Below are 70,271 nucleotides of genomic sequence, written 5' to 3' on the forward strand. Positions count from 1 at the left end.
TCACATGACGGGAGAAAGGCGTATGTTCCAAGAGCTAAAACTTAAGCCTGGAGGCAAAGTTGGCTTTGGTGGCAACGAGAAGGGTAAAATTGTTGGTACTGGTACTATTTGTGTAGATAGTAGTCCATGCATTGACAATGTTTTATTGGTAGATGGCTTAACTCATAACTTATAGTCTATAAGTCAATTAGCTGACAAGGGTTATGATGTTATTTTCAATCAAAAGTCATGCCGGGCTGTAAGTCAGATCGATGGCTCTGTTCTGTTTAACAGCAAGAGGAAGAACAACATTTATAAGATCAGATTATCTGAGTTGGAAGCTCATAATGTGAAGTGCCTTCTTTCTGTTAATGAGGAGCAATGGGTATGGCATAGACGGTTAGGACATGCCAGTATGAGAAAGATTTCTCAGCAGAGTAAGCTCAACCTTGTCAGGGGCTTACCCACTCTGAAGTTCTCTTCAGACGCTCTTTGTGAAGCATGTCAGAAAGGCAAATTCACAAAAGTCCCTTTCAAGGCAAAGAATGTTGTCTCAACCTCAAGGCTGTTGGAACTTCTGCATATCGACCTGTTTGGACCAGTGAAAACTGAGTCTATAGGTGGCAAGAGATATGGGATGGTCATTGTTGACGACTATAGCCGCTGGACAAGGGTAAAATTTCTAACCCGCAAGGATGAGTCTCATGCTGTGTTCTCTACCTTCATAGCCCAAGTGCAAAACGAGAAGGCTTGTAGGATTGTGCGTGTCAGAAGTGACCATGGTGGAGAGTTTGAGAATGACAAGTTTGAGAGTCTGTTTGATTCCTATGGAATTGCACATGATTTCTCTTGTCCCAGAACTCCTCAAAATAATGAGGTTGTTGAGAGGAAGAACAGAACTCTTCAGGAGATGGCTAGAACCATGCTCCAAGAAACTGGCATGGCTAAGCACTTTTGGGCAGAGGCAGTAAACACAGCGTGTTACATTCAGAACAGAATCTCTGTGAGACCAATTCTGAATAAGACTCCTTATGAATTGTGGAATAATATAAAACCCAACATTTCTTATTTTCATCCTTTTGGTTGTGTTTGTTATGTTCTTAACACTAAGGATAGATTGCATAAGTTTGATGCTAAGTCTTCTAAATGTCTATTACTTGGTTATTCTGATCGATCTAAAGGTTTCAGATTTTATAATACTGATGCTAAAACAATTGAAGAATCTATTCATGTTAGATTTGATGATAAGCTTGACTCTGATCAGTCAAAGCTAGTTGAGAAGTTTGCAGATGTAAGCATAAATGTTTCTGACAAAGGCAAAGCTCCAGAAGAAGCTGAGCCAGAAGAAGAAGAACCAGAAGAAGAAGCTGGTCCCTCTGATTCACAATCTCAGAAGAAGAGTAGAATCACTGCGGCACATCCTAAGGAATTGATTCTGGGCAACAAAGATGAACCAGTCAGAACCAGATCAGCCTTCAAACCCTCTGAAGAGACCTTGCTCAGTCTGAAAGGATTAGTGTCCTTAATTGAACCCAAGTCAATTGATGAAGCTCTTCAGGACAAGGACTGGATTCTGGCTATGGAAGAAGAACTGAATCAATTTTCCAAGAATGATGTTTGGAGCTTAGTGAAGAAACCTCAAAGTGTTCATGTTATTGGAACCAAATGGGTGTTCAGAAACAAGCTAAATGAGAAAGGAGATGTAGTCAGAAACAGGGCAAGGCTAGTTGCTCAAGGCTACAGTCAGCAGGAAGGAATAGATTATACTGAAACATTTGCTCCAGTAGCAAGACTAGAAGCAATCAGATTGCTGATCTCTTTCTCAGTGAATCACAACATAATTCTTCATCAAATGGATGTTAAGAGTGCCTTCCTAAATGGTTACATCTCAGAGGAAGTCTATGTTCATCAACCCCCAGGTTTTGAGGATGAGAAGAACCCAGACCATGTTTTCAAGTTGAAGAAATCTCTCTATGGTTTAAAGCAAGCTCCCAGAGCATGGTATGGGAGACTCAGCTCATTCCTTCTGGAAAATGAGTTTGCAAGGGGTAAAGTAGATACAACTCTCTTTTGCAAAACTTACAAAGATGATATCTTAATTGTGCAAATTTATGTTGATGATATTATATTTGGTTCTGCTAATCAATCTCTATGCAAAGAATTTTCTGAGATGATGTAGGCCGAATTTGAAATGAGTATGATGGGAGAACTCAAGTACTTTCTGGGAATACAAGTTGATCAAACACCAGAAGGAACATATATCCATCAGAGCAAATACACTAAAGAACTTCTGAAGAAGTTCAATATGCTGGAATCTACAATTTCCAAGACTCCAATGCATCCTACATGCATCCTGGAGAAAGAAGATGCAAGTGGTAAAGTTTGTCAGAAGCTCTATCGTGGTATGATAGGATAACTTCTATACTTAACTGCATCTAGGCCAGATATTCTGTTTAGTGTTCATTTATGTGCTCGTTTCCAATCAGATCCGAGGGAAACCCACTTAACTGCTGTTAAGAGGATCTTGAGATATCTGAAAGACACCACTAACCTTGGCTTGATGTATAAGAAAACATCAGAGTATAAGCTTTCAGGTTATTGTGATGCTGATTATGCTGGAGATAGAACAGAGAGAAAAAGCACTTCTAGAAATTGTCAATTTCTGGGAAGCAACTTAGTCTCATGAGCAAGCAAGAGGCAATCAACCATTGCACTATCTACTGCAGAGGCAGAATATATCTCAGCAGCAATTTGTAGCACTCAGATGCTCTGGATGAAACATCAGCGGGAGGATTATCAAATCCTTGAGAGCAATATTCCAATCTATTGTGATAACACTGCTGCGATCTCATTGAGTAAGAATCCTATCTTACACTCAAGGGCAAAACACATTGAGGTAAAGTATCACTTTATTAGAGATTATGTTCAGAAGGGCGTACTTCTTCTGAAGTTTGTTGATACTGACCATCAATGGGCAGATATCTTTACAAAGCCCTTAGCAGAGGATAGATTTAATTTCATTCTGAAAAATCTGAATATGAACTTTTGTCCAGCATGAAGATGGATCAGAACCTCTGACTATGATGCTTCTTTATCAGAAGATGTCTAGTTCAGAAGGTAACTCTATCAGAGGATAAGTACCCATTGGTGCTGACTCTGAAGCTGAGACAGTAAACGTGTGCCAGTAATTATGATACATCGTTCCTTGTGCCCGTGCAGACAGTCTGTCGTAATGAGTGTTGATGTGCTTCTCTCCATCGTGTGATACGTGTATTAACTGTTGCTATGATGTCTTTAATTTTTAACCGTTGATTTTACTTTGCTTTTTTATCAACAACGGTTATTTTCAAAAACCCAGTATACACACACGTTCTCCATCACTTATGGATTTACTCTCTCTCTCTCTCTCTCTCTCTCTCTCTCTCTTCGGTTTTCAAAATCCTTATTCCCCACGATCTCTCTTTCTCTATTCATCCTTTTCCTTTATACCCAAAACCTTCAACCGCTTCAAAGATGGTGAAATCCAACAGAGGTGAAACTGCCGATGGAACCAGATTTCCAGTTATGGAAGTAGGTCAAATTACCGGTCAATCGGCTTCTGCAAATCAGAGAAATCAACCAGAACCTCAAGCTCAAGCTCAAGGACAAATGATCCCTCTCGTAGAACGGGGTTGTGCCATTCATTGTGTCTATTCTCCTGAAGAACTCCAGGTTCTTGCTGAATGGAGATTCGACCTGGAAAACATTGCTGCAAATGGGTATGATCTTCGTCCTGAAGTTCGTGTTCAAGGCTGGGAAGAATACTTCAATAGGCTTCGAGGTCCAGTCTATGTCAAGCTGGTGAAGGAATTCTAGAAACATGCCAACTATGATGACACTCAAGTGGTTTCTTACATTGCTGGCAGAAGAATCATCATCAGAGAGAAGTCGATTGTTGATCTTCTGGGTGCACACACTGGCACAAGCTACAGATTCCAACTGACGGAATCAAAGGTGAAACCCAGGACAAAGGAAGAAACCAACAAGGCTCTCTACACAACGTATAAGCCTGGCAAGAGTGACTACAAGGTAGTGGAACTTCATCCAAAGCTGAGGATCTGACACAAGATTCTGCTTCATTGCATAAATCAGAGACCAAAGGGAAGCTCTCCATATTACATCAATTTTTTCCAGAAAGTGATGTTGTTCTTCATTCAGGATCATCAGAAGATATGCCTTCCCTTCTTCCTGTTCTCTTACCTCAAAGAATGCATCAAGAAGTCAAGAACAACTGCTTCTTTGAAGTCTGCCATCAAGTACATACCGTTTGGAAGACTGCTCTCAGACCTCTTCATTGAGAGCAAATTGATAGAAGATCTGATTACAGCAGGATGCACAGAGGATCTGTCGACCGTTGCTAGTGATGTCTTCACCTCCACATCTTTGAAGGAGATGGGATTGATCAAGACAAAGGTTGCACCTGTTCATGAAGATACCTCTGATGAAGTAAGACAAAGAAGAGTCCCTCTGATTGATTACCCTCTATGGTCCCAAGTAGATGATCCAGCCGCTATTTTGTGCTATATAGATGATTTGAGGCGACAAGGGTATGAGATAGATGTGGACGAGTTTTTCAGAAATCTACCACCAGCTCCAGAGTTTGATTCTCCTCCCAAGAAGAAGACTCAGAGAAAAATCATCTTGGAGGAATCCTCTGAAGAGTCTGATCCTTCTGATGGTGTCGATCAGAAGAAGAAGAAGAAGGCTGACAAGCCTAAGAGGAAGCACGAGGAACCCACCAAGCCAGATGCTCCATCTGATGCTGATGATGGTGATGCTCCTCCACCAAAGAAGAAAAAGAAGCAAGTGAGGATTGTGGAGAAGCCAACTCGTGTGGAACCAGCTGCTGAAGTAATCAGAGTTGGGGCTCCTGCCAGAGTTACTCGGTCTGCAGTGCGATCATCAAGTAAGTCTGCTGTTATAGATACTGATGATGATTTAAATTCACTTGATGCACTCCCAATTTCTGCACTCCTTAACCGCACTGCCACCCCACTCGCTCCTATTCCAGAGTCCCAACCAGCTGAACAAACCACTTCTCCACCCACTTCACCTAGGTCTTCATTTTTCCAACCTTTCCAACAAGAAGCACCTCTTTGGAACATGCTTCAGACTCCAAGACCCTCTGAACCTACCTCACCCATAACCATACAATACAACCCACAAACTGTAAGATCAAGTTTTGATCGAGTAGTACAACTCTATGTTTTGATGATTACAAGTTAACATTTTAGTATGAACAATTATGGTACTCTAACGTGTTTTTCTAAGTGTGTTATTTACAGGCTCTGACCTCAATATTATCTCACACAAATCAGAAGCACTGTGCTTAAAGAGTGACCCAAGCAACGCTTTCGCAAACTCTATGTTCAATCTGAACAGTAGAAAAGCTTCAGAAGATCTGAAGTCAAACGAGCTCTGATATGGACTCAGTCACTTGAAGTTCTGAAGATCCAGACGTTCTAACAACCTAGACACTCTGAAGGTTCAGATGTTCTGATGGTGTAGAAGACTCTGAAGATCCAGAACCTGAAAAGTGGAGACTCTGAAGTCCAGAAGCAAAATGGCTTTGAAGACCAAGTACTTCCCTCTGAGTTCAGAATCAGAAGGTACATCGGTCAGAGGATCCATGCTTCCCTCTGACTCTGATCAACGAGCTTCACAAGTTCCAACACGAAGCTTTCCTCTGATCAGAAGTCTACTAGGTTAAAGGTCAAGTCACTATCCAAAGTACAAAAGCAGTTGTACTATCCTGACGACCTAACCTAACATTCTCAGCCACAGCAGAAGCTGGAAATTCCATATCTGCCCTCCAACGGTAGCATTCTCATGCAGCGTTCAAACCCTAATCCTTGGAGTATAAATAGAGGCTGAAGATTGAAATATGCGGTTGGAAGAATCTCACACGCGCAAGCTATATTCAAACTTTCTAAGCATTCTTTCATCTTGAATTCATTGTGTTTACTACAGCTTTTTAGAAGCAATCTCTTTGTAAACAATCTTTCTTAAACAGTTGTTTAGTTTACCTTTAGGAGATCAAGGTTGATCGGATCCTAGAGAAGACTAAGAGAGTGAATCTTAGTGTGAGCTAAGTCAGTGTATTGTTAGTCACTTGTAGGTTTCAAGTGCAGTTGTAACAATTACCTGATTAGTGGATTGCCTTCATTCTAAGAAGGAAGAAATCACCTTAACCGGTGGACTGGACTAGCTTGAGTGATTCATCAAGTGAACCAGGATAAAATCCTTGTGTGCTTTTCTATCTCTTATCTTAAGCACTTTATTTGCTCTCGAAAGATTTGCTAAAATCTTTAAGGTGGAAGTTTTATTCTGAAAACGTTATTCAACCCCCCCCTTCATGGTTCACTCATTAGAGTATACATATGGTTAACGCAAATAAATTATAAGGGCTTAGTTAAAATAATGGTTAAACTCGTCTACCATGATTATAGTGATAATAATGTGCAAAAGTTGAAGTTGGTTAAGAATGATTATTATTTTTTATCAATGAAGAAATATTGTAGCTATATAAATATAATTGCATTTACGAAGTTTATTAAATACTTTATTGTATACTACATTTTGAATCTATTGTAGGTGAGTGGAACAATGATAAACCTCTTTAGAGGTTATAAACTCATATTAAATATTATTAAAACCATATTTTAAATCAAAATTATAACTATTATCAGCCAAAAAATTTAAAATTAAGCTATTTTGACAAATAAATTTAATTAATTTTTTCTATAAATTTTTTTATCATTAACATGAGATAAATAACATATTTTATATATACCACTTAATTTAATTGACATATTTTTTGATCTATTTAATTTATTTATCATCATATATGTATTTAAATAGAAAAATTATTCTATTATAATTTTAACTATCAATAATTATTTAATAACAAATATTGATTAATATTTAATCAATTTTACCTAAGTTATTCATTAGTAAATATTATTTATAATTAATTAATTTTACTTCTCAAGTTAATTTTTTTAAAATTATAAATATTATTTAATATAGATATTTTGTGAATATTTAATGTAGGTAGTTGAATAGATTTTGACAATAATTTTTTTTTTCCAGTTTTTTATTTTATTATTTAATATATTTATTACAAAGATAATTTGGATAAAGAACATCATCATCCTACTCATACTTTAACTATTTAAACAATCAAAATCCCTCCATCTTCTCTCGGGATTTGGGTTTGGCACCCCACCCTTTAGGCTACGCGCCCCAGCATTTTTTTTTTATTCCAAAACTACCTATCGGTAAATGATTTGCCGATGTCAAAATAACAATCGGTAAATGATTTACCGTTATTGTTCCTCATTATGAACACCTTTATCCCATTACCCAGAACACGAAGAACAATATCGGTCAATCATTAACCGATTCTTATATTGATATCGGTATATCATTTACCGATTGGTAATCTGGCAGTTTGATCACCTTTTCACCATTACTCCTCCCTCCACCAACCCCTCCACCATTACTCCTCCCTCCAACAACCCCCCACCAGCCCCCCATGACTCGCCCAAACTACCTTATTCTACCATTACTCCACTCCTCCCTCACATTTCACCTTCCCACCACCACCACCATCTCCACATTTCCACCACCACCACCACCACCACCAAGGGAAAGCTTTTAACTTCTGGTAAGTGGTGTTAGCTTTGGTACTTTATTTATAGTTAGTTTAAGTAGTTAGTTGTTAGTTTAAGTAGTTAGTTTAGTTAGTTAAGTTGGTAATTTAGGCTGCTGAATCGTGAATCGAATCGGTAAATGAATTGCCGTTAATGTATCGGATTATGATTTACCGTTATTATACCGGAATTTGATTTACCGTTATAGGGTCGGTTATTGATTTACCGTTTTTGTTCCAGGGATGACAGAGTCCTTTTTCTTTGGTGAATCACAATTGATACATGCTGCTGGATTGGAAAATGATAATCCAGAGGAGCAACCATCACTAGCTGAACCTCCGATTATATCTATAGATGTCTCTCATTTGTATCATACTGATCAGGTACTCATTGCACAAATTTTTGCATGCTTTGTTTGCTTTGTTTATGCCTTGTTTTATGCCTTATGCCTTGTTTATCCTGAAACAGCGTTTCCCTTTGAAAGATGATCTTATGAAATGGGTTCGCGACATTTCTATGGCAAATAATTTTGTTTTGGTGACAACAAAGTCTGATAGTGGTGCGAAGGGAAGAAAAGAATATGTCATTCTGGGGTGTGAGAAGCATGGTGCGTATATTCCCTACAGAGAACCGGATCTTGTTGAAGGAACGTCAACACAAAAGACAGGTTGTCCTTTTAGGCTAAAAGGACGACGTACGAAAGATGATAAAGGTTGGTGGTTGAAGGTGATGGACGGTAGACACATCCATCTCGCAGCTGAGTCACTAGTTGGCCACAATTACGCTGGTAGACTGAATAGTGAGGCGAAGGAGGACGTGATAAATCAGGCTAAGACTTGGGTTCCACCTAGAAAGATGTTGGCGTCCTTGAAGGAAAAAGATCCTTCAAACTTGACTACCATCCAACAAATTTATGGTGTTTGCAAGCGGTTCAGACAATCCGTTCGTGGGTCACTGACAGAGATACAATACTTGCTGAAGAAGTTGGACGGTGAGAAGTATGTTCACTTCGAACGAAATGAACCCGGATCGGAAGTGATTAGAGATATATTTTGGGCTCATCCGAATGCCGTCAAACTTTTCAACACATTCCCATATGTAGTGATCATGGATTGCACATACAAGACCAGCAAATACAAACTACCCTTGCTCGAGATTGTTGGCCTGACCTCCACGGATAAAACATACTCAATAGCATTCTGTTACATTGGCAGTGAGACCACAGAGGACTACATTTGGGCATTGGAGTGTATGAAGTCTCTGATTTCCGACCAATCCAGGTTGCCTAGAGTGATTGTGACGGATAGAGATCTTGCTTTATTGAGTGCTGCTTCACAAAGCCTTCCCACCACCACCCATTTACTATGCTTGTGGCACATCAACAAGTGTGTTTTGGCAAAGGGCAAAGAGTATGTTGGCACGGATGATTTTGCTCAAGAGGTTATGGACAAGTGGGCCGAATTGGTAGATGCTCCAACAGTTCCAGAATTTGAAGCTCATTGGATTGAATTGTTTAACATGTGCAAGCATAAACACAAGTTGAAATTTGCCACTTATTGTTCTACTACATGGTTGGTCCACAAGCAGAAATTTGCCAAGGCATGGACAAATCATGTGATGCATTTTGGAACAACAACAAGTAACAGGTACAAAAATTATGTTATGACTTGTTATATGTATTTCATTTCATAGATTATTACAATATTAATTCTTACATGTGCGTTGTTGGTTTGCAGGGCTGAAGGTGCACATGCCAGCTTGAAGTTGATGTTGCGGAACAGTAAGGGTGACCTGGCCACATCATGGAATGCGTCGCATAGTTTGACCACCAATCGCCACACTGAGATAGTAGCATCGTTTGAGCGCAGTATGAATAAAATTGATCACCTTTTCAAGACCCATTTCTACACAAATATTAGGGGATTTGTGTCAATCAAATGCCTGAAACTCATTGATGCTGAACTGACAAGAATGCGAGCCTGCGGCGGCAGATGCGATTGCTTATTGAGAGAGACTCATGGACTACCTTGCGGTTGTCAACTTGCAGGTTACCGGTCAACCACTCTCCTCTCAACTACTTCCAATTATTTATATTTGTGATTCAATGTAACATGTCTGTGAACTTGCAGATTATGAGAGGATTCCGTACGAGGCCATTCATCCATTCTGGAAGAGCCTAAGTTGGGAGCATGTACCTGTTGCAGATACTGGCAGCTCAGATATTTGCGGACTAAACCATGGAGAGATGCACCCAGAAGTTGAGGCACTGACACGTTACTTCCATTCTTTGGATACTGGAGGGCAGAGTATGGTAAGGAGGAAGCTTCAAGCGATATATTGTCCTGAAAGGAGTAGACTATGTACTCCTGAGCTTCGGATAAAGTCCAACCGCACTCCTAAGTTGAAAGAGAGCAAACAACCCAAGGGTCGAGCAATAGGATCCTTGACTCGTGATCCTTCAGCGTTTGAACTTACAGACAAGAAGATTAAAGAGGAAAAGAAGTCTTCACAACCAACAAAGAGGAAGAAGCGTGTGAAGAAGTCTGATACAAGCCATTTCATGTGTAACTTTCCAGCCTTTCTCCATCCATATATTGGCACAATTACAGATGTTGAGGATGATGGTAACTGTGGCTATAGATCCATTGCTGCATTAATAGGGCATTCCGCCGGTCAGGACGGTTGGCCTTGGGTTAGGGCTACATTGATACAAGAACTTGAGACCAATGTGGTAATGTATAATAGGATGTGGGGCACAGATGTTGTTTATGGCTTACATAATCGTCTCACTCTTCCTATTGGTGACCCGGCCACCCCTGACAAATGGTTTCAACTGCCAGAGATGGGATACCTTGTTGCCACAAAGTACCAATTGGTTCTCGTATCCTTATCCTCTATGGGTTGTAACACATACTTTCCACTGATAGGAGCCGGCCCACGAGATGAGCATTCTGTTATAGCTATTGGACATGTGATAAATCACTGGGTACAGGTATATTTTGACCAAATACACTAATATTTTAGTTGCCTACTAGCTTGTCGATTAATTTTTGTATGTGGAAGTTATCTAATTTTATGGTTATTCTCTAAAATGCAGCTCCAATTAACTCCTGGACATCCTATGCCGACTATTGCTCCCCAGTGGGAATGGCACAGTGATCTTGCCTCCAAATACTGGCGCAACCTATATGGTCCACGTTTAGGCATGTATGATGCACAATTCCAAGCTTGGCTTGGTGCTTTTAGTGGTCATGCGGACTATGTGGACATCACCACAGATTGAATGTTCTTGTATTGTGTAATATTAATTTGTAAACTCTCTGTAATTTGGTAGAATGTGGCCCTTATCACAGGTTGTTGTTAATGATGAAAATCTAGACATCATCGTAGATTGGCAGGTTCATGCGTGTACTTTTGGTAATGTTAATTTGATGCACTTTTGGTAATGTTAATTTGATGCACTTTTGGTAATGTTAATTTGATGTACTTTTGGTAATGTTAATTTGATGTACTCTTGTCATTTTCATTTTCATTACCCTCCACCACCAACCCTGACATTACTCTCAACCACCAGCCCCAACCACTCTTCTACCATCCACCAGTACACCTTAAATGTTTTGACCGCACGCCTGAGCTATAAATATCTGTTGTGTCTTGCCTCTTCTTCTTACTCTTCATTCCTCATCTTCCTGTCTATTGTGTCTTGCCTCTTCTTATTACTCCTCTTTCTACACGATGGAACAAGACCCAAATCCATTCCTCCGCCATTGCAAAGGTCAAAGCAACAACTCTGGCAGCTCTCGTCCTCTCATTCCTGGCCCGGCTGGCGCCATCCAGGCTTCCATGTATGCCCGTAGATCCACCCCTAACACACCACTCATTCCGACCCAGGAAATCGTGAGGCGTGTGCTAGATCATGGATCAACCGAAACCGATCCTGATTTCAACTCACATGCTTGGCTATCAGCCCTGCAAGAGTGGGGAATAGCCACTCCGCTGGGCTCTCTGACAGCGAACGTTGAGAGGGTGGAGAATGTTGTTGCTGTTATCAAATCTTGCACTCCCAATGGGTTTGGAGATGCGAAAGTTACCCTCAAGGTATGTCTTGTCCTTGCTTTTGTAAGGCCTTGCTTTTGGTCCCCCTTGACTAACCGTTCTAATTTACTTCTCAAACGATTTCAAAAATTTAGGACCCCACGGGTGCTGTTGATGCTAGCATCCACCGAAGGCATTTACTCACAGTGAATTTGCGAATGACATAACTGTTGGATCTGTTCTCGTTCTCCAAAAGGTCTGAAACCTAAACATGAAACTTGCTTCATTTTTTGGACAGTTAAGCAAGGTTTAATTAAAGTATACATTTCACATGCAGGTTGTTGTGTTTGCACCTAGAGGAACTGTTTGTTATCTTAATATAACATTGCCCAACCTAGTGAAGGTATTCCCAAAAGATTGCGGACCCCATGACTTCATCGATATCACAGAGGAATAATTTTGTTTTCGGTGTTGCTTATGTTTAATTTGGTTGTGTAACCGTTTAACTTATTGTCATGGATTACTACATGCTTTGAATTATTTATATGTTGTCGTTGTTTCTGTTTTTTTCATTATAAGAGTCATAATATTAAGACTAAAAATATAACACATGTAAATAAAACGAGGCAAGAGTCATAACATAACATAAAAAGTCCTAACATATACATAATAATGGATCCCACATAACAAGTGTAATAAAATCACTCTCCCCGACCCCGCCCCCTGCGACCTCTGGGTCCACGAGCTCGACCTCCACGAACACCCTCTCCAGGATCACCCTCTCCACGAGCTCTGCCTCCACGAGCTCCGCCTCCACGGGGTCTGCCTCCACGAGCTCTGCCTCCACGAGCTCTGCCTCCCGCAGCTGCGGCTCCTCGAATAGCAGAAAAGGCAACTCCCTGGGTACCAACGAAGGAACTCCGTCGAAAGAGATCGAGCGCCCTCTCCGTGAGGATCCGGGGTTGTGTCCCTGGAGCAAGAGCACCTGGCACCTCCAGGGACTGCTCCAACAACTCCACACCCCTACGTATGGCAGACTGCATAAAAATAATATACAAAAATAATTTCATTAACAAAAATCACAATTGAATGAATAAAAATAATATACAAGTTTAGAATCCAAACTTACCACGACACTAAGCTCCTCCCTCCTATCCTCAGGGATGATGAACACATGTGACACTCTGCTATACCACCTCATGTAACCCTCCACCGCCTCTCCCGGATATGTAGCAGGTATCCCCTGAGGGCGGAGGTGCGGCTCAAACTCAGCATAGGCAGCATCTGTGGTCTCAGCAAGGGACCCCGTCGTCTGGATCTCAGAGGGGTGTCGAGGGATGTCCTGTATGAAGCCAAACTGGCGCATAACCCGCTCTGGTAGATGTCGGCTCACAGACCGGTCGTAAGGTGTCCGGATGTAGCCGGAATAGAGGGCCCTGGGATCCCGCGGTCGAACATCTCGATGGTCCTCAAAAGGGGCCCATGTGATATCATCCACTGTAAGCTCATCGAGCATGACTCGTCTCTCATCGAGTCCGGAATGCGCGATCCGAGACGTGGACCACCGCTGCGCCCTAGGCTGGTCCTGTGTGTAGCCGGGGACCTCCGTCCTGATAATGACGCTGCTGGATATGTACTCATACGCCCATGACAGCACGAGGGAGGTGAACCCACCGATCTGCGCTGTCTTCCTGCGGGATGCACGACTCAGCTGTTCGTACAACGAAGCCAGCGCAATCGCACCCCACGCGTACTCCGACACGCGACCGAGGTCCTCAAGCATCCCGATCCAGTAGACAGTAGTGTGGTAACCACCACTCTTGCTGGCAAAGAGGGTGGCACCAAGCTGGTTCACCAGCCAGATCCTAGCAGCATCCTCATAGCGTCCCCCTACAATGAAATGAATTAAGTTAACAGTTATTAATAATACTCTAAAAATAAATACAACTTAATAAAGTAATTATTAAGACATACCATCCATAGCAGACGTGTACATGGTCTTCAGAGTAATGAACCGAATGTTCTGGCCACCCGCCGCCTCAAACTCAGCCAGATAAGCAGCAACAGATCCTCCCAGGAGCTGGGCGCAGAGCGCTGCAACCTCGTCTCGCTCCCCTCTGCCCGGAGTGTAGAACCTCGACCCTGTGGGAAGATGGAGAAGAGCAGACACATCGTCCAGGGTGATAGTCATCTCCCCGAACGGCATGTGGAAGCTACTCGTCTCCTAATGCCATCTCTCAACAAGGGCCAGTACGACAGCTGGGTCTGTCTCCGGTAACCCGCACCAAGGCAGGTGATACAAACCCGTCTGCTGCAGCAGCTGTCGCACATGTGTGTGGGCCTCTGAATCGCCATCACAGGGGAGGTTCCATACCTTCCCCCCAACAGTGGCCACCCTCAATGTCCGACGGTCCACGTACCGCGGGTCTGTGCGAAGAAGTGTCTGCCACGTCCAAGGAGCCTTGTGGTCAGGATAATGCGCAAGAAGCGACAGATCCTCAGGCCCCCCGGGAAACGGTGCCACCCTCTGGATGAGGTCGTCATCCGCACCGCCCTCTGGCACCACATCTGGCATAACATCAGCAGCATCAATCTCCTCCTGCAGAATAAGAGGCTCCTCCTCCTCACCACTAAGCTCAGAAGAAGAAGAAGACTCCTCGCCACTAGGCTCAGAAGAAGATCTCTCCTGACGAGGTAACTCAGCCATCGGAGACAACGGAGCAGGGTCCAGCTCAGCCGGAGCCCTAGTAGCAGACGGAGCGGGGGTAGCTGACGGAGCCCCGACCGGAGTAGCAGATGGAGCCGGGGTAGCTAACAGAGCCTCGACCGGAGTAGCAGATGGGGATGGAGACGGAGCTGAAGCCTCTACCGCCTGAGTGGCTGCAATATGGTCGCCGCGCCTGGTAGAAGCATGCAAGAGCTCGTGTCGATCCGCTGGATCCTCACTAGTAGAAGCATGTCGTGACCTCTTCCTCCCGCCCTTCATTCTCGCTATCTGTGCAAAACAAACAAATTTAACAATACTTGTCATAATAAGTAAAGCATTTTCACATATGAGCATATCATTTAAGTCATTTTTTAACTTAATCAGGAAATTTCCAATCAATCGTTTAGCAACTAACCATAGGAAAAGGAAAATATAGAGAATTAGTTGTTAGTTTGCATGTGAATGTGATTAAATTAAATTTCTAGCTGTGTTAAGGTCAAGCAACCATCATCACAAGCAAACAAAAACAATAAACAACTTTCCTAATTACAACACATGAAGCATATGATTTGAGCGCTTAATCTTTTCCAATAAACAATAAACAATAAACAACTTTCCTAATCACAACACATCAAATCTATCTTGATCTTTTCCAATTCTCAACAAATCAGCAAAGTAATCCTGGAAGCTAAATACATGCCATGGTTAAATATTGGAAATAAATTTTGGAAGTCTGCACTGTCATACTGTCATATCGGAAAATCATTTTCCATTACCATATCGGAAAATCATTTTCCATTATCATATCGGAAATTGATTTTCCGATATTACAGTAAACCCAGAAACAGACCCAAATGCACCCCACTCGTGCCCGTACTCGTTTCATGGAATTTCAGGCAACAAAACACAACAAAACCTACCTCTAATCATCAATCAACTACCCTAGTGTTCAACCATTGACCTAATTCAAACTTCAAATGTGAAAATCATTGAAATCAAAACTTACCTTTTGAATGTAATGGGATGGGTCTTTGTGGGAGCTTTGATGATGATTAGAACCGACCTTTGAGATGATTGAAGTAGTGAAACCGAGCTTTGAGAGAGGATGCGATTGAGGGAGGGAAATTTGGGTTTTGAAATAATGGGTTTCAAAACCCAAACTGTCGTGTTTATATGTTTTAAACACGATCGGTAAATGATTACCCGTTATAGAGTCGGGTAATCATTTACCGTTTTTAATCAACTGGTTTTCTGGTAATTTCGCCCCCCAAGGTGGGGCGGGGGGCATAATGGGTGGGGTGTTAAACCCAAATCCCTCTTCTCTCACACAGAAACAGAATCATCTCTTCTAGTTCTTCTTCCCAATCTAAATTCCCAAATTACCTTCCCAATCAAATAGCTATGGTGACAGCACGAACCACTCCTTCTCATCCTTCATACGAAGAGGTTCGAATCATCGAATTGCAATTTCAAATGGATCTTGTTGTTTAGAATTATGGTTTCAATCGAATTGCGATTTCAATCTGAATTTTGAATTGGTTTGATTGTTTTGCAGATGATTAAGGATGCGATTGTGACGTTGAAGGAGAGAACAGGTTCGAGCCAGTACGCGATCACGAAGTTCATCGAAGAGAAGCACAAGAAGGTTCCGGCGAATTTCAGGAAGCTATTGCTCTACCATTTGAAGAAGCTTGTTGCATCTGGAAAGCTTGTCAAGGTGAAAGCCTCCTTCAAGCTTCCGCCGAAGGCGGCGGCGAAGTCTGCAGAAGTGTCTAAGCCCAAAACTGTGGCGGCTAAGGTGAAGAAAGTTGTGGCGGTTACGCCCAAGCCTAAGGCTGCTGCTTCGAAGGCAAAAGCTGCTGCTCCGGCGAAGCCCAAGCCCAAAGTGTCTGCGAAGCCCAAGGCTGGTGTAAAACCGAAGCCCAAGAAGAGTCCGGCGAAGGCTACAAGGACGTCGACAAGGACATCGCCGGGGAAGGCTGTGAAGAAAGCTCCGGTGAAGAGCGTGAAGTCTCCGACGAAGAAGAAGGCTGCGGTGAAAAGAGGGGGAAGGAAATGAAAATTATTTAAAGGGTAGTTTGTTTTAGGGGTAATTTTGTAAAGATCATTATGACATTATCCTTTGGTTTAGTTGGATTTACATATAATTGATAGTCAATGAAACATGATTTTATGATTATTATTATTATATCATTATTTTAAATTATTCTTGCAATTTCGGGTGTGATGTTTCTGAATGATAGATCAAGTGGTAAGGGAGAGGTTCAGGAATCAATCCTTGGAGTGTTTGGATGTACCAAAAAAAATTTCAGGTGTAATATGATAAATTTTAAATTTATGATCATGTGATATATCAATAAATTATATAATTGTTTTGTTATAAAAAAAATTATATAATTGTTTCACTATGAACTAACCAATTTTAAAACCAAATGTCACCCTTGATACATGTTGTTCTTTTGTACATTTAACTTTGTCACATCGGTACAACATGCATAAATTTCCCTCAGTCACCTATGGAAGCTCATTGAGCTTATATATCCCTTTTATAATCTAGACGTTTTCAATCTCATGAACCTTAAATAAATTAAAATTTCAAGGTGAAAAGTATCATGACTGATCCACGAAGATAGAATTATGGTTCAAATATTTCTCAACCTTTTCGATGGAATACTTCAGCTCTTGTTGGATGTTCAACCTTGAAGGTGATAATACAATGTCTTTCCATATGGATCCAGCTTCACATGTTGGATTAGGGTGCTTATAGAGTTCATAAATTGAGTCTGCATCTTCATTCAACCTAGCAACCCTCTTCAAACAATCAATTTCATCTGGATCCACAAGCAATGTCTTGTCTCTATCTTTCCATCCTATCAACTTTACCACAGTTATCAGGTCAGTGATTTAAAAATATAGAGGTAGCATTCACAGTACGTTGCAACAAAGATTTCCTTTCATGATGATACATTTCAAAGAAGACAACATGAGATCCAAATTTTATTATAACTATTCTTATTTCACTTGAAAAGATTGAATAATCATGTTTTTAACTAAGCACTCCCACAAAAAAAGAGTGAAACTATCCTTAGAGAATTGAGAGATATAATAATAGTATGCGTTGATCAACTTCTATTTCATTATAATGATCCTGAAACCTAGAAGTTACTCAGAGAAGGTTTTTTTCCTGAAATTTATTTTAACTTCATAATCAATTGTTGAAGAGTTTTTCAAATATGCACCAAAGTAAGATAAGGGAAATATATCTGTACCTTGGGTGGACCTTCCAAAGCATTTGTACTGTATAGCCTGGCATTGTCTACTAGCTGACAGTAAGTGAGAAATGCATCAGCAAATCTCTTGTGGGATTTCAATTGTGGCTTCACTCTCACTGCTCTTCTACACATGATAGCTCTCCTGTTGACATTCAAATTTGACTATTAGCAAAATTCTTTTACACTAGAAGAATTATGATAGATAAATGATGTAAGTAAATACATGCTAAACTTATTTTTTCTCAAAATCAATTCAATAACACCCAACTACCTGCCGCAGATGCTTCTCCCAAAATTGATTTTAAATTTAGAATCTTAAACATGCTCTGAGATTGTCAATAATAGAGATATGAATGATGAGTCTACCTTATGCCCCTTATGACTGCAAGGTAAGCATCACACACTACTCCAACCAGCTCTATCCTATATGGTTTTCTCTTTTTGCCTCCAACTTGTTCAGGCTCTTCATCTTGAATTCTTTCCCAGTAGCTTTCAGTAACACTTCCGTCCTCATTTACCTTGTAGCCTGCTCCCATTCGGTATCGGCGGCGATGGACATTTCTGGCCATTGTTATTGTCTGCACAACAAATGGTACCCAGGAGAATGTACCATCCATAATGACATCTCTCCCCTCATTCAGTGCTGTTACCAGTAGTGATGAGGCTGCATCTGTGGATGATTGGTGTACCTGTTCGTAACAATTTCTTGTCATGGAATAAACAAAGGCATTATCCAATTTGGTCCATGCCACTTTCACCATATTCATCCCCCACACACAATGAAGTGAAAAACTAGAATGTTATGCACATTCATGGTTAAACAGTTGAAAAAAGTTTCAATGACTTCCTGATTATTGCCCTCTCTTATAACTAACCAATACGTGACTACTTAGTGTAATAAATGTCATGTTATTACTCATTACAGACACTAATAAGTTCTAAAATTACCATTTCAATGCTGCTAACAGAATGTATGTTTGAAAATTCAACCAGAAACTACATTGAAGGCAGAATCATGGTGGACAGAATCTACTTCCCTTAGTTTCTAAAGAGTATAATCGGTTCTAAGTGCATGTTTAGAAATCTTCTCACAAATAATTCTAGAGCCAGAATAAATTCCGGATGAAGCTTCTGAGTAGCTATTGGATTTCAGAATTGATTATCATGAAAGAGAAGTTGATCCAAACATGCTATAAAGTTTTACAGACAAAAAAACTAAACATGTTATTGGTCATTTCTATAGATATAATTGCTCATCCATTATCTTACCAATTCTGCTGTTTTTATCATGTCATGATGCCCTCTTGAACTGAGGGCCTTATATATAACATCTGATTCTTTAAAGGCATCTGCTTCAATAACGACAGCATTGTATGCTGCTCCTGCCCAGAATGGTCTGTTGAAATTTCATTCATGAAAGAAAACAAAGTTAGGTTCTTGCAGTATTTCATATTATAGGAAAATTTATCTAACTACAAAGAAAAATGATTCATTATTTTGTGAAAATATATATAACTTCTCTTACTCCTTGAGAATGTCTTTAAGCACAGTGCTCTTTCCAGCTCCCATACCACCTCCCATGAAAAGGAGCACTGGGCTCCTGTCACTGTGAGCTACAGGGGCCATCACCTCTGTGCATCTATTGTCATCATTTGATACAAACCCCATTGCTCTCATCTCTTCTACTAATGTGTTAAAAACTCTAGCCACCTTCAGATTCTTGGTTACCCTCTCCACCCTTTGATCCCTGAACAATAGATAGAAGAAACTTTGAAGTACCCCTTTTCACAGTAACTGAATATAATTCCAACCAACAAGATATTCCCTAGAAAATTGGCACCACTAAATACATGTAGGGAAATTCTTATACAATTGATTGTAAAGTTAGAATTAATCAGGATAGAAGCATATGTGAGTTTCAAATTTGATTTTGAAGAAAAAGAAATTGATCCAAACAAGAAAATCCCTTATTGTTCTTTGTTTCCTATTATGTATCATTGATTTCTAGTGTGATCTCTTTTATAAGTATCCACATCACTTTCAAAGATGGTTTAATTAGTATAATAGTATTTTATAGAATAGTAATGCACAAACCTAGTTGCTGCCATAACTATGTGCTTGAGCTTCTTCTTTGGCTCATTGTCAGAGCTCAACACCTGCAATACCAGAAAGAAAGAAAGAAAAAAAGATTTTGTTTTTTATCAATGCATACAATTAATTCTAAAATTGGCCTAATATCCCTTAGATCTGCCTAATATATACCTGACTTATGAGTGCATCACCGCGGCTCCAATGGTATGCAAAGTAACTGAGAATGCATCTCTCAAACTCCTCCACAAGCTTCACAAAAAGTGAATCCGCATCTGGTTCATTCTCGAAGAAGGCATAGATGTCATCTTCACATCCCTCAGATTTCCTTATATACTCAGAAGCCAATTTGCATAGATGAGGACAATTCCTCCTATCTTTGAACCCCATTTGCCTAGCTGCACCCATCAAATCACATAATATTAGTGCATCTTTGGATATACAGTAAATTTTCACGTTGGAATGAGAATTGATTCTTGAAGATCTAAACCTGATCAAATTCAAACATATTATTATTACATATAAATGTATTATTCACCTTGAATCTTGTCCAAAATTGGAAACACATCATTACTATTTAGTATTACCTACGTAATGAGAGAATCTCTCAAGCTTTGGGGCTTGGCTAGCCTTTGAGAATCTCAAACGTGGAATGATCTTTCGATCTCTCATTATTTTGAGGCGATAATGCATTGCTGCTGCAAATATCAACCCAATGGAGGAGACCAATATAATCTTTGTGAAGCTGGGTTTGCTGCCATTGTAATCTGAACAAGATCAAGGTGCAAAAGTGAGGAATATATGCATAATCAATATTAATAAAGAAAACCAAACATGATGATGCACATGTCATGGGTCTGGAATTGTGTTGTGGTTGTAAATGGATTCTTTACGTACCACTCTGCATTTTGCTTAGAAATCAAAGACAGAGACCGCTGGAGATGTAAGAGAACGTGAATTAGTTGATGTTCTTGTTGGTTTTTTTGTTTTGTTTTCAGGTTAATTAGTTTTTTTTGTTACCAGAAGAATTTAATTTGTTGTTGTTACAGTTGAAGGGAATACTTTGACACGTGGGTGCATGCCTTTACATCGCAATGCATACCTATCCATAAACACTACACTGGTCAATTTTAGTTGATTACTTCCCTTTTTAATAAACGTTTTATTATTTTGCTTCAACATATAAGGGTTTTTTTTTTACGGGAGATAATTTTATTCGAATTGAGAATAATCACATCATAGTAGGGCTAACTCTTGGAGTGGACATTTTTTTATCCATAAAACTCAAATCCAAAACCTTAATTAAGAAAATCAAATACGTACCACTTTTTTTTTATAAGCATATACGTACCACTTAAACCAACCACCTGTTAGTATATAAGAGTCTCTCACATGTTCTACATTATAAATTTGGTCCAATTTATTTTTAATATTAAATTGTCTAAACTGGTCATTTTGTGTTTATATTAGTTGTGTTATTAAAACCTTACTCTACATACGGGTTAATGATAAGACAAATCTAATCCGCCACATAAAATAAGGCATTAAACTTTGGGAACAATTGTGGCTGGGAGACGAGTGCTCTAGTGGTGCTCTTCCTCTGAGTGGGCTCCTCCATCGTGGCATTGGGTCCTTCATCGGTTAAATTTACAAAGACACTTCAATGTCCAATTCACTACGAGAAGAAGAAAGTAGTTAGAATGAGAGAAGAGTAATGTGTACTACATGGTGGATCCTTTCTATAGGCAAAACCAAAGGTTTTTTTAAAGATATGTCAATGTCGCTCGCATTCCTATACGTAGCGTGCTTTGCAGTCAGCCTTTATCCATAATCATGAAGGGTGGATTTTTGCTTTTACTACTACTATTCTTACCCTCGAGCGAGGGGCATGGTCAAGGGAAGAGTGTCATTGACTTTAGAGGTTCGGGCGAGAGATAAGTTAAGAAATGTTTTGATCTTATCTGATGATTGATTGTTTGGTCGGACCCAGGTCATGTCTTTTAATATTTTATGTGTCGCGTGGATATCCCTCTCGTGTCCTTAATCTTCGCCTTTTAGTTGGTCAAATCTTTACCTCAATTTATATGAAGTGTTGGTTGGGTATACAAGGTCGGAGATTCCACTGGCACTCGTGCTTCATAACTCTACAGGTCGTTCATTGACGTGTTACTCGGTCACAGTTTGTATTAGTAAGTTATAGCTTCATGGCTCGGATGTAGGGGTGTGACTTGGTCACGAGTCACGACTAATGTGAGTCAGTTATGACTTTATAGCTTGACAGGTATTTCGAGTGCTTTAGAAACCTAACGCCAATTAATCTACATGCTTGGTAGTATATAGAGTTTCCTTTAAATGTATCGTCCAAGCATCCAAATGATAAATTGCAATTTATATATTATAGAGTGAGTTTCAAAGAAATAAGTGGCTTTTTAATTACTCATCAAATCAATTTGTTAACTAAGGTATTTCCAACCCTAGTAGTCTTGATACTAATCCTTCATCTTATGATCAACGCACTAAGTGGTAGGGGCTTGACCAATGAATATTTCCATTCATTTTTTTTATAAGCGAGTATTTCCATTCAAAAGAGTTGAAAATCAAACCCTGAACCATTTGGTTGAAAGATGAAGTGCGGAAGCACTACATCGATTTTGGTTCATCAAATCAAATCTAATGCAATATTATACATCACATATAAAATAAAAATATTGCTTTTTTTTTATAAGGCAAATGAATTAGAAAATAAGAATAAAAATATTGCTTTGACTCCATCATTCAATTTTGGTTTTAAACCTTAACAACACTATTTTATATTTGATTTAACCTAAATACCCAAATCAACATGAAAATTTTGGTTTGAAATTAATCATATTGGCTAAGCCCATGGATCTACCAGATTGGTGATCACCCCTCTTTGATTCTTCAAGTTAGAGAAGGTGCTTAAGATAGCCAAAAGACTTATGAACTGGCTTCATCAATCGGGATAGATTTTAAGTAACTCCTGTTAGCATAAAAATTAAAATGCCATTATGAAGTGACAAACAAACAGTTGAATTTTTCGTCTCAAGATTTCTTTTGAAGTGCAAGGTTTTCAATGTTTCATTCTAATATATGAGTTGATAGAAATGATTCCTGCTTCACAAACCCTCATTTGATATTTGTGATCATATCATTCTAGAAAAACTTTACTAATTACAATGGCAATTCATAACAAACATTATTGGAAGTTCCTTTTTCTCTTAATGCACATCTCTTGTGTGAACCCTTCTACTCTTTGAGAGAATAAACTCCAATTCTTCTGTACTAGCAAAATCATGGGTCCACTTCTCCCTAGGGAAAAAGAAAGTGACAATCAAGAATAATTCAGTTTCTAAAGCTAGCTAGTAGTAGCCAATGATTGCTTTCGAAATTCATCAGTTTCTTTAAGTTGGTCTAAACATGTTCATGTACTAACTTGCACAAAAGGGTATAGAACGACCAACATCACATATGTTTGGGGAGGACAAAGTGCTACAATGTTGGTCTCGAAGACGTAGAAAACGAAACATTAGAGCTCCTGCCACAGCTCCAACAGTGGGGGCTAAGATGTATATCCATATGTCCTTAAATTTCCATGAGATAATTGCAGGACCTAATGATCTTGCAGGATTCATTGATCCACCAGAGACAGGGCTACAACAAAAACCAAATTACTGTTATTAGTGAAAAGCTCTTGCCTAACTAAACTAGAAATCAACGAAAACGCCACTCAGACATACGCTTTTTAGTAAACATTCAATCGACATACAATTTTGCGATGGTTACTGCGTATGACGATTGAAGGTCTACTAAAAAGCGGATTTCCACAGATAATCACTCGATCAAGAAATGAAAATTATTAGTAATATAGTATTGAAAATTATTAGTAATATAGTATTTAATAAATTAATAACTTAAAAATATATATTTTATAGTAAATTCTCTATCCTTTTGATTCTATAACTACAATTCTTCTGTTTAGGATTTTAAATTGTGGTCGCGGTTGCTGCTGCGTTGCAGAATTGTGGACAAATGCGGGTTAATGCAGTTAGAGTTGCAGTCGCGTTGCCGTTTCTGGGAGTCCAAATCCCTTTATGTTGCGGACCGCAGTTTAAAACCTTACTTTCATATTCATTAGCAAAGGTACCTAATTTTTATATGGTTCATTACCCTGTGATTAGTACAGCTAGTCCAATTGCAATTCCAGCAACAATGCCAGATAAATGCCCCACCTGCACAGTGTTTCAACATTTAGCTATCACAAAATGGAATTCTAGTTCATTATTAAGAAACTTCAATATGCAAATTTCATCTTTATTCCTTACAGATTGAGGTTCAGATGTCAAAGCTACAACCAGGAACATGATGATGAAAGTTGCAATAAGCTCCACCCAGAAGGCAGAGTTGCACCCTTGCATTGGCTTGGTCATCATCACATCTGGTTTTATGCCATAAACAAGGCTACCTATATATGTTCCCAACACAGAACCTACTAACTGTGATATTATGTAAATTGGAACCTGTTGAAGAAACAAGGTAATGTTATATGAATTCATAAGCTAGTCAATTATGATCTTGTTTGTTTTTTATAAGCACCTTGAACCATGGAAATTGACCAATTGTTGCAAAGGCTATTGTAACAGCAGGGTTAACATGGGCACAAGATATTGGTCCTATTGAGAAAATTATCACAACCACAGTTAATCCTGCTGTAGCTGCATACTCCAGAAGGCCCACTGCACCATTTTGCAATTGTGTGCTTGCAATGATTCCAGATACACAGAACATCAGAATAAAAGTACCTACCAGCTCTGCCATCACCTGCATATCAAAAGAAATTTGTTCCATTGCCTTCTCAGTTTTATGAAATTAAAAGCAATTTTCAGAAACAAATTATATAACTTGTTTTTCAAAAGAAGAAAAACAAAAGAATTGTTAGAACGATATGTTTTTCAAAGCTTAAAGACTTGTGAGTTGAAAACAAAAAGCAGAAACAGAAAACATCTCCGACATGTTTTTGAGATTTCAGTTTTCAAAACAAAAAATTGTTTTTAAAAACTGTTCATACCAAATGAGTTTTTATTTTTCTGTTATACAAAATAGTAATCAAATAGCTCCTGAGACAACAAAAGAGTTAAGCAACGGGTAACCTCTAGATATACTTAGAAGGGTTGAATATACTCTTACCATTCGGGCGCAATTCATGTCAAATTTGATGGTTGAGAAATGAAGAGATGAATTGTTGGCCAAAAGATATCGCTTAGATGTTCCACCTCTATACCCAATTTCCTTATCATCCCCAGAAACACCCCTGCTTGATGCATAGTTTGAAGCTTCAGGAGATGGCTGCTTTTCAAATATGTTTGTCATGATCAAACTATTATTCTTGAAATCAGCTTGGTAAAACAAAAAATTATTTGATGACCAAGTCTTTAAGGATATTGTATCATGCATGTAAAGTGTGTACAAAGAACATGTTGTTGCTCACACTTACTTGTCTTTATAAAGTTTTTTTAAGTGGGTCTTCAACACACGATTCTTGTGTTGCTTGCAATGAGGTGGAGAAAGAACAATTTGTGCTTATTAACTGCTCCAACTGAGAAAGTGAACTACATTACTTCCCAACAATTGTAAATCTGTATCAATCTTCTCTTACTTTCTGCTTATTCATTGTTGACTACGTAAAATCCAAACTAAAAGCTACACCTCAACCTCTTCCTCACTAATAATGTTACTATGCCTTGTCTCTCATGTTCCTAGCTACATTTACTTCACTTTCCAGTTTCCTCGGTTTCCTTTGACTTTTATGGAAAAATTTGTTTTTATTTATTTTCCAAGGCATTCCAAGGTAGTATAGTATTATTGAACTAACTAATCAATAATAGATATTACTTTTTAGGCTTAAATATGTTGGATGCCCCTCTAAAATAAGGCTTCTTTGGTTTAAGCCCCTCTAAAATATTTTTGTGGGAATACACCCCTATTGTGAAAATAATACCCAGCTTTTGGCCCCTGCCGTTTACTTCCGTCAGTTAAGTGCTGAGACAGTTAACAGAAGCTGACGTGGCAAACTAGTTTTGCCATAAATACATCTGACTAAGCAGCCATGATGGAATTCCAGTTTTTTTTTTTTTTAAATTCCCCCAAATTAAAAACCCTAAACTGTCGATGGTTGAGAAGAAGATTGGAGAAGAAACAAGAGGATCTGGTCGAATGTGAAGAAGAAAGAAGAAGAGCAGGTCGAAAAGCATGAAGAAGGTGAACAATGGCAGCGCAGAGAAGAGGGAAACACCAATTCGTTCCTTGTCATCTTCTTCGTCCTCATCTAGCCTCTCCAACTGTTGCTTGGAATTTTTTATTGCTTGCAATTTAGAAAGGCAGCAATTTAGCATTAACTTTGTTAGCCAAATTTATATGGGATGACAATAGGAACCTGTAAACTTGATGAACAAAAATTTTAAAATTGAACAACACCATTATGCGTGTAGTCCTAATGTCTTTCTTACTTTTACTTTTCTTTTAATATTTGGAGCCTTCATATTTTTATCAAGCTTTCCCCTAAATCTGCAAGCTTTCCCACTTAATTTTCCTAAATTAGTTTAAACCCTGCTATCTGCAATTTCCCCTTTGCTGTAATTTTAATTGATAATTTTTGCATAATGAGCAAAAATGTTACTGCAATACTGCATCATCAGAGGAACTTTTGCAAGATGAAGGGGAGCACTGGAATGCTACAGTGAAAGAGAAGTTTGATGCTGAATTGAAGAAATACAAGGGTGAATTGAAGAAATATGAGGCTAAATTGAAGAAGGTAGAGGCTGAAAGAAACAGAGATAAGGTAGAGGCTAAATACAGAGTGGTTTCTAACGTTAATTAGGGATTGGGTTTTAATTTAGGGGTTAAGTTTTGGGGATTGGGTTTTTAATTTAGGGATTACGGTTGGGGATTTAGTTAGGGTGTTTTTTTATTTTATTTAAAAAATATGTAATTCCACCTAGGTTGCCACATCAGCTTCCGTTAACTGACTCAGCACTTAACTGACGGAAGTAAACGGCAGGGGCCAAAAGCTGGGTATTATTTTCACAATAGGGGTGTATTCCCACAAAAATATTTTAGAGGGGCTTAAACCAAAGAAGCCTTATTTTAGAGGGGCCTCCGACATATTTAAGCCTACTTTTTATTTTGAAATGATAGATATTACTAGGACTTGAGCATGTGAGAAAATGTTAGCAGGGGATACAACTTAGTAATTCAGCATTTTAAACTTTTTTTGACATACAGTATTTTAAACTTGGTTTGGTCAATTGGTCTTATATTTAAAAAAAGTAAAACTATTAGCACTCGTAATTTTATGTTTATCGATCACATTTTTAAATTAATTTTTTTATAAGCCATGAAATTAAGAACTATTCTTGTTATCCATTTGATATAAATAAGTTACTTTAACAAACTCAGAGTGAGGTGGGAAAGAACAATAGTGTGCTTACTAACTGCTCCAAGTAGAAAGTGAACTATTACTTTCCAACAATTGTAAATCTGCATCACTACTCTTACTTCCTGGGCCGGATATCCTTGACTATATAGAATCCAAACTAAAAGCTACATCTCCACCACTTCTTCACTAATATGTTACTATGCCTTGATTCTCATTGTCCAACTTTTCAATTTCCTCAATTGCCTTTTAACTTTAATGGAAAAATTAGATGTTCATGTTTGTGGTAGCCCAACAGAAACTACGTCAACGAAACACGCTATCTAACCACACCGCCAGAAGGATATTATGAAAAAGTGTAAAGCTTGTAAAGCTTAAGTTGTATTAATATCTCCTAAGGTTTGAGATGTTCCAGTGGTGTGAAACTTCATTACCTTGAAGAGTTTTTCAGCTGGACCTTTGTCAGTTTCGCTAATGACTAGGTAATGGACTTCAAATTTGGTGGTTGTTTCAGGAACTCTCTGGGTGAGTTGCATTTGAGTTACTTTTGGCTTTTATAAAGTATCAGATAAATCGTCACGTGGAGTTACTACCTATCATAATATAGACTTACAATGACTTGGAATGTAGACTATATATGTTTAAAGTGTCATTCTCACTCATTGGAGTCAATTAATTTGATTAATTCTCAACCCTGTCACACACATATTCTACTATTATTTGGTGTGTTAAGAAATATCGTATCGAGACAACAAATTTCTTTAAAGCACAAATATAAAGAGTGAGTATTTTGTGCTGATATACTTGCAAAATGTGGTGCTAATCAAAGAAAAAGAATGACAATCATCCATAAGATGGGGATGGCGTGCTAGCGTTGTAGTTTTACAATGTGTTTGGATTTTTTGTCGAACTAAACGTGGATCCATGTTGAAGCCAACGTGTCGAAATCATGCTTATCTAATCAACGTTAAACTCAACATGACAAATTCTAATTTTCTATTTAATATCTCAAAATGCGTGAAAATACATTTACGTTGACTCTAAAGCCAAAACAAACATGCACTTAGTTTCTTATTTCTTTCTCTATGTTTGTTCCTTTCTTTTGCCAAAATCTTCAATGTGAAGAAGTTGAATTTGATTCAATAATTTTTTGCACTTAATGTTTCTATAAATTAATGAAAATTACTGCGTCTTCTTCTCACTGGAACGGCGGGAATCTGACGACGACATTTTATATGATAATGGGTTTCGTTTCAAGCCCAATAAGCTTGTGAACTATTTGCCACAACCCACCTAATACATGGGTTTAGATACAATTCTCACACTCCATCCACTCCTGGCTCTCCCAAGTCATTGATCGTTTTGGCCCAGAGAAAGAGAACATGGCCCATGCCTTCTCCTTGATGGGATTCTTACTGTGGGGAATTTGGAAATCAAGAAACAGTGCAGTCTTCTCTGGTACACCTCTGGCACCCCTACAGGTCATTACCTCTGCCACCAATGCCCAACAAGAATATCTCCTTGCCTCCACAACCTAGCGTAACTCTTATACCATGCCTAACCCAAGGAGAGAAAGGAATCATAACCCTCACTGGAGAAGGCCTCCAGCAGGTTTCACTAAATGCAACATGGATGCTGCCTTCAAGGGTCCTGATTTAAAAGCTACAGGCAGTATTATTTTAAGAGATGAGAGAGGGTACCTGTTGATAGGAGAAACTAAGCACTTCTTTGCGAAATCTCCTCTTATGGTTGAGACCCTCATCTTGCGTGATGCGATTGCCTTTGCTGGTAACTTGGGATGTTCCAAAGTAATCTTTGAGTCCGACTCTCTACAACTGGTACAAGACTGCAGAGGTATTTATGAACAAAGAGAGATCAAGAACCTTGTGCAAGACATCTTGGAGATGAAACGCAAGCTAGGCGTTACTGGACTCACGTGGACCGCGAGGGAAGGGAATGAGGTAGCTCACCTTGTGGCAAAGTTGAGCAACGATAACAGGCTTCACCATTCCTGGCCTTGGAACCCACCGCCTCTGGTCAGGGAAGCTCTGGAGAGAGAGAGATGTCTATCCTTGTCTAATCCATGCTTGGTAATCCCTTCCTTACAGCCCTTGCCCCAGAATGAGCAGCGACCCTCTTCGATTCATCCTAGTATTCGTCCCCCTTCCAAACCAGGATATCGTGCTAGCCATGGACAGTTTGCCCATCTCACTGTTGTGTAGCTTTAGGCTCCTCTTTGAGCCTTGTAAGTATGCTTTAATGGGGTTGGTCGACTTTTGTTTTTATGTCACCAACCAGCTTTCATTACCATTTATTAGTGATGAGTTAGAAGTCTTTCTTGCAGCTAGGTGGCTTTTGTTTTTCGTACCACCCTAGCTCCTTTCTTCTCTAACCATCTTGCATGGCCATGTAAGGCACATAGCGTAGTTTTTATTTGCTTTGTCTAGTGCTAGCCGATCTGCATTGTATCTATTTGCTTTGGCTTGACTTTCTTTAGACATGTCTAGCTCTTTTGCTTGTTTACTACTGTCTTTGTACAGTCTGGAGACACATAGCTCCATTTTCCTACTTATTGGTTTTAATGAAACATATTTAACCCTTGACAAAAAAAAAGATACAATTCTCATTCCTGGCCCAAGAATTAATCTCCTATGATTTCTTTAATCTAGAGCTAAAAATTTATGATTCACCTTGATTGCATCATTAATTAAAAGTTTTATTTTCCCAAGTATAAAAAATAATAATTAATTAAAATTTTACTGAAAGCTCACAATTTTATAAGAGTTTTCTTATTACCTACACTACTAGCACTAGAACTAGAAAAAATAGAGAAACTAAACATTGTCATGGAAGAAAAAACATTTCTTGCGTATTTTTTTTAAATATGTATCCCCCATTGAAATAATTCGTTCGAGTATTAATCATGGTAGACAAAAATGAAGAAATAAATGTGTAAGAATTATTTCAAAAAAAATTAGTTTGACCGATGCTTAATCCCACACTCAACTGAAAGTAATAAATGAACTTAAATTGTGGTCTTGCCATATCTTGTCAGTTACTTTTCTAAGATAGGCACAACCTTTAATTTTAGAAAATACCAACTTGGATCTAGACAAATTATAAATATATATCGCGTCACTTCCTTTCTCATTCACTCTAAAACTCATTTCTTTCTCTATACCCTCCACCCTTTTTCTCCTAATCCTCATCCTTATCCTCATCCTCATTCTCATCCTCCTCATCCTCATCCTCTCTCTCTCTCTCTCTCTCTCTCTCTCTCTCTCTCTCTCTCTCTCATCTTCCTGATCTCTCCCTATCGCCCTTTGTCTAGAAACCCTAAATGTAACCCTACACTTTTCATTTTTCGGTGGATACAACATTCGTAGCGATCTTTGATTACATTTTCTCTATCATCGCAATCAGCGTTTTCATCTTCAACGCTATCAGGTACGAGTTTCGTTTCCTTTTTCCATTTCTGTTTTTTTTATTTTCATTATTCTCATGTTTGATTTTATTTAGATAATATGTAAAGTAGAATTTACATCACTCTCTCTCTCTCTCTCTCTCTAACTTTACCCCATCTTCGTAATCTCTCCCTATCGCCCTTTGTCCAGAAACTCTAAATGTAACCCTGAACTTTGCATTGCTTCAGTGGATACAACATTCGTAGCGATCTTTGATTACATCTTCTCTATTATCGCAATCGACGTCTTCATCTTCAACGCTATCAGGTACGAGTTTTGTTTCCTTTTTTTCCATATATGTTTTTTTTTTCTCATTTTTATTATTCTCATGTTTGATTTTATTTAGATAATATGTAAAGTTGAATTTACATCATTTTCTCTCTCTCTCTCTCTCTCTCTCTAACTTTCTCTCATTTTCTTGATCTCTCCTTATCGCCCTTTGTCCATAAACCCTAAATGTAACCCTGAACTTTGCATTGCTTTGGTGGATACAACATTCGGAAGATCTTTGATTACATCTTCTCTATCATCGTAATCGGCGCCTTCATCTTCAACGCTATCAAGTACGAATTTTGTTTCCTTTTTTCCATTTATGTTTTTTTTTTCATTTTCATTATTCTCATGTTTGATTTCATTTAGATAATATGTAAAGTAGAATTTACATCACTCCTAGTAGCCTAGTCAATGCTACAATTAATTCTCTCCGAATAACTTCCAAGAATCTCATCAGGTAAATTGGCGGTGTATTTATATATAAGCTTTTATTTTGTTTTAATTTTTTTGATTCATTGGAATTTTTAATTTTGTTTTTCAATTAAAATCTATGCTAATGTTATGCTAAAATAATCTTTGATATAGTGGAGACTAGGGTGGACATTTTTTAATTTGCTCCACAAGTGCACCAAGGTGCATTTTTGACCAAATAAATCTTTTCTTTTGCTCCCACTCTACCATTCCTTCCTCCCACTCTACTGCTTCCAATATGCTCCTCGCACCTTCATCTTCCTCGCCCCAACTTATCCACCATCAGATCTACCAAGCTTTCTTCAAATCCAGCAACAACTCATCACCGTGAAATCGACACTTTCAGCCTCCACCGTCCATATCTTCGCAGCCTCCTTCAAATCCATCAACTACCCATCACCTCTCCTTATCTTCCTCCTCATTTAACCTCCATTAGTCACAACCTCCACCGCTTCACCTACCACGAGAACCACCACCACTCAACCCTCACTTGAAGCCTTCAACCATCACCCAATCATCGTCTTGCCCAAACCCGCGGTTATATCCAAACCAAAAGCATCCTTCAACAAATTCTTCATCTAAAAACATAAAAGCAATAAGATAAAGGAGAAACCTTTCTCTTTTAAGGAGGGGAAACACTCACACAAATGGTAGAAAATGAGAGAATGTTAAAACCATTGTTGTACATACTCTCTACTCATGCTCTTGTGCCTGAAGCATATATGGCTTAAATAAGGATTGGTTGCAGTTTGAAGATTGTCGTCCTGGGTTGAAAAAGTGGTGTGGAGGTCGTAGTGTGGTGGTGATATTTGGGAGTGAGAGAAAAGAAAGTTCCACCTCAGCAATTAACCTTGAGTCGTCGTTGGGAGAAGAGTGTGGCCTTACGCCGTCTTGGGAAGGAGGAGGGTTCGACATAAACATTGCGTTGTCGCGATTAGAGGAAAAGAGAGAGAGGGACCATGACCTTGCGCTGTCGGAGAAGGCACTGGTTCCATCTAGCACCGTTGGACTAACACCATGGTTCTAGGAAGCCATTGTTAGGGAAACAAAAGGAGTTGAAGAGATAGAGAGAAAGAGACATTTAGTTTTTAGGGGAGAAGTGATCAAACCTACACTCCAAAGTTGGATCCATGAAAGTTGTTTCAGGACCAAACCTACTCCTGATATCATGTTTAGTGAAGCAATGCGAAGAAAAGAGAGAGAAGTGAAGTGGAATTGCGCTAGAGTTTACATTGTGCATAATTGATTGATTAAAAGATAAAATTCTTACACATATTTATAGTAATGGGTAGACTTATAATCATAATTAAATAAGGAAAAAAATCAATTTAAGCAAAAATTTAATTACCTAAAATAAGGTCAAGATATGAGAAGATAGTCTATGATATGATTAAGATATTTTAAGGTATCTTTTTTCATATTCTAACAAATACTCATCAATTAAAACATGTGTTTTATCATAATACAATGACAAGAACTATTAATATTATTATTATTGTTTATAAACAGAGTTATCAATTGTTTTGTTTGCAGGATGGCTTCTTGTTCAAGAGTAGTCAAAGAAGCGAATGAGGAGAGCACTGAGAGGCCAAACTGGCTTGAACTTCCCAAAGAAGTGACCACAAATATATTTCATAAACTTGGTGTGTTTGAAGTTTTGACCAGTGTGCGCCAAGTGTGCTCTCTATGGTGGAACATCTCCAAAGACCCTCTCATGTGGCGCACCATTGACTTAACCAAACCCCCTCGCTATCCACAACCAACATTAGTGAATCTTTGCTGCTATGCAATTAAACAAAGTTGTGGTCATTTAGAAGATATTAGTATTGAGTATTTTGCCACCGACGAAGTCCTGAAATGCATCGCTAACAGGTAAGGCTTGTCATCATTTGCATTTGGCTCGCATCCATTATTTATGGTTAGGATGAATTATGATAGTTTTATCGATTCTCATTTTTTCAATATTGAAATAGTAGAGACACAAATCATACACCTCATTTATCTTATTTTTAAATACTAAAATAGTATAGACACACCTCATACACCTCTCAACGATCATTTATCTTTTTTATCTTAATTTCTCACTGTTTTTATTTGGGATGTCTGTACACTTCATGAAGCGTCTACTAAACATTGTCCTAGTTTTATATACCAAAAAATATTTTTTTAATCTACCACATGTATCATCTACAAAGGACAATCTTATTCGAGTCTAAATTTCACATCCAGGTGTGACTAGCTCTTTTAAATTTCTAATGGAATCCAACAAGGGATTTTTCCCATTGGGAAAGATAACTTCCCAAAACAATAAATTTTATTTTCTATGTCTGCTACCATATTTTACTTTATTTTTCAGTGATTGGACAATGATCATTTATATTTTTATTTATTTATTTTGAAAAAAATAGCATGTATAAATTTTAGTGACAACTCAATCATTATTATAATTATGTATTTGGTATCATAGTTTAGTTTAATCATGTTACATTTTATTTGTTTCTTTTCTTTTTTCAAATTTTACAGCGGAAGTCAGCTACGACGAATGATGCTTACAAAATGTTGGAAAGTTTCAAATAAAGGACTGCAAGAGGCTGTAATCAAGCTTCCATTGTTGGAGGAGTTTGGAATTTCATTTAATAACGTATCTAATGATACTTTTGCACTTATGGGGCAATTTTGCCCACTTTTAAAAGTTTTGAAATTTAATATGCAGCCATACAAACGCTTCAAGTGTGATGATGAGGCATTTGCTATTGCAAGAAACATGCCTAACCTACGTCATCTCCAACTTATGGGAAACTGGCTCACAAATGATGGCTTGGTTTCCATTCTTGACGGTTGTCTTTATCTTGAATCTCTGAATCTCAAGGAATGTTTCAATATTGACTTGAGCGGAAGTTTGGGGGGAAGGTGTTATAAGCAAATCAGAGAGTTACATTCTTCAAAAGTCTTACGTGATGATGAAGACTTAAGTGATGATGATTATAATGAGGATGCACATGGTACATATGACCGTGAGATTCAAGAGGCATATCATGGCATGGTCTATTTCAATATTTAGCTTTGTTGTTAAGTGCTGATTATATGTTCATATCAGAAGTGTGGATCACCTGGTACCGTTCCATATGACATTTAATGTTTTTCTTCAAAGAGACTGGATATTTATTTTGAATGACATTGTATTTTTATTTTTGTAATAGTTAACTTAAGTTGAGATATAATTTCATACTTATGAGTAGCTAGATGCTTTATTAAGATGATTTAAGTTTTATTTTTCTTTTGAATCTCATTGGCTTCAATGTGGTATATTAATGTTTGAAGGTTCTTCTTTTATTCTTTCTTTGGAATCATATTGAAAATAATTATTTTTTCATTCATTTTAAAAATATGAGTTAAATATGTTCCAAGTCCCTGATATATTCTGTCAAATTCAAATAGGTTATTATAATTTTTTATGAATTTTGGTCCCTGACAAATATTTTTTTAATTCAAATACGTACAAGTGATGTCATGTACTCTTATGCCCAGTCAACGTAGACGTTTACATGACTTTTGATCTATCTAAACTTTCTTTAATCAATATTGGTCCTACCCTTTCTTCACCTTCGCCCACCTCCCCATCCTTCTTCCATCATTTATGTCTGTTTAGGGTTTTTTCATTTCGATTTATGAAAAAATGATGAAATAATTTTAATGCATTTTACTAATTTCCTCTTTGTTTATCATGGAATAAACATTTTTCAGTTAAGTCTAGATCACAAAATGATTGTTGTGTGTTTTTGTAACATTGAAATGTATTTTTAACTACCTTTATGGTGTTGCCTTATTGTCGAATTTGAGTCGAAGCTCGGGAAGATAGCTACATGAAAACATTGAATTCAAATTTTAATCGTTATTATCTTTTTGGTATGAGACCAATGTATGGAACCCAGCTTGCCCCATTCTCTTTTTGTAGAATTGTTTTTATCAAGTATGAAAATTGTTTAGTGAGAGGTGGGGGAAATGGTTGTGGAGGTACGAAAGGTGGAGGATGGGTAGTGGTTGAGTGAGAGCTAGGATGTTGTTGTGGAGGTTGGTTGGTAGGAGGAAGATGAAAAAAAAATGACCAAAAGTAATTAAAGAAATTTTAGAAGTACCAAAAGTAATGTGAAAAGTACATGTAAATTGTAAATGTGTGCACCATGACGTCGCTTGTCCTTATTTGAGGTAACAAAAATTTGCAAGGACCAGTCCAAAAGTAACAAAAAATTTATAGGAAGCTATATGGATTCGATCATATATGTCGAACTTGGAACATATTTAACCCTAAAATTATTATCAAGGAGTTGTCCTTAATAAAGTGATTCATTATAAATAAAAATAAATGTAAGAGATTCAATCTTATATCTTTTTCTTTTTATCAAATCAATCTTAAAACTCAGACTTTAATTTGTTGTGATCCGATCGAGATCCGACCATATGGCCCGAATTCGTCAAGTCTGGAGGCCTAGGACAACCAAGCTCAATTTCGTGATCAAGTCACATGTCAGACAAAGAAAGACAAAGCTTTCATCATGCGAACTAGCTGATTTAACATAGAAGTTAAGTTGTTAGAACTTAGAACCATGCATGGTCAAACTGTGTTATCCAGAGTTCGTTAAACTAATATTCATGTGGCTATGTAGTTATGCCAAGTTGGCAAATGGTTAACTCCCGATGAATTGAGCAGACAAGAATGACCAGCTATGTAAGGTTTGTGCGCACCGTAAGGTAAATAGACTAGTTATTTGCTCTTTTATTTCTTCTCCCTAGCTTTGAGATTCTCTCTCTGATTTTGGTATGACTTGAGCGTCAAAGTGTCTTTTGCAAGTACCTCCAATATCGTGCACCGTTGTCACACCATCACGCATCTAGCTGAGCAGTGTTCAACCAACTCGGAGATCGTTTTGTTGATTATATATCAGACCCGAGGAAGATCAATTGGTGCAACCTGCAAGAAATTGATGATAAAGATATTCTCATTACATTGATGGATACTTGATGAAAACTACGCAAGGACGACAACAGCCTCATCACAGAGGCTGATAGAATAGAATATTCTTATATTTATTATTCCTAAGGTGATTTAAAGCTGAGGAAGCAGGATGACCAAGGCGATTGTGACAGACACCAGAAGCAAGACCAGCAAAAGGAGAGGAACGGGTGACTGGGTAGAGGTCTCCAAGGCTGTTACATCTCAGGAGAGGTATCCCCGTCTGGAAGTCCGACACCGAGAATCCAAAAGGATCAAAAGAAACAGAAACATTATTGTCAGTAGTGAGTTGTCGCACAGAAATTAAGTTTTTAATAATTCGCGGAGTGTGCAAGACATGATTGAGTGCTAAAGGTTTGTGTGGGGTAGGAATAGAAGTGTGTCCCGAACCCCGAATTGGAATGCCCTGACCACTACCAACTATCAGTTTCTGATTTAAATGACTTAAATTAGAATAAGACGTAAGAATACCTTGAGATGCCGTAGTATGGGATGAGGCGTCGGTGTCCATGTACCATGTGGTGTCTGGAGGAGTCAAAGACATGTTGTGCATGGCAGCAGCGATATCAGTGGGTGCTGGAGAAGCAGTAGCGGTGTAGGCCTGAGGACGCTGACCTAGAACGCTGGGTTGCTGCGGAGGACCCATGGGACGCGACCACTGAGATGTCGGGTAAGGACAGGGAGGCATGCCCCAAGGGGGAGGAGCCCAACCAGGGGGAGGAGCCCAACCCCAGGGATTCCAGGATGCCTGCGGAGGTGGGCGCCATGGTGCAGCAGGGGAACCAGAAGAGCCAGAAGATCTAGGATGACGAGATCCACCTTTCTTCTTAGGTTTACCAGAACTACCCTGATAATTGCGATTGTGCCCTGACCCATAACGATGGTTGAAGTGGCCCTGATCGCTACTGGAGGTGGGGCGCTGCTGAGAAGAGTCAACGGAGGCCTGTGGACGGGAAGCAGAGGTATGCAAAACAGTCTGAGAGGCAGGGCCTGACATCTTGGCGAGACCAGATTCCTCTAGAATCAGCATGGAGCGGACCTTGAGGAAAGGAGGCAAAGGCTCGCTCTGACGGATCAGGGTGGCAACACCACGGAAAGGCTCAGTTAGACCAGAGACCAACTGGAGAACAAGACGATGGTCACTGACTGGGGCGCCAACATTCCTCAACTGATCAGAGATATGTTTCAGACGCTGACAATAGGCCGAAACATTGGCAAAATCTTCCATGCGAGTGGAGATGAAATCCTGGTCGAGAGCAACAGCACAAGAGTTCTGATTGTCCTCAAACAAAGAAGCTATACGGTTCCAAGTAGCCATAGCAGTAGAACCTTTCTCCATAACAGTGGCGAGAAGATCAAAGGAGATAGTGGAATAAATCCACTGTTTGACAGTAGAGTCAAGAGTGGCCCACCGGGCATAGGAAGCATCGGTGCGCGCAGGAGGCTCCAAGCCAGCTTGAGGAATGATGTGGTGGAGCACCTGAGTGGCGTGAGCATGAATTTCAAACAATTCAGCCCACATAGCATAATGATCCTTGTCGAGTTCAAGTTTGAAAGGAATGTTGTTTTTGATATTAGTGACAGCAAGAGCCGGATGAAAATCCAACTTGGCAGAAGAGGACGACGGCTCCGTGGGCGTGGGGACCATAGTGGTGTCACCGGTTGGAGAACCATTGGTAGAAGCGGATTCAGCCATAGAACCTGCAATAAAAAGAAAATTAAAATTGTTGTGGTTTTTTTTTCTTTTTTTTTGTGTGTGGCTGGCTGGTACGGTTGGACCGGGTTGGGTTGAACCGGACCGGCTGGTCGAGCCAGTTTCTGGCGAACCGGGAAAAAGGAAAAACAAAAAAAAAAAACTGGTTGTGGTGGGTCGGATCCTAGGGACGGATCTGAACCCGTTTGGCTGCGGCTTGGACGGGGAGGAGGCTACAACGTCGAGCGGCGGCCAAGGAGGGTGGAGGGCCGTTGTCGCGCGGTCAGGTGACGGCTGTGAGCAGCGGCTGGTGCAAGGACGACGTAGGAGGAGGCACTGGCGTGGTTCGTTGTGAACGAACGTGGCGGCGCTGATTGAACACGCACGGGAGTGACAACGCTTGTGTGGTTGGGCGCGGTGGCTGTGGCGTGGCCGGCGGCGTGACTGGAGGCGCGGCGGGACTTGGTTGCCAGCGGCGGCGGTTGGTAGTTTAATGCAAGCGGAAGCAGAAAAAAAATAGGAAAAGAAAGGAAAAAAAAAAAGGTAAAATTAGGTCAGAGGATAAAGGTAAAATAAGGAGGGAGGTCCTCGGTAAAATTAATAAACTTATTTTTTGCGAACCTTCGAGTTCTAGTTCTGTTTGTGATTCTTGTGTTTTAGGCAAACATGTTCGGTTGCCTTTTAGTTCCTCTGAAACTATTACTTTGAGGCCATTTGATATTTTGCATAGTGACTTATGGACGTCTCCTATTTTAAGCACTGCTGGTCATCGTTATTACGTTTTGTTTTTGGATGATCACACTGATTTTCTATGGACGTTTCCAATTGGTACGAAATCTCAAGTTTATGAAATATTTACTTCTCTTGCTACACTTATTAAAACTCAATTTTCCGCAAATATCAAACGTCTCCAATGTGATAATGGACGTGAATATGACAATGCCTCTTTCCACCGGTATTGTAATGCTAATGGTCTTATTTTTCGCTTCTCTTGCCCTCACACTTCTTCTCAAAACGGCAAAGCAGAACGCAAAATCCGCACCATTAACAATATGATCCGCACTCTCCTAGCGCATTCGTCTGTTCCTCCTTCTTTTTGGCATCATGCCCTTCAAATGGCAACGTACCTTCTGAACATTTTGCCCCGCAAGACTCTTCAGAATGATTCTCCTACTCAGTTGTTGTATCATCGTGACCCTTCATACTCACACTTACGTGTCTTTGGTTGTCTGTGTTTTCCTCTCTTTCCTTCCGCTACAATTAACAAATTACAACCACGATCGACTCCGTGTGTTTTTCTGGGGTATCCGATGAATCACAGAGGTTATAAATGTTATGATTTGTCAAATAGAAAAATTATAATATCGCGGCATGTCATTTTTGATGAAACCCGATTCCCCTTTGCCGACCTGTCCTTGAATCCTGCCCCTTCTTATGAGTGCTTCACCGAGGACCTCCCTCCTTATTTGATCCACCATTGGCAAACTGTGTCCTCCCGACCACCTGACTCTCCGGTCCCGCCGTCGAGTCTCACTGACTCTTCGCCTTCCTTATCAGCTCCCGTCTCCCCTCCTGCTTCTCCTCGCCTTTGCCTTTGCCTCCGGTCCCACCTGCACCACCCGTACGGACCATGACTACCCGTAGCATGCACGGCATCTCCAAACCTAAAAAGCCTTTTAGCCTTTTGGTCTCTATTGATGACCCGTCCATCTCACCCTTGCCTCGTAACCCAAAACAAGCCTTATCCGATCCCAATTGGAAGTTCGCTATGCAGTCTGAATTTAATGCACTTATTAGAAATAATACGTGGGAGTTGGTTCCCCGTCCTTGTGATGATGTTAATGTTATTCGCTGTATGTGGATTTTTCGCCATAAAAAGCAGTCTAATGGTTTGTTTGAGCGTTATAAGGCTCGTCTTGTAGGTGATGGCAGGTCTCAGATTGTAGGTGTGGATTGTGACGAGACTTTCAGCCCTGTGGTAAAACCGGCTACCATACGGACAGTTCTCAGTGCTCTCTCCAAATCCTGGCCCATTCATCAGTTGGATGTCCAGAATGCCTTTCTGCATGGTGATCTCCATGAGACTGTCTACATGCATCAACCATTGGGTTTCCGCGACTCTCAGCACCCGGACTATGTCTGTCGTCTGAAAAAGTCTCTTTATGGTCTGAAACAGGCGCCTCGTGCTTGGTATCAGCGGTTTGCTGACTATGTTTCCTCTATTGGCTTCCAACACAGCAGTTCAGATCATTCCCTTTTTATCTTCCGGCGGGGTACTGACATTGCCTATATTCTGCTCTATGTTGATGACATCATCCTCGTTGCTTCTTCTCATGATCTCCACAACTCTTTTATGGCACTTCTTGCATCAGAATTTTCTATGAAGGATCTGGGTCCTCTGAGTTATTTCCTTGGCATCGCTGTCACTCGGCATGCCGGTGGCCTATTCCTCAGTCAGAGCACTTATGCTAGTGAGATCATTGCCCGCGCCGGCATGGCGTCGTGCAACCCTTCTGCTACTCCGGTTGACACCAAGCAGAAGCTCAGTTCTTCTTCTGGGACTTCTTGTGAGGATGCCACTTTGTATCGGAGTCTTGCTGGTGCATTACAGTACCTCACCTTCACTCGTCCTGACATTTCCTATGCTGTTCAGCAGGTGTGCTTGCACATGCATGCTCCCCACACCGAGCATATGCTTGCTCTCAAGCGTGTCTTACGCTATGTTCGTGACACTCTGACTTATGGTCTTCACTTGTATCCCTCCCCTATTGCGAAACTTGTTTCTTATACGGATGCTGACTGGGGGGGATGTCCTGACACCAGACGCTCTACTTCTGGCTACTGTGTTTTCCTCGGTGACAATCTTATTTCTTGGTCGTCTAAGCGGCAACCCACCCTCTCTCGCTCTAGTGCTGAAGCTGAATACAGGGGTGTTGCTAATGTTGTCTCCGAATCCTGTTGGATCCGCAATTTACTTCTAGAGCTTCATTTTCCTCTTTCTCAGGCAACATTGGTCCACTGTGACAATGTTAGTGCCATCTACCTCTCTGGAAATCCAGTGCACCATCAGCGTACCAAACATATAGAGATGGATATCCACTTTGTTCGGGAAAAGGTCGCGCGTGGCCAGGCTCGCATCCTTCATGTTCCTTCCCGTCATCAGATTGCAGACATTTTTACTAAGGGCCTTCCTCGGGTCCTCTTTGATGATTTTCGTTCCAGTCTCAGCGTCGGTAAACCTCCCGCTTCGACTGCGGGGGTGTGATAGAATAGAATATTCTTATATTTATTATTCTGTAATTATGCATGTAATTAGGATTTAGCCTTTATTATTAGTCAACTTTGTATTTATATAAATAGAGGTTTATTTATCAATAATAGTTACGGAATTGATTTCCTTCAGAGGCAACATTCATGACAATCAAGAGGTTCTTGTTAGATCATGAAAATCTCCTAGTTGGGTTTTGATGATAACAATCTATAAAGCATAAGCTTTTGCAGAATATACTATGCTTTGAAAACTTTCGTGGGATTGATATCTAAAGAAGAAAGGAAGATAATGATCTAAAAGAATCACGTGCTAATGATCGATGTGCCAATGGAACATCAACATTCTTTGGATACCTCTACCCTAGATCAGAAGAAAGAAATCCAGATGTAAAGCTTAACGTTTAATGGAGTAAGAAGTTGAAGATAAAACTCTACTGATTCTAAAGCTCAAAACCCATATAGCTGAAGCTAGTATTTAGAAAATACACATATGCAAGTAAAGAGAGAAGATGGTCTTATGTTAAAGAAATAAGAAGCTGCCCACATGACTGAACAAATAAGAATATGTCTTCAGCTAAAAGTACTAAGCAAGAAAAATGATTTGATAGCTGAAATATACATGCTGAAGTATGTTAAGTGCTGAAGTATTTGATAGCTGTAAAAAAACCTTAAGGTTTTACACGTTAGAAAAGAAAAACATGAAATCTCACTCTCTTGTTCTCTACGTACTCTATAGCTAAAGTTCCTTCTCATTTTTCTTCTTCTCTTCATCCAAATCATGGCGCAACAAGAATGTAATTTTTGTGATGTGTGGCTAAGCTGACACAGATTATGCTGAATGTTGTTGTCGTCGGTGACCTTGCAGCATCATTAGTGTTGCCACAACAACACCAAAACTTACCCAGTCTGTTTTTAATTTTTTTCTTATTTCTTTTAGCTCGTACCAGTCCATCAAAGGACCTGTTCCATCGACTTAACCGAAACTGATTTGCCGGATAGGTATTCTGGTTGAAAATGGGCCATGTTTTCCATCTCCCTGTTTCTATCGGTTTGAGGCTTTTTGGCTCGAAACCAACCTATGCCCGTGCTAGCTATCATGCTGGCAAAAGAAGGGCTTTCGGCCTTACCTACTATTGGATTTGGACCAATGACTCCCTACTTTCTAGGTCGTTTAGTGCATACTAATTAATTAAATTCTGATTTTTATTTTTTGTCTTTGATGGGTGTAAAGTCGTTAAAAAACTTAACAGTATCTTCCAGCAAATCACTTTCATGACTTTCCAAGGATTCAACTTGTATACTCACTTAAGAGGGACGGTGCGGGTTAGCCCACCAGTGAATTTTGGTTGATAAAGTCAACCCACTTCACTTGATCGCGGGTTGAGAAGTTGAAAAATATTAAAATATTTTCAAAAAAAAAAACAAAGGGGCCTGAGGATTGGCTCAGCCTGCCCCGCCGGGTTAGTGGGTTGAATGGGACGTGTTTGTTACCTGTTCACTCTGCTGTGCCTTTTATCTGGAACGCTTGATGACTTAAGCAAGTGATCTGGGAATCTGATTTTATTGAATCTGTGCCCGTAATTAATCAATGATGGAACTCCAGTTTCTGAAGCACTTTTTACATGAGCATTGGAGTTTTCTCTGGGAATTGGGACAACCGTACAACTTTTTTAAAGCTATAATTGTATTTTGTTTTTTCATTTGTACCAAAAGAAAATGATAGCAGAGATGAATCTTTTAGGCATTTGATTGCAGCAAGCATGTGGGGCCAAAACAAGTTCTGATAAACACATGGTTGCCAAAACGATCAAAGCACAAATATTTGAGAGCTATTTTAATACATGTTTGAATATCCGTTGAGACAACAATTATGGTTAGCAACTTAGCATGTACTTCAAAATAAAACCTGAGCAGAGTTATGATAAATTAGAATAAAAATTTGCTCACAACCGGTATTTAAACACACTTTTGAGATCAGTTTGATGATTTTCAATTAAGATATCAGTTTTCACAAGTTTGATTTTAATCTGGTTCTACCAATAATGCAGATAAAGGGCAAGATAAATGCACAATCATTATCATATTCATAGATAAAGGCTTTTCATATTGGTTAAGAACTGAAGCAGAGTCTGTTCTCCTAGTTTTCAATTGACTTTACTGTATTTATAAAGCTATGTATAAAGGTGAATGATTTGAGCATCTGCCTCAGATTTTGTTTCCATCACAATGTTGTGCAAGTGAATGGACAAAGTGATACTTCACTGTCTTACAAGGTGACTGTTGTCACCTGTAACTGCGGTGTCTGCAAAGGTTGATGTCAAGACTCCAGAATTCTCCAGAATTGAATCATGATTGCAGACTGGACTGGGCTACTTGATCAATAGTACAAGTGCATGTGAATTACCCCCACAGTACAATGTTCTTTCCTCTAGTTTTAAAAATTGTACTCCTAGTACTGGAGGGGTACAAGATGCTTAAAACTCAAGGAGATCTACACATTCAACACAGGTGGATTGGACACCAATTTTTTCACTCAAAACCTTATATTGGATCTATGATACCTCTCCCTTATAAACTGGTCAACACTTTCTTTTTCTTCCAATGTGAGACTTCTTACTCACACTTGAATTCTCAAAGCTTTTAAATTGTATTCAAAATCTTGATTTCACCTTGTAAAGTTTCAAAGTGGACAATAAGGACTTTGGTCCCAACAAAGCATGGCCGGATATTTATGTCTTATGGTTGGTGCTTTTCCTTGTGATTATCGTGGGATAATTAAAAAGGTTATTAAGAATCTTGTGATAATCTTCTTAGTGCAAGTTACAGCAACTAAGGAACACTTTGAAAAAATTGAATCCACTTACAGAATTGCCTGTGTTCTCACATCTTTTTCTTTATTGCTTATGCAGTTATAGTTTTGTCATGTTCAGGTTGAACACCAAAGGATAAGTCCCCCATCTGGTAGAATTAGTTAGGCATTAACTGAAGAGATGTTATGATTCTGGAGCAGATTATAGAGATTGCTCCCCAAAAGAACATAAGCAAACCACTCAACATAACAAACCTTTTTTGCTGTTCAAGTCCCAAAGATAACACAAATCAAAAACCAAAAAAAAAATCACAGGAGTTTATTAATAAACCAACAAATCTTATCTTATGAATATGAACACGATAATTAGATAACAAGAAAATGAAATGTAAGCTCTAGAAATTTTGACTCACAATCACCTGGATGCTTATACACTTGGTGCATATTTGGAAATTCTTCTGCAATTGATTTTAAAACTAGAATCAATTCTGGGGAGAAGTTTCTTGGTTTCAAAATTGATTTTGAGGAAAGTGAAGCTGCTTGATCCAAACTTGCTATTAGTAACTGAGCTGCATATCCAATTTCACAATCCTTTTCTGATCTTCAATTGCCTGAGGACTAGTTCTTAACGAAGGTGAAGATAATAATGACTGCTTGGTTGCTGAGGGGAATGAAGCCTGGTCCGAAATCACTCGGAAGAGCTATGTCTGAGACTACTTACATGAATGATCTCGATCCAGATGACATTCCCCTCAACCTTTTATGTATGTATGGCAGACAAGGGGGAAGGAGAGAAGAGAAAAAGGGAACAGGAGAGAGAGTGAGAAACAAATGGCTAAAGTTTTTTATATGGCCATGCATTATTTTTCATGGGGTCCTTATTATATACGTAAGTTTAAGAGGAGATTCTTTCTACTTCTATTGTTTTTTTTGTCTTTGAGGAGATTCTTTCTATGGTCACATGATTTGGAGTCGACTTTCTACACTACTCCTAGCTTCCTTTTCACGGGTAGGATATGATTTATGTTTAAAGTCAAGGTGCATGTTTGTAAATTCTTCTACAATTGATTAATTGTACGGCAAAAATCAATTTTAAGGAGAAGCTTCTATGAATAGGTTCTGAGCATAAGTATTGATATTGAGTATCATGCTAAGAGTTGTTTACATCTAGAATCATTCATAAATATAAAAATGGTTTTGTTCTGAAGTTTGAACAAGGCTTTATCTAAAGGTTGTTCATGTTCTTGTATTGGGATTAACCTTCTTTGGAAATTACATCACCAAATACCCAATTAAAATTGTGCCTGATCTTAGAAGGCTAAAACTTAAACTTGACCATTGTTAAAGCAAAGGGTCCCTCTTTTACCTACTTGTGTACCTAACAAAAGCTGTACTGAAATTGGAGTTTAGTGCCCTTAATTAATTGGTATAGTAATCAAAGTTTTGATATTTTGATATTCTTTTGTAGGATTTGACCTTGGTTTATTCTCATCTCTCAAGTTAAGAATTTCCCTTTTTCTTGCCACTACTGTAAAGATAGTGATGGACCTGATGGTACAGCAAAAATATGCAAAACTTGACTCACAAGCTTAGCAAAGAAAAGTCGTTAAGGTAAAGATGTAAGCATATATACAAAGATATGAGAGGAGATTGTACCAAAGAAAAGAGGAACATAAAGTCACAAAGATTTGTATTGTTAACATCTTCTTTTCTTCTTTTGTTGACATTACAGCAGTCGCATCAGAGTTTTTAACTACCAACTATCACCAGATTAATCTTATGGATTATGTTAAAAGTTCATTCACGTTATACTGAACTACTGAACTAGTACCAAAGCACACATTTACTCTTTAAGACTTATAAGAGAAATTGAAACATCCAACATGGCTTAAATTTAAAATAAAATTTAAATAAATCCAAACTTGTACTTAAATGCATTGTTTATGCATTTAGGTAGACGTGCCGCGTAACATCTCAATCTAACGACAATCCCCATCACAATAATACCAGTCTTTCCAGCGCGGTTTTTTCCCACTCACGCGCTCCTTCAAGAGGTCACTCATCTCATATTGTTCCCAAGGAAGCACACTTAATTTTGTACACCAGAAAAGAATATGTAAGTTGTTATTAGTGGTATCTATCAAATCTTATAAGCCTTGTTCACTTTATAGTCTCAATTCTCAAATACCTTGGAATATTCTCGTTCTGGCGTGAAGATCGGTTCAATTATGTTTTCCTCCGTCTAGAAGTCTGGCTAGATTTCGCATGAGCATAACAGGTGCACCTTCTTTTAGAACCAACTTGTGATCAGGAATACCAGAACATCTAATACCATTCAAAAATTCAGTAGTCAACCAATCAGCTTCAATTCCAATATCCTCATTAACTCTCCATACTGAATCAGAGCTAAGATAAGTTTTTTCATTTCCAGGAAATAATGACAAAGCATATTGATTGATTGAATCAACAGCATCTAACATTGGAGCAAGTATTGCTTTGTCAGAGTAGTATTTGACACAACCCACATTCTGAACAATGTCGGGGTACATTAAGTTCACAATGTCTGCAATAGGGTTTGAAGATTTATAGATTAACAAATCATTAGGAATTTGAACATCAGACTCACCATCATTATAATGACCCAAATTACCATCACCAACATCTAAAACCCATTTGGCAAAGCGTTTAATCTCCTCATCAGACCCTGTACTTGTGCTAGTTGTCAACCTCATGTTTTCAGTTAAATTCAAAACCTTGCAAAACCTCCATAACCTTGAAGAGTTAATGGTTGACATAACTATCTCAGCTCGTCTACCTTTGGGAATGACTGGTAGAATTTTCCTAAAATCACCTCCCAACACAATAACCTTTCCACCAAATGGTTTTTCACAACTATCATGGATTGTGAACCTCATGATGTCTCGTAGAGTCCTATCTAATGCCTCAAAAGCATAGCGACTAACCATGGGTGCCTCATCCCAAATTATTAGTTTAGTAAGTTGTAACAATTGAGCTTTTGGACTTCCTTGTGGTATCCCACAACATGAATCCTCATTCAAAGATAGGGGAATAGAAAATAATGAATGTGCTGTCCGACCACCTGGTAGTAAAAGAGATGCTATCCCACTTGATGCAACATTGAGTATAATCTTTTTCTCAGATCTTAGTTTATATGTCAAAGTTTTCCATAGAAAGGTTTTTCCTATTCCACCATATCCATATACAAAGAAAAATCCTCCATTATCTGCATTGACGACATCTATAATTTCATGATAAATCTTGGACTGCCCATTATTTAGCTTGCAAAAATTCTCAGCATGTAAGCGACTCATCTCAACAGTATCAAAATTAAGCTCATTGAGTAGCAATACATTTCCATACTCAGTTAGTGTGTTAGCTTCAACACGAGGCATTCCAGCGAAGTCCTTTAGAGACTTTCCATTAACCATCAAAATTTTATCAATCTCCATTAAACAAAGGTCCTTAAGACGATGCTCTTCAATAACCAAATCTATAGATAATGAACATAATTTTAATACTAAAAGATGTCTACATAAATTAAAAAGAGATTATAGGTAACAAATATATCAATAGATTCTATATTTAATTATTTAAATACAAAAAATGTGTACCTGGTTGGTTATGAGCTTTCCGCAAATTATACAAAATCCCATCAGCTAATTCATGCCATGTTTGATTCCAGACATTCAAGGGATTACTTAGTGTGTTTCCCAATAAATATGTAACAAATAAGTTCCTGACATAAGCACCAGATGAACGGGTAGCTACATCGTGTATACCATCAATGAATTCGCGATCATCTTTTAACAACCCCATTGCATCACATGTATCTCTAAAAGTTTCGTAGGTTTGATTTTTATGACTTTTCAAATCTTCATAACTTGAACAACCACGTTGGTAACTCAATAAAAGCCGCAAGTAATACAACTCACCAGATCCTGGAGCAACAAAGTTCATTCGACCAATAGAAAATCCTTGTTGTCTGGGTCGCCATTCTTTCTTTTTTTTCATCAAATACAAATGCTGAAGGAAATTCTGCATATGTTAAACCTTTGGCATTAGGATATTGAGCATTTGCTTCCATCCAAGCAGTAAACATGCTATTCTTCTTCCTATTTCTCTGAAGCACATTCTTAATATGTTGTTGTTCCTTAAATAAGATCACTTGTTTTTTGGGCAAGTGGTAGATGAGGTTTTTTACAGCCGACCACTTCAAATGGACTTCAAATGAATATAACCTCCATAGAGCTTCACATGGGGAAAGATATCTGCAATCATAATATTGTTTAATCTCATCAACATCTTCATACTTATCCTTGTTCGGTTGCTGCACTGACATGGACATCGTGACCCTGTCAACTCCCTTATTAATGTATTTAAATAAGTATTTAATGGAGTTGGATTTGTTGCAATACTCAATGTTGATATGTGCTCGATATTTCATCAGCAACTTTGGATTATAAGGAACAACAAACCTATTATCTAGAGGAACTCTTTTCCTAATAGTGGTGACTTTGGTATCCCTCCTTCTGTATATTGGATAACCATCACTGTCAAAAGAAGTTGCTGCAACAAATTTCTTTGGAAAAAATTTTGAGCAATGTCCATTCTTCATGCAAGGAGAATCTCTTTTACTCAATCCACATGAACCATATAGTTTGATACGCATTCAAACAACTCAGGATACTGTGTAGGGTCTGGCAACTCAGCACATATAGCCGAGTCAATCATGTTAGGAGAACGTAACTTATTTTGCATGCTAAGCCACACTAAAAGGTGGGCATGAGGCAGTCCCCTTTTTTGGAATTCAATAGTGTAGGTACCTAAATATAGAATAAAAAATTTAATTAAAATCCACTATGGTTATGTTGTTGTATAGTATATAAACAACATAAATATTATACGACCTAAACATAAATCCAACCTGCTACTGTCTTCCCAAAGAATTCGCCATTCATTAAATCAATGATCAATTGATTTAATTTCATATGAAAAACGCGGCAAGCCAAATCTGGTCGATCAGAAGCAGTTAAACCATATGAAGCAACATGACGATCAATTTCCGGCCATTTAGGATTACATGTCATTGTCAGAAACAAATCAGGGTATCCATATACTCTAGATATAGCCATAGCATCTTGAAAATTATTAAACATATAACGCTTGCCACCCTTAAAAGATGTAGGAAGGTATACTCTAGATCCAACTTTTGATGAATCTGTATCACCTCGAGTCATTGCTTCTTCAATTCCTTCCAAAAAATGTCTTCTAATAGTGGATTAGTTGTTGCGGATGTAATACAATCTCTGAGACTCAATAATTGAATAGCAATCAACAGCAAATTGTTGGAACAATCGGCGAGATAGAAATATTCTCTTGCACTCAAATTTCCTTTCAAAGAGTCTAAAGACTACCCATTCACGCAATGAAATATGATCACGTCTGGGATCTGTATTAACATTGTGTAAATTTTCAAAATCAATATCCTCTGAGAAACCTTTTTCACCATAAGGGAATATAATTGGATATTGCAGTGGAAGAAATGAAGAATGGTTTGCATAAATCCTTTGCATTTGGCCATTTGTTGTCCGAAGAATAATATCACGGCCACAATCAGAGCTATCAAAATCACCTACAATCAAGGCAGCAACCTCATCTACACTTGGAAGATTGTAAGTTTTTGGATCACGAGAACAACTCCTAAATAGCCTCAAAGCAACATGCTCAGCATCACCTTCTTCAACGTAATCACGAACTCTTCTAAATAACTTAGCTAAACGATTGAACTCATCAACTATTTTAATCAAATCGGAAACCAATTCAGGATCAATGGAACTATTTCCATTACTGCTCCTATTGTAGTTAAGGCATAATTAATATCACAAAAGTTTATCTATATGGGTAATAAATTAAAACTTGAAAACTAAGTTAATAAATATGCAATACCTGAAATGTCTCAATCTATTTTCAACTTCATTCTTTGTGTCATATATGTAAAGTTGAGCAAACTTGGGCATCTCACCTTCTCGTGGAAGAAGACTTCCTATACGATGATAATTTTGACCACTGATAATGAACTGAGGAGGACCATGACCATCATTTACACTACTAACAACTTTTCCTCCAATCGATGTGAATGCAAACATACTATTGTATGACCGAATGTTGTCAAGGAAATTTCGACTCCTCGGATCATTTTTTGTAAGCAACTTCAACAATAATTCAGGCGCATCCTGTAAGATCAAGTTTTGATCTAGTAGTACAACTCTATGTTTTGATGATTACAAGTTAACCCTTTGATATGAACAATTGTGGTACTCTAACGTGTTTTTCTGAGTGTGCTATTTACAGGCTCTGACCTCAACTCAATCTCACACAAATCAGAAGCACTGTGTATAAAGAGCGACCCAAGCAACGCTTTCGCATTCACCATGTTCAGTATGAACAGTGGAAAAGCTTCAGAAGTTCTGAAGTTATACAAACTCTGATGTGGACTCAGTCACTAGAAGCTCTGAAGATCCAGAAAGTCTGATAACCAAGAAACACTAAAGGCTCAGATATTCTGATGGTGTAGAAGACTCTGAAGATCCAGAAGCTGATTAGTGAAATTCTGTTGTCCAGAAGCAAGATACTCTGAAGACCATGTTCTTCCCTCTGAGTTCAGAATCAGAAGAAACAATGGTCAGAGGATCTGGGCTTTCCCTCTGACTCTGATCAACCGGCTTCACAAGTTCCAATATGAAGCATTCCCCTGATCAGAAGTCTCCTAGGTTTAAAGGTCAAGTCGCTATCCAAGTACAAAAGCAACTGTACCTTCCTGACGACCTACCTAACATTCTCAGACACAGCAGAAGCTGGATTTTCCAGAACTGCCCTCCAACGGTAGCATTTCCCATGCAACGATCAACCCTAATCCTTGGAGTATATAAAGAGGCTGAAGACTGAAAGAAGCGGCTAGAAGCATTCACATACGCGCAAGACAAACTTAAATTCTTCTAAGCTTTCTTTCATCTGAAATTCATTGAGTTTACTATTAGCTTTTTAGAAGCAAATCTCTTGTAAACAATTCTTTGATAAACAGTTTGTTTAGTTCCTTTAGGAGATCAAGGCTGATCGGATCCTAGAGAAGACTAAGAGAGTGAATCTTAGTGTGAGCTAAGTCAGTGTAATTGTTGCTCACTTGTAGGTTTCAAGTGCAGTTGTAACTCTTACCTGATTAGTGGATTGCCTTCATTCTAAGAAGGAAGAAATCACCTTAACGGGTGGACTGGAGTAGCTTGAGTGATTTATCAAGTGAACCAGGATAAAATCCTTGTGTGCTTTTCTATCTCTTATCTTTAGCACTTAAAGTTCTCGAAAGATTTGTCAAAATCTGAAATTCTAGATCCCTTAGAACAAATGTCGTCTGGTTAGCTTTCGCCCAATGAAAAGAAATTCCACTATCTCAAGAACTAGGTATTACAGACCCACATGAACACATCAAGTTCATTGTTCTTAACCTAATCTACCCAGTGGTATTCTACTTAGAACCACAGCCTAAGTATGAGAGCCCCTCTCACTTTTCCTCAATCACTGCCACAGTGATTGGTGAACAACAATAACACAGAGTTTGTTTGACACTCAAACACAACACAGAACTCAGTCTCACTTTATAGAATCAGTGAGCAAGACGAGTTCACAACTAACAAAGACAAAGAACAACTTACACTCTTAAGAACACTTGATCTTCAAGGTAATTCTCTCGATCCACTTCAAGCTTCAGGTCTTTGTCAATATATACTTCAGCAGAGGCGGCTAGGGTTTATTTGGGCTGAAGAACACTTTGATCCAACTCATATCAGCAGAGAATCTTTTCAAGATCTGATATAAGTGATCAACAAGTAAAAATAGAAACAAATCTTTTTAATCACAGATTTGCTTCAACAATAACAACCCGCAACTGGCTCCCAACACACAGTTACTTGACCTTCAAGTAAGCACAGATCATACCATAAAGCATAACCACAAGGGACCCACTTGCATGCCAGCAGGGGCGGATGTCCTGGCCTTCATCAAGGCAGATGTCACAACATCGGCTAGGACATCAGGTTGTTTTTAACAAAATTGATGACAACAAAGGAACAACAATCTCCCCCTTTGTCAAATTTTGACTAAAAACAACTTCACTACCAGAGAGGGAAAAAATATCAAAATCATCAGAGTCAGCAGCAGAAATACTCCCCCTCAAACCAATGCATCCACAACAGCCAAAACATGGAGGAACTCCCCCTCAAAAGATGCATCCAAATAAACACTGCATAAAGTATATAGAACCCATATGCAACATAGTACAAACTAAGCAAGCACACTTGGTACTACTTGAACAGAAGCTAGCTTGTAGCACTTGAACACTTGAACATAAAATATCTCCTGAACTGGTCTTGTCTTGACAAAGCTGCATACTTATTACATAACATAACCAGAATACCAAGTCTTAAAAAAAACAAACCACAACAAACTACTACTCCCCCTTTTTAGCACAAATTTGGCAAGGATGGAAAGAATTTAACCAAGGCCAACTAAAAATCAGCTAGGAGATGCACTAAACACCAGAAGAAGAGGAGTGTTCCTCATCATTTTCTGCAGATCCTTCCCTCTCAGCATCAGCTGTATGCTCACCCTCTTGACCAGCTTCCCCCTGGAGAGTTTGAATGAGAGCATCCACCTTAATCTTCCTAGCAGCAGTAATCCTGATCGTCTCTTGAAGTTCCTTGGAAATGGCCTCAAGTTCAGCAATGACACTGTGAGTGCCTGAGGCAGACATAGAGGCAGGAACAGATGTCCTACTGGATGGCAGATCAATGTCCAGGACATGAGGGTCCAGGAACAACCGTTGGTCCAAGGTGATGGGAGGGCCTTTGGGCACAGGAACATCATCAACAGTGAGGATATTAGGATGTTGTTTCAGAATGATAGCAGTCAGTAAAGAAGGAAAAGAGATGGGGAGTTTCACTGCACATGTATCTGCATGTTTCAAAGTTTGGGAAAACACAAAGTTGCCAAAGTCATAAGCAATTTCAGTCCCAATGCGATAGAGAAGCTTGGCAAGCATAACAGAAACAGCAGAAGTATGGTTAGAGGGAACCCAATTCACCACTCCAATCCTATTCAAAATAGCATACTTCACACTCAGAACCCCAGTTGACAGAAGCTTCTTAGCAGGCCACTTCTTTACTCTTCCAGCAGTCAATTCCTCAGCAACCGTATCCAGAGAAAGTTCTTCTTCAACAAATTCAACCACACTTCTTCCAAGGGTTTGGTTGATGATAGCAGGAGAGAAATTCACACACTTACCCCTGACAAACACTTTCCTGAATTCAGGACTGGCAGAATTATTAACATCATCAGAGAGATTGACAATAAATTCCTTCACAAGCTTGTCATAACATTTTCCTATGTTCATCACAGTCTGCCTCAACCCTGCTTTTGCTATCAAGGCAATGATCCCTTTGCAGGCTAACACATCAGAATCAATCTCCCTTTCTTTAGCAACACGTCTTTGATAGACATATTTCCATTTGAAGGCATTTTCTGGAGCATGAATAGACACATTATCTAGAGGAACATTAGGAATATCTGAGGGAATACGCTTACCAGAGAACATTTTCTTCTCAGAGGCAGTGATGTCCAGGACATCGCCTTCAACATCTGATTCAGTCTCCAAATCAATTCTGGAAACTTTATGCTTTTTCCCAGTAGTCTTCTTGGCTTTCTTCCCTGATGATTCCACAGCTTTCTGCTTGCCTTTCCGTGACGCATCGGTTGCCCTTGATTTTGAAGATCCAGTAGTGATCTTGGTTTTCTTCTTCTTGACAACAGGGGTTTCTTCAACAGATGCTCTTCTTCGCTTAAGCATTCTGGCAGCAACACTCGCCAGAGGCACATCCTCTGAATCTTCATCATCAGATACATCATGAACAATAGGAGGGATCTTCATCGATTCCTCTGACAAAGCATCCATTGAGTTTGCAGCCTTGGAATCAGAACTCTTGGATGAAGAGGAAGAATCCTTTGAGAGTGAAACTTCCTTGGCATGCTTATCAGACAATGTCGCGACATCGTCTTCAACATTTGCAGAGACAGAAGTATTGGAGACTTCCTCAGGCACAGGGGCTTCTGGGTTTTGCATTGGGGTTGCACGAGACTTGTAGTGCTTCTTGGAAGGAGTTCTTGAGTTCTTCTTAGATTGAGAGGAAGAACTTGTATGCAAACCCATAACCCTAGCACCACCAACAGTTCTCTCTATCTTTCCTTTCACAGACTCTTTCTTGCTTGAAGACATGATGAACTGGTAAAGCAAACGAACAAAAACAAGAAATTGAGAGAAATGTAAGTGATGAGAATCAGAAATTGTTAGAGCAAGATTGGCAACTTGTGGTGAGATTGTGATGAAGTCATTGGTGATGATTATATAGCAGTTGAGTGAGAAGGAAGCAATGATGTCACAACGGCAGTTAATGGTAGTTACGAGGAAACTAGCCGTTAGACAGAAAAGGGGCTTTAATTGCTATGCTTCTTCGAAGAGGCAAATCCCAAGATTTCCTCTTAATTTGTCAAATGTAGCAGCATCTAAGGGTTTGGTAAAGATGTCAGCCAATTGTCTCTCTGTGGGGACATGTTCCAAAGTAACAATTTTATCCTCCACTAATTCCCTGATGAAGTGATGTCTGATATCTATGTGTTTGGTTCTGCTATGTTGTATAGGGTTCTTGGCAATATTAATAGCACTCAAATTGTCACAGTACAATGTCATGACATCTTGCTCAACTTCGTATTCCTTGAGCATCTGCTTCATCCAAATAAGCTGAGTACAACTGCTTCCAGCAGCTATATATTCAGCTTCAGCTGTGGATAAAGACACGCAGTTTTGCTTCTTGCTAAACCAAGAAATTAAGTTGTTTCCAAAGAAGAAACACCCTCCAGATGTACTCTTTCTATCATCAGCACTCCCTGCCCAATCTGCATCACAATACCCTACAAGAGAAGAATTAGTATCATTTGTATAAAGAATCCCATAGTCACAAGTACCATTTATGTACTTAATGATTCTTTTCACTTGTAAGAGATGACTGGTCTTTGGAGCAGCTTGATATCTTGCACAAGCACCAACAGCAAAGGTAATGTCAGGTCTGCTAGCAGTGAGGTACAACAAACTTCCAATCATGCTTCTATATAAGCTTTGATCAACATCCTCTCCCTGATTGTCTTTAGACAGCTTGATATGTGTAGCAGCAGGAGTCCTTTTATGTCCAGATTTTTCAAGTCCAAATTTCTTGACGATGCCCCTAGCATACTTACTCTGGGAAATAAACATTGAGTCTTCCATTTGTTTGATCTGAAGTCCCAGAAAGTAGTTCAATTCACCTACTAAGCTCATCTCAAACTCTGACTTCATTTGTTGGACAAAATGTTCCACCATCGTGTTCGACATCCCACCAAACACAATATCATCAACATATATCTGTGCAATCATGAGTTTTCCTCTTTCATTTTTCACAAATAGTGTCTTGTCTATTCCTCCCTTGCAATAACCATTGCTCACCAGAAACTCTGTAAGACGTTCATACCAAGCTCTAGGAGCCTGTTTTAATCCATACAAGGCTTTCTTGAGTTTGTAGACATGTTCAGGATGATGTGGATCTGTGAATCCCTTTGGCTGTTCAACATAAACTTCCTCATTCAGATAACCATTTAGAAAAGCACTTTTGACATCCATTTGGAATAATCTGAACTTCAAAAGACAAGCAACACCAAGCAAAAGACTTATGGATTCCAACCTAGCCACTGGAGCAAAGGTTTCATCAAAGTCTACTCCTTCAATCTGAGTATATCCTTGAGCCACCAGTCTTGCTTTGTTTCTAGTTACTACACCATTCTCATCTGACTTGTTCTTGAAAATCCACTTGGTTCCTATGATGTTTACTCCCTCAGGCCTAGGAATGAGATCCCATACTTCATTTCTTCTGAATTGATCAAGTTCTTCTTGCATAGCATTTATCCAGTATTCATCTGTCAGAGCCTCCTTGACATTCTTGGGTTCTACCTTGGATATAAAACATTCATGAGCAATGTAGCTTCTAGCCCTGGTAGTAACTCCTTCTTTGAGGTCACCAATAATATTCTCTTGAGGATGATTCTTTTGAATTCTGATCGATGGAGCTTTATTTGCAGGGGTCATCTGGTGATCTTGCTCATCAGAACTGGTTTCTGATTCAATGTCGAGGTCAATAGTTGGGACATCGGCTGTGACATGTGGACCATCATCATCTTCAGTTGCACCAGTGTCTTCTCTTTCATTTGGTTGATCATCAATAGAGACATTTACAGATTCCATCATTACCTTTGTTCGGGAATTGTACACTCTGTAAGCTTTGCTGTTTGTGAAGGTATGAAAAACGGTAGAAAGGGGGGGGTTTGAATAACGTTTTCAGTATAAAGCTTCCACCTTAAAGATTTTGACAAATCTTTCGAGAACTTTAAGTGCTAAAGATAAGAGATAGAAAAGCACACAAGGATTTTATCCTGGTTCACTTGATAAATCACTCAAGCTACTCCAGTCCACCCGTTAAGGTGATTTCTTCCTTCTTAGAATGAAGGCAATCCACTAATCAGGTAAGAGTTACAACTGCACTTGAAACCTACAAGTGACTAACAATTACACTGACTTAGCTCACACTAAGATTCACTCTCTTAGTCTTCTCTAGGATCCGATCAGCCTTGATCTCCTAAAGGAACTAAACAAACTGTTTATCAAAGAATTGTTTACAAGATATTTGCTTCTAAAAAGCTAATAGTAAACTCAATGAATTTCAGATGAAAGAAAGCTTAGAAGAATTTAAGTTTGTCTTGCGCGTATGTGAATGCTTCTAGCCGCTTCTTTCAGTCTTCAGCCTCTTTATATACTCCAAGGATTAGGGTTGATCGTTGCATGGGAAATGCTACCGTTGGAGGGCAGTTCTGGAAAATCCAGCTTCTGCTGTGTCTGAGACTGTTAGGTAGGTCGTCAGGAAGGTACAGTTGCTTTTGTACTTGGATAGCGACTTGACCTTTAAACCTAGGAGACTTCTGATCATGGGAATGCTTCATATTGGAACTTGTGAAGCCGGTTGATCAGAGTCAGAGGGAAAGCCCAGATCCTCTGACCATTGTTTCTTCTGATTCTGAACTCAGAAGGAAGAACATGGTCTTCAGAGTATCTTGCTTCTGGACAACAGAATTTCACTAATCAGCTTCTGGATCTTCAGAGTCTTCTACACCATCAGAATATCTGAGCCTTCAGTGTTTCTTGGTTATCAGACTTTCTGGATCTTCAGAGCTTCTAGTGACTGAGTCCACATCAGAGTTTGTATAACTTCAGAACTTCTGAAGCTTTTCCACTGTTCATACTGAACATGGTGAATGCGAAAGCGTTGCTTGGGTCGCTCTTTATACACAGTGCTTCTGATTTGTGTGAGATTGAGTTGAGGTCAGAGCCTGTAAATAGCATACTCAGAAAAACACGTTAGAGTACCACAATTGTTCATATCAAAAGGTTAACTTGTAATCATCAAAACATAGAGTTGTACTACTAGATCAAAACTTGATCTTACAATCTCCCCCTTTTTGATGATGACAAAACTAAGATTTTTGATGAACAATTCTTAAACATTAAACTGAATTCACTCAGAGTTTAGAGATATAGAATAAGACTTATCCTGATGTGAATAGTTTATCTTGCTCATTCTGAATTCAAGTCACTGCTTGATTCTGAGCTTAGCTCCCCCTGAATCTAATACTTGATGAAAACGTTAGTAAAGTCTAGATTTTGAGCTAAATGATATAAGAGTTCAGAGTGAAAAACTTATGACATAGATGAAAATCGAGTAATCAGAGCGCATAAGTAATCAGAGTCACGGACAAGGTATCAGAGTCTTGGGTATCAGAGTCAACTTGGAATCACTTCAGAAGAAGTGAAATGTATTCCTTGTATTTGCCCAGTGACACATCTATGGTCATGAAGGTGGAACTCTTAAATTCTCCAAAAGAAAAATAAATCACACTAACACATCTTACACATCAAAAACTGGGTTTACTCCCCCTTTTTGTCATAAGCAAAAAGCTTGGGGTGTGAAAAACTTAGCTTGAAGTACAAGGTACTCCCCCTTAGAGAAGGTCTAAGTTTAAAGAAAATGAAAACGATGCAAGAATCAGAGTTAGGCGAAATGAATAGAAGAGTTAATGCAAGAGAAGAACGTTTACCACCGGTCAAGGGAGTAAAGAGAAGGGTCAGTTACCAAGAATTTAATCTCGAGAAACTGTAGGAGCATTAACTTTCAGAGAGAAAGTGAAGCCTATATAAAGAGTGGGAGAGAGAGGTAAGCTTCACAACTCGAACAATTTTCAGTAAGGAAAAAAAATGGCATCATACATCGTAGCACTAGAAGAGCTGAGGAAGAAGGCCTTCGAGGAAGACATGTTCCTTAACATCAGGCATCCAGAGGGTACAACGACCATCTCGGAGCTAACACGGACACTGCTGGAGGAGGACCTGCGTCCAGAGTTGAAGAGAGACCTGAGGGAATTTCTTGCCTTCGTGGAGGAGGTGCAAGAACTCAGCCGGCTTGAACTCAAGCTGCTGGAAGAAAAAGAGATCTTGGAAGAGAAGCTCAAGACTGCAGAAGAGATTCTGGAGAGGGATGAGCTAAAAGACAGGCTCAACAACATCCAGCATGTACTGGAGCGTCTGGAGAAGGATAGGTCAGAGCAGCGCCAGGAGTGCAGAAGAATGAGGAGGGATCCTCCATTCTAGACTTTAGGGAAAGAATGTATGATGTAAACATAAAAATATGATGAATAAAGAGATTTTGGCAAACATATGTGACACAAATATATATAGATATGCATATATAATCACAAACGAACAAAGGAGAATAAATAAATAAAAAGAAACAGAGTTTAACAAAAAATAAAACAACGTTAAAGAAAAGGAAAAAATGAAGAGATCCTAAAACTAAGGTTTATCAGTTCGTCGCAGAAGTTCCATCATCATGTGCTTCATCTCAATCAGCATGGATTCATGAATGTCAAGACGCTGTTCCATGATGTCGAGTCTGGATGAGCTTGACTGAGTAGAACCGGAAGGAACATTCTGAGCAGCTTGAGGATCTGGAATGGAAGCAGAAGCATCAGGAGTAAACACTACTGGTGCAAGTGCTTGGCATCTAAGAGCTTCAGCCTCAGCTTCAAGTCGTTCTGCCTCTAGTCTGGCTTGTTCAGCTTGAGCTGCTGCTAGACGTGCAGCTTCTTCTGCTTGAGCTTTCTTTCTCTTGGCTTCTTCAATAGCTTCAAGAAGCTTATTTCTCTGTTCTTGTTCATGAAGAGCCACCCTTCGAGCAAACCTTTGCTTGGCAGCCTCAATCCTCTGACTTCCCTCTGCATGCAGGAGCTGCATCATAATTGGAACTTGAGCTACTAGCCAAGTGCCCAGATTGTTCCACTCATCAGCCACACGTTCAGCATTCTCACTGAGGTCAGTCTGACCGTGCACATTGCGGAGCCTCAAAGAGGCTTCATGATAGAAAATATTGATGCACTCAGAGAGAGATGTGGGTTGGAGGTGAGTATAGGGAATTATGGAGAGGTTGGTTTCAGGAGAGGCTGGGTGATTGCTGCTATGAGCTTCAGAGGCACCTTGTGGAGAACCAATGTTAATCATTTGAGCATTGGGTTCAGAGGTTCCAAGGTGAGGGTCTGAAGTTTCAACCAGAGGATGGGGTGATCTAATCGAGGATTGGTTAGACACTGATTGTTCGGGTTCAGGTTCTGGTTGAATAGGCTCTTGTTGGTCAGGGACAGGGTGAGCTTGTTGAGCCAAAGGGTCTGCCTCTTGTAAAGGATTGGCCAAGATAGGTTCATCTGGGTCAACTAGACGTTCAGGTCTAGGGCCAGGATATATCCTAGGGCTTGGACAAGTGAGGTAATACTCTTCTAAGGTAGAAACCTTTTCTTTTCTGACCTCCATGAATTTTCTAATGGATTCAGAGTTATTGGAGGGAGAAGAATCAGCAACATTGGTTGGGAAGGATACAGGTGTATAGGCTGTGGAAGAGTCTGTATCAGTAGTTCTGGGAGCCAGACGTTCTGATGCTCTTGGGACAGAGTGATCAGAGGTTCGGGGTCCAGGTTGTGTGTGGGTAGGCTCTGGTTGTTCAAGTGGGTTGTATGGAATGGTAATGGGAGAGGTAGGTTCTTCTGACCTAGAGGGTTGGTTCTAAAGCAAATTCCAGAGAGGTGCTTCAGTAGGAGAAGGTTGAAAAAATGAAGACCTTGGGGAATGTGGTGGAGAGGTGGGTTGTGCAGCTGGTTGGGATTCAGGAATAGGAGTGAGGGGATTTGAGGAGTGTTTGAGCAAGGCAGAAATGGGGAGTGCATCAAATAAATTCAAATCATCATCAGAAGCAAGTGCAGACTTACTTGAAAGTGCTGATGATCTTGTCACTCTGGCAGGAGGTTCAGTCCTTCTGACCACTTCAGCAGCTGGTTCCACCCGAGTAGGCTTCACCACGATTCTGACCTGCTTCTTCTTCTTCTTAGGAGGACCATCCTCATTATCACTATCATCACCATCATCAGGCTTTCTCTTCTTCTTTTTGATCAGAGGGACATCTGATTCCTCAGAGGATTCTTTCAGAACCATCTTCCTCTGAACTTTCTTCTTGGGAGGAGAAGGAAACTCTGGAGCTGGCGGCAGTCTGCTGAAGAAGTCGTCAAGATCAATTTCGAATCCTTGAGCCCTTAGGTCTTCAACATAGCACCTAATGGCGTCAGGATTGTCTGCCTGCGTCCACAGAGGGTAGTCATTCAGAGGCATCCTTCTGCTTCTGATCTCAGAAGATGTGTCTTCATGAGCAGGAGCAATCTTCTTCTTGATTAGGCCCATCTTCTTTAGAGAGTTTGCCGTGAAAACATCACTGACAATGGTGGTCAGATCCTCTGTGCATCCAGCATTTATCAGATCTTGAACGAGGCCACTCTCAATGAAGAGATCAGACAAAAGTCTCCCGAAGGGAATATACTTGATCGCTGACTTGATGGAGGCAGTGGTACGAGACTTCCGGATGCATTCCTTCAAGTAGGAGAACAGGAAGTAGGGAAGGCAGATCTTCTTCTGGTCTTGGATGAAGAACAACATCACCTTCTGGTTGAAGTTGATGTAGTCTGGAGAACTGCCCTTTGGTCTCTGGTTTATGCAGTGGAGCAGGATTTTGTGCCAGATCCTGAGCTTGGGATGAAAGTCCATCACCTTGCAATTCGTCTTGCCCGGTTTGTAATTTGTGTACAGGGCCTGGTTGATTGTATCCTTGGTGCTGGGTTTCAGCTTCGATTCTGTGAGTTGGAAACGATACCCAAAAGCAGTATCTGCACCTAGCAAGTTCACGAATGACTTCTCTGTGATGATGATCTTCCTTCCGAGAATGTGAGATACCACCTGAGTATCATCGCAGTCGGCGTGCTTCCAGAATTCCTTTACCAGTTTCTCATACACCGGTCCTCGAAGTCTGTTGAAGTAATTTCCCCAACCTTGAACTTGGACTTCAGGACGGAGATCATACCCATTTGTAGCCAGGTTGTCGAGGTCGAATCTCCATTCTGCCAGGACTTGAAGTTCCTCAGGAGCAAATACGCAGTGAACGGCACAGCCCCGTTCTGCAATTGGAAGAATCTGCTCTTGAGCTTGACCTTGATCTGGTGTCGGATTCTCAGGGCCCCTTTGACCCGTTGCTAGACCAACTACCATGTGAGGGAACTGGGGTGCATCTGCAGTAGATCTTCTGGTTTGACTCACCATTGTTGAAGCGTTTGAAGGTTTGAGGTAGAAGATGAAGGTTGAAAGATGAAGAGAGATCGAGAGAGAAATCGAGAATAAGCGGTTTCGAAAAAGCAGAGAGAGAGAGAGTAAAAACCGGAAGTGAACGAGATCGTGTGTGTATAGTGGGTTTTAACAAATAACCGTTGTTGATTCAAAAAGCACTTTAAGATCAACGGTTGAAAATTAAAGATAGATAGTAACAGTAAATACACAAATAACACACAGGAGAGAAGCACATCTACACGCAATCATAACAGACTGTCACACGGGCACAAGGAACTATGCATCAGAAATACTGACACACGTGTTGTTGTCTCAGCTTCAGAGTCAGTACCAGTGGGTACACACACTCTGATTGAGTTACCTTCTGGACTACACATCTTCTGATCAAGAAGTATCATAGTCAGAGGTTCTGATCCATCTTCACTCTGGACAAAAGTCCATGTTCAGATTTTTCAGAATAAAATTAAATCTATCCTCTGCTAAGGGCTTTGTAAAGATATCTGCCCATTGATGGTCAGTATCAACAAACTTCAGAAGAAGTACGCCCTTCTGTACATAATCTCTAATAAAGTGATACTTTACCTCAATGTGCTTTGCCCTTGAATGCAGGATAGGATTCTTACTCAATGAGATTGCAGCAGTGTTATCACAATAGATTGGGATATTGCTCTCAAGGATCTGATAATCCTCCAGCTGATGTTTCATCCAGAGCATCTGAGTGCTGCATATTGCTGCTGAGATATATTCTGCCTCTGCAGTTGATAGTGCAATGGTTGATTGCCTCTTGCTTGCCCATGAGACTAGATTGCTTCCCAGAAATTGACAATTTCCAGAAGTACTTTTTCTCTCTGTTCTATCTCCAGCATAATCAGCATCACAATAACCTGAAAGCTTATACTCTGATGTTTTCTTATACATCAAGCCAAGGTTAGTGGTGCCTTTCAGATACCTTAGGATCCTCTTAACAGCAGTTAAGTGGGTTTCCCTTGGATCTGATTGGAAGCGAGCACATAAGTGAACACTAAATAGTATGTCTGGCCTACATGCAGTTAAGTATAGAAGTGAACCTATCATGCCACGATAGAGCTTCTGACATACTTTACCACTTTTATCTTCTTTCTCCAGAATGCATGTAGGATGCATTGGAGTCTTGGCCACTGTAGATTCCAGCATATTGAACTTCTTCAGAAGTTCTTTAGTGTACTTGCTCTGATGGATATATGTTCCTTCTGGTGTTTGATCAACTTGTATTCCCAGAAAGTACTTTAATTCTCCCATCATACTCATCTCAAATTCAGCCTGCATCATCTCAGAAAATTCTTTGCATAGAGATTGATTAGCAGAGCCAAATATAATATCATCAACATAAATTTGCACAATTAAGATATCATCTTTATAAGTCTTGCAAAAAAGAGTTGTATCTACTTTACCCCTTACAAACTCATTCTCCAGAAGGAATGAGCTAAGTCTCTCATACCATGCTCTGGGAGCTTGCTTCAGACCGTAGAGTGATTTCTTCAATTTGAACACATGGTCTGGCTTCTTCTCATCTTCAAAACCTGGGGGTTGATGAACATAGACTTCCTCTGAGATATAACCATTTAGGAAGGCACTCTTCACGTCCATCTGATGTAGAACTATGTTGTGATTTACTGAGAAAGAGATCAACAATCTGATTGCCTCCAGTCTTGCTACTGGAGCAAATGTTTCAGTGTAGTCTATTCCTTCCTGCTGGCTGTAGCCTTGAGCAACTAGCCTTGCCTTGTTTCTGACTACATCTCCTTTCTCATTCAGCTTGTTTCTGAATACCCATTTCGTTCCAATAACATGGACACTCTCAGGCTTCTTCACTAAGCTCCAAACATCGTTCTTGGAGAATTGATTCAATTCTTCTTCCATGGCCAGAATCCAATCCTTGTCCTGAAGAGCTTCATCTATGGACTTGGGTTCAATTAAGGACACCAATCCTTTCAGACTGAGCAAGGTCTCTTCAGAGGGTCTGAAGGCAGATCTGGTTCTGACTGGTTCGTCTTTGTTGCCCAGAATCAATTCCTTAGGGTGAGCTGCAGTGATTCTGCTCTTCTTCAGAGTTTGTGAGTTAGAGGGACCAGCTTCTTCCTCTGGTTCATCTTCCTCTGGCTCATCTTCCTCTGGAGCTTTGCCTTTGTCAGAAACATTAATGCTTAAATCTGCAAACTTTTCAACTAGCTTTGACTGGTCAGAGTCAAGCTTATCATCAAATCTAACATGAATAGATTCTTCAATAGTCTTAGCATCAGTATTATAAAATCTAAAACCTTTAGATCTCTCAGAGTAACCGAGTAATAGACACTTAGAAGACTTAGCATCAAATTTATGCAATCTATCCTTAGTATTGAGAACATAACAAACACAGCCAAAAGGATGAAAATAAGAAATGTTGGGTTTTATGTTCTTCCACAATTCATAAGGAGTCTTATTCAGAATTGGTCTCACAGAGATTCTGTTCTGAATGTAACATGTTGTATTTACTGCCTCTGCCCAAAAGTGCTTAGCCATGCCAGTTTCTTGGAGCATGGTTCTAGCCATCTCCTGAAGAGTTCTGTTCTTCCTCTCAACAACACCATTTTGTTGAGGAGTTCTGGGACAAGAGAAATCATGTGCAATTCCATAGGAATCAAACAGACTCTCAAACTTGTCATTCTCAAACTCTCCACCATGGTCACTTCTGACACGCACAATCCTACAAGCCTTCTCGTTTTGCACTTGAGCAATGAAGGTAGAGAACATAGCATGAGACTCATCCTTGCGGGTTAGAAACTTTACCCATGTCCAGCGGCTATAGTCATCAACGATAACCATCCCATATCTCTTGCCACCTATAGACTCAGTTTTCACTGGTCCAAAAAGGTCGATATGCAGAAGTTCCAACGGCCTTGAGGTTGAGACAACATTCTTTGCCTTGAAAGGGACTTTTGTGAATTTGCCTTTCTGACATGCTTCACAAAGAGCGTCTGAAGCGAACTTCAGATTGGGTAAGCCCCTGACAAGGTTTAGCTTGCTCAGCTGAGAAATCTTTCTCATACTGGCATGCCCTAACCGTCTATGCCATACCCACTGCTCTTCATTAACAGACAGAAGGAACTTCACATTCTGAGCCTCCAACTCAGATAATCTGATCTTATAAATGCTGTTCTTCCTCTTGCTGTTAAACAGAACAGAGCCATCGATCTGACTTACAGCCCGGCAGGACTTTTGATTGAATATAAAATCATAACCCTTGTCAGCTAATTGACTTATAGACAATAAGTTATGTGTTAAGCCGTCTACCAATAACACATTATCAATGCATGGACTACTATCTACACAAATAGTACCAGTACCAACAATTTTACCCTTTTCATTTCCTCCAAAGCCAACTTCGCCTCCAGGCTTAAGTTTCAGCTCTCGGAACATACGCCTTTCTCCCGTCATGTGACGCGAGCATCCACTGTCCAGATACCATGATTGGTGTTTCAGTGGAGCTATCAAGGATATCTGCAACATAGATAATCTTGTCCTTAGGTACCCACTTTCTGGGTCCTTTCTTGTTAGTTACCCCAGAGGTTCTGATCACCTTGGGTGTCTCAACATGATATTTTAAAGGAATATTTGCATGATATTTAGTCATAGAGAAGGATCCCTTTTTAAGAGGGTTTTTAGCAACTTTAGCAGGTACAGGATCAGGCAATATGGTAGCAGAGGGAACAAGGCATTCATACAAGGATTTAGCTTTAGACACAGAGGGCTCATTTCTAATTGGTTTAGAATAGCCAATGCCATGCATTCCATTTCTGCTTACGCCATAGATCATTGAAGCCATTAAGCTTCTATCCACGCTTTTAGCTAGGAATCTTTGAAAAGACTTTTCATACTTAGATTCATTTCTACAATCAGAGGCATCACAGGCAACATTTTCTTCTAACTTAGCAATCTGGTTCTTAAGCACAGAGTTAGAATTGATCAAGGCATGATTATCATTTTTCAAATCAGAAATAATTTTCTCATGTTCAGAAGGAGTCTTAGAGACAGCAGATAAGTTCTTTTTCAGCTTCTTATGCTTAGACAATAAGGAGTTATACTTATCCATAATATCAGACAATGCATGTTTCAGTTCAGAGGTAGAGAAAGAAGTGAATACCTCATTTTCATCGTCTGAGTTAGGATCTCCTTCTGATTCTGAGTCAGAGTCAACAGCTCCCTTTGACTCTGCTTCCTTGTCTTTGACAATAGCCATGAGTCCTTGGACTTCACCATCAGATTCAACATCCTCTGACTCTGATTCATCAAATGTCACCATCAGACTCTTCTTCGTCTTGAAGTGCTTCTTTGGCTTCTTGTCCTTCTTCAATCTTGGACAGTCACTTTTGTAGTGCCCTGATTCTTTGCACTCAAAGCATGTGACTTCCTTAAGTGAGGACTTCTTCTGACCTGAGGATTCAGACTTTCCTCTTGCCTTTCCAGAGCCTTTGTATTTGCTCTGCCTGTGCTTCCAGATGCGATTGAGTCTCTTGGAGATCAGAGTCAGCTCATCTTCATCAGAATCTTCTGACGCTTCTTCAGATTCCTCTTCTTCAGCTTGAAGAGCTTTTGACTTCTCAACCTTAGCCTTTTCAGATTTGGATTTCAAGGCTATGGACTTTTTCCTCAGATCTTGCATCTCTGAGCGCTTCAGCTCATGGCATTTCAAAATGCTGATGAGTTCTTCTAAACTCATATTCTCAACGTCTCTCGTGAGCTCTATTGAAGTCACCAAAGGCATCCAACTTTCAGGAAGACACCTGATGACCCTTATGACATGATCTTTTGTTGTGTAGCTCTTGTTGAGAGGTCGTATGCCAGCTACAAGCAACTGAAATCTGGAGAACATTTCTTCAATGGACTCATTTGGCTCCATGATGAAGGATTCATATTTTTGGATCAAAGACAATGCCTTTGATTCTTTGACTTTCTTGTTTCCTTCATTCGAACCTTTGACCGTCGAACATAGGAGGCTTTGCATTGTAACCATCTCTTTGAGTTTCACTGGTGGTGGCAGCCATTGTTTTTCACACCGGCCCGGATCACTGAACACTGTTAGGTGTGGTAATCAGAACTTGCGCTCTGATACCAATTGAAGGTATGAAAAACGGTAGAAAGGGGGGGTTTGAATAACGTTTTCAGTATAAAACTTCCACCTTAAAGATTTTGACAAATCTTTCGAGAACTTAAGTGCTAAAGATAAGAGATAGAAAAGCACACAAGGATTTTATCCTGGTTCACTTGATAAATCACTCAAGCTACTCCAGTCCACCCGTTAAGGTGATTTCTTCCTTCTTAGAATGAAGGCAATCCACTAATCAGGTAAGAGTTACAACTGCACTTGAAATCTACAAGTGACTAACAATTACACTGACTTAGCTCACACTAAGATTCACTCTCTTAGTCTTCTCTAGGATCCGATCAACCTTGATCTCCTAAAGGAACTAAACAAACTGTTTATCAAAGAATTGTTTACAAGAGATTTGCTTCTAAAAAGCTAATAGTAAACTCAATGAATTTCAGATGAAAGAAAACTTAGAAGATTTTGAATATGTCTTGCGTATGTGAATGCTTCTAGCCGTTTCTTTCAGTCTTCAGCCTCTTTATATACTCCAAGGATTAGGGTTGAGCGATGCATGGGAAATGCTACCGTTGGAGGGCAGTTCTGGAAAATCCAGCTTCTGCTGTGGCTGAGAACGTTAGGTAGGTCGTCAGGAAGGTACAGTTGCTTTTGTACTTGGATAGCGACGCGACCTTTAAACCTAGGAGACTTCTGATCAGGGGAATACTTCATATTGGAACTTGTGAAGCCGGTTGATCAGAGTCAGAGGGAAAGCACAGATCCTCTGACCATTGTATCTTCTGATTCTGAACTCAGAGGGAAGAACATGGCCTTCAGAGTTTCTTGCTTCTGGACTTCAGAGTTTCCACTATTCAGCTTCTGTATCTTCAGAGTCTTCTACACCATCAGAACATCTGAGCCTTCAGTGTTTCTTGGTTATCAGACTTTCTGGATCTTCAGAGCTTCTAGTGACTGAGTCCACCTCAGAGTTTGTATAACTTCAGAACTTCTGAAGCTTTTCCACTGTTCATACTGAACATGGTGAATGCGAAAGCGTTGCTTGGGTCACTCTTTATACACAGTGCTTCTGATTTGTGTGAGATTAAGTTGAGGTCAGAGCCTGTAAATAGCACACTCAGAAAAACACGTTAGAGTACCACAATTGTTCATATCAAAAGGTTAACTTGTAATCATCAAAACATAGAGTTGTACTACTAGATCAAAACTTGATCTTACATATTGTTGTTGCCTTGTTGATCTTACTAGATTAAAAAGATTTGTTTCTATTTTTACTTGTTGATCACTTATATCAGATCTTGAAAAGATTCTCTGCTGATATGAGTTGGATCAAAGTGTTCTTCAGCCCAAATAAACCCTAGCCGCCTCTGCTGAAGTATATATTGACAAAGACCTGAAGCTTGAAGTGGATCGAGAGAATTACCTTGAAGATCAAGTGTTCTTAAGAGTGTAAGTTGTTCTTTGTCTTTGTTAGTTGTGAACTCGTCTTGCTCACTGATTCTATAAAGTGAGACTGAGTTCTGTGTTGTGTTTGAGTGTCAAACAAACTCTGTGTTATTGTTGTTCACCAATCACTGTGGCAGTGATTGAGGAAAAGTGAGAGGGGCTCTCATACTTAGGCTGTGGTTCTAAGTAGAATACCACTGGGTAGATTAGGTTAAGAACAATGAACTTGATGTGTTCATGTGGGTCTGTAATACCTAGTTCTTGAGATAGTGGAATTTCTTTTCATTGGGCGAAAGCTAACCAGACGACATTTGTTCTAAGGGATCTAGAATTTCAGATTTTGACAAATCTTTCGAGAACTTTAAGTGCTAAAGATAAGAGATAGAAAAGCACACAAGGATTTTATCCTGGTTCACTTGATAAATCACTCAAGCTACTCCAGTCCACCCGTTAAGGTGATTTCTTCCTTCTTAGAATGAAGGCAATCCACTAATCAGGTAAGAGTTACAACTGCACTTGAAACCTACAAGTGACTAACAATTACACTGACTTAGCTCACACTAAGATTCACTCTCTTAGTCTTCTCTAGGATCCGATCAGCCTTGATCTCCTAAAGGAACTAAACAAACTGTTTATCAAAGAATTGTTTACAAGATATTTGCTTCTAAAAAGCTAATAGTAAACTCAATGAATTTCAGATGAAAGAAAGCTTAGAAGAATTTAAGTTTGTCTTGCGCGTATGTGAATGCTTCTAGCCGCTTCTTTCAGTCTTCAGCCTCTTTATATACTCCAAGGATTAGGGTTGATCGTTGCATGGGAAATGCTACCGTTGGAGGGCAGTTCTGGAAAATCCAGCTTCTGCTGTGTCTGAGACTGTTAGGTAGGTCGTCAGGAAGGTACAGTTGCTTTTGTACTTGGATAGCGACTTGACCTTTAAACCTAGGAGACTTCTGATCATGGGAATGCTTCATATTGGAACTTGTGAAGCCGGTTGATCAGAGTCAGAGGGAAAGCCCAGATCCTCTGACCATTGTTTCTTCTGATTCTGAACTCAGAAGGAAGAACATGGTCTTCAGAGTATCTTGCTTCTGGACAACAGAATTTCACTAATCAGCTTCTGGATCTTCAGAGTCTTCTACACCATCAGAATATCTGAGCCTTCAGTGTTTCTTGGTTATCAGACTTTCTGGATCTTCAGAGCTTCTAGTGACTGAGTCCACATCAGAGTTTGTATAACTTCAGAACTTCTGAAGCTTTTCCACTGTTCATACTGAACATGGTGAATGCGAAAGCGTTGCTTGGGTCGCTCTTTATACACAGTGCTTCTGATTTGTGTGAGATTGAGTTGAGGTCAGAGCCTGTAAATAGCATACTCAGAAAAACACGTTAGAGTACCACAATTGTTCATATCAAAAGGTTAACTTGTAATCATCAAAACATAGAGTTGTACTACTAGATCAAAACTTGATCTTACAATCTCCCCCTTTTTGATGATGACAAAACTAAGATTTTTGATGAACAATTCTTAAACATTAAACTGAATTCACTCAGAGTTTAGAGATATAGAATAAGACTTATC

General features: G+C 39.4%; 8 protein-coding genes across 9 annotated transcripts; 3 read left to right on the top strand and 5 right to left on the bottom strand.

Annotated features, from left to right (window-relative positions):
* Positions 1-10,195: 10,195 nt before the first annotated feature.
* LOC130720256 (uncharacterized) lies at positions 10,196-11,853 on the top strand. Its single transcript, XM_057570883.1, has 2 exons — positions 10,196-10,665; positions 10,771-11,853. The coding sequence occupies exons 1-2, from the start codon at positions 10,234-10,236 to the stop codon at positions 10,954-10,956; spliced, it is 618 nt and encodes a 205-aa protein (XP_057426866.1). The 5' UTR covers positions 10,196-10,233; the 3' UTR covers positions 10,957-11,853.
* Positions 11,854-12,297: 444 nt separating this feature from the next.
* Positions 12,298-14,603, bottom strand: LOC130720823 (protein MAINTENANCE OF MERISTEMS-like). The gene is made up of 3 exons (XM_057571525.1): positions 13,683-14,603; positions 12,838-13,598; positions 12,298-12,745 (listed from the first exon to the last, which is right to left on the bottom strand). The coding sequence occupies exons 1-3, from the start codon at positions 13,912-13,914 to the stop codon at positions 12,410-12,412; spliced, it is 1,329 nt and encodes a 442-aa protein (XP_057427508.1). The 5' UTR covers positions 13,915-14,603; the 3' UTR covers positions 12,298-12,409.
* Positions 14,604-15,702: 1,099 nt separating this feature from the next.
* Positions 15,703-16,603, top strand: LOC130720824 (histone H1-like). Its single transcript, XM_057571526.1, has 2 exons — positions 15,703-15,861; positions 15,971-16,603. Exons 1-2 carry the CDS (start codon positions 15,817-15,819, stop codon positions 16,472-16,474), a joined length of 549 nt encoding a protein of 182 aa, XP_057427509.1. The 5' UTR covers positions 15,703-15,816; the 3' UTR covers positions 16,475-16,603.
* A 192-nt stretch (positions 16,604-16,795) lies between these two features.
* On the bottom strand, positions 16,796-20,788 carry LOC130720822 (calmodulin calcium-dependent NAD kinase). Of its 2 annotated transcripts, none has more exons than XM_057571522.1 (9): positions 20,673-20,788; positions 20,363-20,542; positions 19,950-20,173; positions 19,782-19,843; positions 19,213-19,434; positions 18,957-19,083; positions 18,054-18,376; positions 17,685-17,829; positions 16,796-17,292 (listed from the first exon to the last, which is right to left on the bottom strand). In XM_057571522.1, exons 1-9 carry the CDS (start codon positions 20,680-20,682, stop codon positions 17,026-17,028), a joined length of 1,560 nt encoding a protein of 519 aa, XP_057427505.1. In that variant the 5' UTR covers positions 20,683-20,788; the 3' UTR covers positions 16,796-17,025. The 2 variants fall into 2 exon arrangements, with proteins under 2 accessions (XP_057427505.1, XP_057427507.1); XM_057571524.1 differs by having other exon boundaries at positions 17,088-17,285.
* A 3,249-nt stretch (positions 20,789-24,037) lies between these two features.
* Positions 24,038-25,163, bottom strand: LOC130719630 (probable aquaporin NIP7-1). The gene is made up of 3 exons (XM_057570247.1): positions 24,981-25,163; positions 24,390-24,614; positions 24,038-24,313 (listed from the first exon to the last, which is right to left on the bottom strand). The coding sequence occupies exons 1-3, from the start codon at positions 25,161-25,163 to the stop codon at positions 24,038-24,040; spliced, it is 684 nt and encodes a 227-aa protein (XP_057426230.1).
* An 11,225-nt stretch (positions 25,164-36,388) lies between these two features.
* Positions 36,389-38,140, bottom strand: LOC130719632 (uncharacterized). Its single transcript, XM_057570248.1, has 2 exons — positions 36,916-38,140; positions 36,389-36,402 (listed from the first exon to the last, which is right to left on the bottom strand). The coding sequence occupies exons 1-2, from the start codon at positions 38,138-38,140 to the stop codon at positions 36,389-36,391; spliced, it is 1,239 nt and encodes a 412-aa protein (XP_057426231.1).
* Positions 38,141-40,229: 2,089 nt separating this feature from the next.
* LOC130719633 (uncharacterized mitochondrial protein AtMg00810-like) lies at positions 40,230-43,497 on the top strand. The gene is made up of 2 exons (XM_057570249.1): positions 40,230-41,141; positions 43,456-43,497. Exons 1-2 carry the CDS (start codon positions 40,230-40,232, stop codon positions 43,495-43,497), a joined length of 954 nt encoding a protein of 317 aa, XP_057426232.1.
* A 2,941-nt stretch (positions 43,498-46,438) lies between these two features.
* On the bottom strand, positions 46,439-48,852 carry LOC130719634 (uncharacterized). The gene is made up of 3 exons (XM_057570250.1): positions 48,288-48,852; positions 47,849-48,175; positions 46,439-47,727 (listed from the first exon to the last, which is right to left on the bottom strand). Exons 1-3 carry the CDS (start codon positions 48,850-48,852, stop codon positions 46,439-46,441), a joined length of 2,181 nt encoding a protein of 726 aa, XP_057426233.1.
* Positions 48,853-70,271: the final 21,419 nt, after the last annotated feature.

The sequence above is a fragment of the Lotus japonicus genome, chromosome 5 (genome assembly GCF_012489685.1).
Source record: "Lotus japonicus ecotype B-129 chromosome 5, LjGifu_v1.2".
Classification (NCBI taxonomy): Eukaryota; Viridiplantae; Streptophyta; class Magnoliopsida; order Fabales; family Fabaceae; genus Lotus; species Lotus japonicus.

Coding starts and splice junctions, on each gene's coding strand:
- LOC130719633 (XM_057570249.1), top strand. CDS start 40,230: ATGCATCAACCATTGGGTTTCCGCGACTCTCAGCACCCGGACTATGTC. Junction 41,142..43,455: donor TTCATTTTCCTCTTTCTCAG/GCAACATTGGTC, acceptor CCAATAATGCAG/ATAAAGGGCAAGATAAATGC.
- LOC130719634 (XM_057570250.1), bottom strand. CDS start 48,852: ATGAAGAATGGACATTGCTCAAAATTTTTTCCAAAGAAATTTGTTGCA. Junction 48,176..48,287: donor TCAATATCCTAATGCCAAAG/GTTTAACATATG, acceptor TTGTTGCTCCAG/GATCTGGTGAGTTGTATTAC. Junction 47,728..47,848: donor GAAAGCTCATAACCAACCAG/GTACACATTTTT, acceptor CATTATCTATAG/ATTTGGTTATTGAAGAGCAT.
- LOC130720823 (XM_057571525.1), bottom strand. CDS start 13,914: ATGCCGTTCGGGGAGATGACTATCACCCTGGACGATGTGTCTGCTCTT. Junction 13,599..13,682: donor GTACACGTCTGCTATGGATG/GTATGTCTTAAT, acceptor ATTTCATTGTAG/GGGGACGCTATGAGGATGCT. Junction 12,746..12,837: donor GGGAGGAGCTTAGTGTCGTG/GTAAGTTTGGAT, acceptor ATTTTTATGCAG/TCTGCCATACGTAGGGGTGT.
- LOC130720824 (XM_057571526.1), top strand. CDS start 15,817: ATGGTGACAGCACGAACCACTCCTTCTCATCCTTCATACGAAGAG. Junction 15,862..15,970: donor CTCATCCTTCATACGAAGAG/GTTCGAATCATC, acceptor ATTGTTTTGCAG/ATGATTAAGGATGCGATTGT.
- LOC130720256 (XM_057570883.1), top strand. CDS start 10,234: ATGTGTAACTTTCCAGCCTTTCTCCATCCATATATTGGCACAATTACA. Junction 10,666..10,770: donor TGATAAATCACTGGGTACAG/GTATATTTTGAC, acceptor TCTAAAATGCAG/CTCCAATTAACTCCTGGACA.
- LOC130719632 (XM_057570248.1), bottom strand. CDS start 38,140: ATGGCTGAATCCGCTTCTACCAATGGTTCTCCAACCGGTGACACCACT.
- LOC130720822 (XM_057571522.1), bottom strand. Junction 20,174..20,362: donor GAGATTCTCTCATTACGTAG/GTAATACTAAAT, acceptor TGATGGGTGCAG/CTAGGCAAATGGGGTTCAAA. Junction 19,844..19,949: donor GTGATGCACTCATAAGTCAG/GTATATATTAGG, acceptor CTGGTATTGCAG/GTGTTGAGCTCTGACAATGA.
- LOC130719630 (XM_057570247.1), bottom strand. CDS start 25,163: ATGACAAACATATTTGAAAAGCAGCCATCTCCTGAAGCTTCAAACTAT. Junction 24,615..24,980: donor ACATGAATTGCGCCCGAATG/GTAAGAGTATAT, acceptor TTTGATATGCAG/GTGATGGCAGAGCTGGTAGG. Junction 24,314..24,389: donor GTCAATTTCCATGGTTCAAG/GTGCTTATAAAA, acceptor TTTCTTCAACAG/GTTCCAATTTACATAATATC.